Below are 60,948 nucleotides of genomic sequence, written 5' to 3'. Positions count from 1 at the left end.
ACAAGTGAACCGGAAATGTCAAGAAGAGGATTTTTGCCTGGGCTTGCCCTTCACTTTGTGGTCTTAGGTAATTGATGGGTCTACGTGTGACAGATTTTACAGTATGTGTCACCGTGCATGCCAGCACACATGAATAACATATGAGTTGCCCGATAGTAACTTCCAGAGTAGGAAAGCACCATGACAAATGACAGGAAGTGGGAGAGACATTTCATGGCATCACATTTACCCTTTAAAAGGGTAGGCAAGTTTAATAACGAGAAATACATCAGACTCTGAGACCCAGCCGCACGATTCGGATTCATGTGTAGCTTTCATCTGCAATCACACATAGATAATGATAAATATGAAAAGCTGCTGATTTATTTGGCATTCTTTATGATGTACTAGTGGGTTAAGCCAGTGGATAATGAACTTTATTAAACTTGAAATTGCTCTGGACCTCCACCTGAAAAGAAATATGGGTAAATACTTTGATGTAATGTGACAGAACACAACATTATCTATCCTCAACAAAGGCGGCAACCTCCAAGATGGCAGTCCATGTACGGTATCTGTGGTCCTCTCCCTGATTTTCAGGGTCATAACCCCCTCCTCCCACATCTCTGACCCCTCCTGCCCGGGATGCTCATCCTGTTTCATATCGTTTCCTCTTCCCTGTGGTCAGGAAATGGCTGGAGTCCACGGATACACAAACAGCGGGGGAGCCGGCAGGAAGTGATCTCACTGCAGCACCTGCAACCAGGAAATAGAACAACCCCCAGGCAGCGTACGTTCACAGAGACACATATACAAACGCGCATAACCCACAGACACCCAGCAACTTCCCCCACAGCTGTTGGCACTAGAACCACAACACAGGAAACAAGTGCTCTCAAAAGCACACAAAACAGAATTGTCATCATCTCTCATATGTACACACAGTAAAAGTCTTATACATCAACATACAGGCTAACCCGAAGAAAAGTCTTATACATCAACATACAGGCTAACCCGAAGGTTGTCGTCTCTCAGGCGTTCAGGGCGGTAAACAACTGAATTATAGCTGTAACTCAGTTAGGCCACAGATCATTCTGGGGAGGAGATCTTTGCAGTAATGTTGCTAATCTACACAATTCCATTACCTATTTAGGAGCCACATTCCACGATTCCTGTTGACTGAGCAGTTAAATAACTTAAGTTGAGCAGGAGGGGCTCCTCTTTTCGCTGTCTACTGTTCAAAGGAACTGTGAGGATGAATTGTCCTTGTTTTAATCACAGCACATTAGTTTTCATTTGGGTTCGCTCAGAGACGTCAAAGAGCTCTCCTTGCTGGGAGGAAACAGTTCCCCCTATTTGATAGATCTCATTCCGCTTCAAGTTATCAAAAAGTTATGGTTAAGAGGATATTTTTTTAAAAACGCCATGTTATTTACTGACACCATCAAATGTTTTATGACTGTCCATTACAGGACACACGCAGCTTCAACTCCACTTTACTGAACAGCTTGAATCTAATGAACTGAATTGGGCAGAGCTCTTCAGACTGTGTATTGACTACTGTGTGCGCATGTGTGTGTGTATTTGTGGGTGTGTGTGCGTGAGAGAGAGAGATTTACTTCCTGTAAATGCAATAAAAAGTTTAGATTGACTCTTTTTTCCCCTCCCTGAGCCCCCCTGACACGGAGGCTTACTACATACATTACAATTCCTGCATGTGAAGTCATTCCACACCAGTTCTCTTCAGTACTCTCGGTTGTTGCAGAATCATACCATGATTTCATTTTACATTTTTCTATGATTGTGGGGGGAAAACCAACCAACTTCTTTGTCAGTGCTGCACTTTTGTTTTTCAGCCCTCGCTCTCCAAGTCCCCTCTGCAGATCTTTGTTTTCAGAGTAAGGGCCCTTGTAATTCTCCAAATTCCAGGCTGCAAACTAAAGAACAGCTTTCGCACTGGAGCTCTCTCATATATATATGCTGTAAACACGGCTTTGTTGTTTTCACACAGTGGACACAGGGGCAACAGAAAGATTGCCAAATAAACTGATATTTTGTGAGATGGGTGGTCGATTGGGCTCTCTTGATGTTGCCTATAGGATTAAACACTAAAAGAAGAACGCTGCTTCTCCCAGACTCAGGGCGATTAGGTAATATTACCTTTGAAGGCTTGGTATGCTGGATTTCTATACAATGCTCCTAGTTTGAAGTGGAGGGTTATACGTTTACAGAGTTGTTCAGATTTAAAGCCAAGCCTGTAATAATAACTCTAAACATATTATACATCATTTAAGCCACGCTATTTAAAAACGTGTCACTGGTAATTGTGTGACCACCCTACAACTGTTATGAGCCCACCCTGGTCTGCTTGAATCTGTGTTTTCATGCAGCGTTGAGTGACAGGCAGCATCATGGGACGTGCCCTTGTCACATGCAACGGCCAGACCAACACCATCTGCCCTTCCACAAACCTCTTTACTTCTGTGGTGATGCAAAACAAACATAAACCAAAGATGGGCGGCGGGTTAAATGTGTCTAAGATGGAGGCATCAACAAAACATGGGCTGGGCTTGAACATTCTGGGCTGCTGGCCATCAGCAGACTCATGAGACTAACACAGACCATCACTTTGGAGCTATTTAATGCTTCCAAGGTAATCTCATAGTAACGACTGATAACATTTAACATACTAAGCATCGTGATCACTAAATGGTATATAATATATGTTTCCATCACCATATAATTACGCTTTGTTTGAGGAATTGCATCTGTTTTACTGGGTGATGGAAACATCAGAGGATTCTGTTTTATTTCAAATTTAATAAGACTAATATGATATTCGTTTCACTAATAGTAGTGAAACTAATATCACATTCCAAACAAATGCAGAAGTAATAATATATGAATACATCTATATAATGACAATTCCAAATCTATATTTTAGATCAGTTTCGTTTAGGGAGGCTCTCTGATACTGTCAGCCAAGAATTACAGTGGAATGTCATTCATTTGTCATTGTCACACAAGTTCTTCAAAATGGCTGCTCTGAAAAATGAAAATCTGTGCGGTAGCATAATACCTTATAAATCATTACACTGGATCTCTGGCCTGCTGTACATCAAGCTGACTGAATGGAAACTTGATGATTTTTGTCTAATTCATTTTGACAAGTTGTGGCAGCTGGATCAGAATGTGTGTGTGTGTGTGTGTGTGTATGTGTGTGTGTGTGTGTTGTCCTACAGACAGCGTATTTGTTTGGGGGGGATAATGAGATGAAATTTAGCGTTAAGGTTCCTTCCTCAGTCATTCAGCCTCAGACAATTACTTATTTCCTGCTGTTAAAAACAAAGGTCAGTGCACCGTTGCTGTTCATTCAGAGCTTCGTTCCAGAGAGCATGAAAGGAAAAAAGATGATTATTTGCTTCCATTCTCTGTATTGTCAGAAGACGGCATTTTTCATACAATCTCTCACATGTTTTTATTAGTACTTTTAATTTCCCTGGGATCTGGAGTTTTTGTCCTCCACTTTAACAATGTTCTGAGCACTCGTGAAGGTGAAATTGAAATTTTAGACTTGTGTTGATATTTATCGAGCATTCTCCATCCCTCGTCCTCCCCTTTCTCGTCGCCCTCTCTCCTCCGCCGTTTATTTTCCTCTCCGCCAGCTGTCAGCACTGGCAGGATGCCAGGCGGCAGTTGGGGCAGCGACAGCAGCAGCAGTGGAGTAAGGAGGGAAAAACAACCTTAAAGAGAGGAGAGAAAGGAGAGAGCAAAGGAAAAAATGATAGGAAAGACAACGTAAAGCAAATAAGACAAAAGAGAGTCACCCCTTCCACGTTGGTGGACAGGCCCACGGACAGTAATGACAGACAGATGGGCTTTGGAGGGGCGTGGACGGAGAGAGTGATCGAAAAACAAGATAGCGGCGACGCTTTCAGTGTTATAGTTACGCCGCAACTTTACTCCAAGATCTCCGGTCACAGTTTTACAACTCGCAACACGATACAGCTGAAAGTACTGCAACTCATTTCCCTGCTTGATTGCATCAGAGATAAGGCACATCTGTGTGGTATTTAAGACCTATTACACTCACCCCCCACCTTTATTAACATTCCAGAGACCATTCCTCAACCCCTGACACTGAGGTTACCTCGACCAAAAACACGGCTGTGTGGGCTTGAGAACAAACGGTCATTACTCCAGACAAAAGAGTGACATTTGTGGAGGGAGGACTTTCTGTCTGATCTTTGCAGCACTCAGGGCACCCTGTTACCGTTTTTTGGCCAGCAATGAGGCCTGTGGGCCAGAAAACAAAACACAAGTTAGTCTGTTTGAACAGCTTTGCTTTGCAAAGTTCTCATCATCATCAGCGTTACGCATGAGAACTGGCCTTTAATGAATGACTGAGCAGGAATAATCACAGCTGACGGGCCTGCGAACTTGGCCAAACACCGGCACAAACACACAAAAGCATACAAACTAATGAGCCCCAAGTTTAGGCTGAAAGTCTCCCTCTCCCCACCTCCACCTTGGCTGCTCTGCTTTCATGTCATTGTTCGTCTCCCCCCTTTTCTTTGTGTCTCCTTCTACCCCCATCTGCTGCGTGGACATGGCCTCTTGCTGCTAATTCACTTCCTTAGACACCATCTGCTGTGCGACTTTCTACAGTAAGCTGAGCCCTGCTGCTCGTTTTCGGGGATGGACGTTGCTGTGTTGTCACCTGTTCAGCCTGACCCCTTCTGCTGCCCGGCATCGCCTTTCACTAAAGCCAACACGCATGAACAAAAAGAGCATGACAGAACGGCTGTTTGTCAAGCATTAGCGCTTTGCTTATTTGATTTTCAGCCCTTAATGACTAACTCATGTCTTGGACCACTCACCTAGAATTTGTGAATCTCTTACAGCTTAAATCTATTACAAAGCAAAACATATAAGAGGTTTATTAGAGGTAATATGAAGCTTATGTTAAAAAGGTGTGGGACAGTCTAAGGTTTGGTTTGGTTTAGGGTCTTATGGTTAAGATTGTTTTTTTTGTCATTTTATTGTCATTTTACAGCAAAATTCTGAAGCAGTTCTTTTGAAGGTAATAAAAGCTACTGATTACTCATTTTAACTTGCCTGGCTGTTAGAGTCATTTTAACTTATAATGAAAAAATCAGCTTAAGGTTTCTGGTTCTAACCTGTTGCCAAGAGAAGACTTATTCAGAGTTATCCTGGTCAAGTCTGCTTTACTTCTTTACTTTAGGGGTGGGGAAGCAATTTTATTTGGCTTTTTTGTACAATCTATCATTGCACGGGTGTGGTTGGAACCATCACTTCTGCATGTGTCAGCATCAGTTGATCTTGTCTTTAGTTAGGATATTTATTCTCTCTGTTCAGTTTGCTCAGTTTCAGTTTTGGTGAGTGATTTCCTAGTCTAACCTGTTTGAGCTTATGAATTGTTTCTTAAATAAAGATGCCTCATTGTTGCCCAAATGGTGACCTGCACCGGTGTCTTTACTGGTCTTGACCGGCTGCTCATTCCTGCTCATTTCTGGTCATATCTCCATGGATACCAATGCAAATTGAAACATGGTGATCTCTGAAACACCTTCCTCAGCAAGTTCTTCTTTAATGGAAAGAAACTGTTTGTTGTACCACTATGATGTCATGCTGCTTGTCTTTTACAACATGTCCTGTAATGGGCTGATTTGACCTGGTTTGCTCGGTCTAAACGCAGCTTAGAGCTGAAGTTTTTACTAAATAATCCCCGTGCTATTACTGGCAGCTAACTGATTATGGATGTTTATAGGGAATCGTGTTTTACCATCATGCACTTCGAACCAAAAGGTATTAGTGGGTGAGACATGAAATAGAATATATATATTTTTGCTATTTACACTTGGAATTTATAGTCAGAATTCAAAGTGTGAAAATATAAAAAAACAGTGTTCAGAGGTACATTATAAGGAAGGAAATGTTCTTACAGAGTAATTAATAATTAAACAGGCCATTATTACTACATTATGGGTAGATGATTACGTTTTTGCTCAAAGACCAAAATGAAGATAGAAATGGAAAAAGTGACAATTCTCAGACAGTTTCCTGTGAATTTAATTATATATCAACTTCATAATCAGCTAACTTAATTACCAAAGTCTCCCTTTGAGCATGTCTGCCTTCCCGAGGTCTAACCGAGATAATAATAGCTGAATAGCTCCATTCAATTATCAAGCTCAGCAGGTGATTTTCACGCAGTACCAAGAGGGAAGACTTTTCAAATGTCAAAGGATTTGAAGCCTTTAGACTCAAAGGTGCTTTTCTTTTATATGGAACATCTGTGGTCCTACATCATATGCATCACGGCTAAGTCAACACTGAAAATTTAGCCCAGGAAACTATGCAACCTCTGAAAACTAATATGCTTTGAAAGAATCCTTCGTAATCTGTAAGGCAGGACAGGTTTTGACTTAAGTCTCAATAGGTGGTGTTCCAAAGTGTGTGCTGGCTTATGGAAAATGGCCTGCTCAGCTTCCCTCTCTGTTTCCAGCCAGATCCATTTCTTTTTCCCCTCTCTTTGCCTTTTTTTCGACCTTCGAGCTCACCAACCCGGAGCATAGTTGGATTTTTCCAAAGCTCAGCCTGGGGTTGTACCATGTGTGGCTTGACCCTTTTCCATGGCTCAGGAAGCGAAAGATCCCGTCCTTAGTTGAGTTGAGGGGAACAATTGAATTGCTGCTGGACTAAATGTCTCACTGACAGACTGACTGACGGACACGGCAGCTGTAGGACATAAAGGACACGGCCCATATTGCAGAGGCCTTTACATGGTTCTGAATGAATGCAGATAAAGTCAAATGCAGTTGCAGAAGTTAACAGGCATGGAGTAACAACTGCACCCGTGCAGCTGTTGAAAGTGCAGCATAAGAGACTTAAGTGTGTGCGAGCATGACCCAGTGGCAGCAACCCTGCTGATAATGCCTGCCAACAACTGCTGAATATCTTTCAGCAGCGACCTCCTCCTGTGCTTCATGCTGTCATTTTGGAGCTGATAACAGCCACCCACCTTCTGCCCGAGCAGCCCCGTCACTGGGCCGCTCTCACTACCCCTTTAATCTTCATTGAGGGGCCCAGCAGAGTGCAATTTATGACACTGGTTCCCTGCTTGGCCCAGTTCTCCTCCCTGGCTTGACTGCAAACATCTAATATTGAAGCTCTAGTTCCAGTTTTATGAACTACCCAATTTGTGTAATGACCCTACAAACGTGGTACAGAGGAAACTGTTTGCATTGTAAACAATAATTTAACGTCCACAACAATTTTCAGTGTTTTCTTTTGCAAATAAAACCTCTGGTTTCTATAGCAATAAGGAATTCCGTCAAAAACATACTGAGCAATAACAATAGATTATTGAGCAGTATCTTTGACATCATCATCATCATCTTTGAACTTATACAGTGAAATGGGACAGTGATGACCCGTCTCACTGACGGTCGCTGCTTGGGAGCGGTTTGTTGTTTTAGTATCTTTTGGCCTGCACGGATATCTGAAAGCATGGTTTGAATGCAAAAACATGGCGCTCGATAGGTGTTAGATTGGGGATAGAATTTCCCACTGAAAAACGAAAGTGCGTGAGCGGAGAGGACTTTGTATCATGTGGTGGAAAAGGACATGTCACGATACTTTAAATAGTATTTATTCCCCACCATTTATTATCCTTTGGTGCATTTCTGTCTGCATGCTGCGGGTTTGCGGGGTAATGTGGAAAATGCATCTCTCGCTGTTTCACACAGTAATATTTCCTCCTGTTTTAGACTCCCTGAGCACAAAAAGTAGCATCAGCTTGTAACGGGTTGTAACTCACTAACTACACCCTCTCTATAGCAAGTGGTGCGGTGGTCATGTAGTCCCGTCTGTCCTGGAGAATCAATGTACAACTGATGTGGTGCTCAGGAGTAACTGCCCCACGCCTAATGTGGCCATTTCTCACATGATTAATGAATTGGCAGATTGGACTCACTCTGACTGGGCTGACTGTGTATGTGTTGTTTGTATGTGTGTGATGTCAGTTTTTCAGGGGGAGGGTCCACAGAAGGGGTGACGATTTGGCACCATGAGTCAGGAGTTTGGGGAGTCGGGGGAGAGCTAAAGCAGAGAGATGGTCTCCATCTGTCAGCCTGGCCCATGGTAAAGTGGTCATCACTCAGGATTGATTAGCCACAAGCCCATTAGCCCCCTGGCTTTTTCTCTCTTTGCACTTTTTTTGCACTCTGTCGCTTCCCCAATCATTAATCTTTTTACCTTTTGCTCACCCCAGTCTCTCAACATTTCAAGGGTGCCTTTTACTTTCTCTGTTGCTTTCTGGCATCTCCTGGGCCAACTTTCACTGTGGTTTCTTCCTCATTCTGCCACTCACACTTTCTTTCTGCATCAGTTCCTTTCCTGTAACTGGGTTTCCACTTCCCCTGCAATCACGAGCACATCAAACCTCCTCTTGACTTCCTCGCCTGTTTTATGACAGTCGACTAAGAGCAGATCAGTATGAGTGAATACCCAGAGACTCTACTGTCAAGACAACATGGTGCTCTAGGGTATGGGGGCCATTACTGGCCTCATCCATTTAGGTCAGTGTCCTTGGGGCTCTCAGTCTCCTTCTTGAGAAAAATCAGTGCGATGTACATTAAATGCAGATAAAAGAAATGGTAATAACTGGTTCTTCACTGTTCTTGTTTGGTGTAGGTTTTCTGTCCCAACATTTGATGAAAAAAAGTTGATATCAGTTCCAAAATCTGCAATGTCCACGTCAAATGTTGGTGGACTCACTTTTTATTATCAGGAGAAGGTTGGAAATTCTCTCAGAATTGATCTGTTATCAAACACATCCTATCTCTCACATTGTTGTGGGGTCTGGAAACTGTCTTTCAACAATGGAATTTTTCCAGTTCTGGTTCAGATTAAGTCACAAAACAATCTGACTCCAGTTCCTGTTTGTTAGTAAGGCAATTTTGGGCATCAGAAAACTGCAATCTTCCAAACAATAATCAAGTGTTAACAAAAAATACCACATGAAACATTCAAGTCATGTAAAAATGCATAAGGTGCTGTAAATGCAGCACCATGTTTGTTCTTCTTTGCATCTTGGACTCACTGGACTCACATCCAGCAACTGTAATAGCAGCAGCCCCAGCAGATGCATGGACTTGTCAAAATGCACAGCTGGATGAAGATGTGAACTGACTGAGAGGCCTAATGGCATCTCTGTGTGGCATTTGTGACATGGATGTAGGATGGCAGTGTGATGGGCACTCTGCACCTGACCATTGATAAGCCATCACAGTGCTGATGGAGTACTAACTGGTCTGTCATCTGCTGCTCAGGAAGTGCTGACAACCATCTTCCACTTAAGAAGAAGCTCAAAAGTAAGCCTGTCAGGAGTTTAAACACACACACACACACGCACACACACACACACACACACGCACACACACGCACACACACACACACACACACAGGCCCGTATTCTGGATATTTCTGTACAAGGGAAGGAAATGTTTATCCATCTTCCATTTTCAAGCAGTTTGACACAATACAGTATTGTGTGTTTATCAAGTGGACATGATTTTAGAATGGAACACACATCAGTGTGTGTGTGTGTGTGTGTGTGTGTGTGTGTGTACATAGATGATGTGGGTCCAGTTGAGGCTATCTGGTTACTACAGTGGCTTAATGAGCTTGTTGATGTGAGACCTGCTGGAAGCAGCCACAGACAGTGAGTAACTTTAGAGGGATGCCTTGGGATATGATGGCATGGAAGGCCCCCCAGATCTCCACCCACACAGCCCTCCAGTACCCGCCTTTGTGGCTGACTTGCTTTGACCACACTCCCTTTCTTCTTTTTCCTCAGTATCCCCCAATGTAGAGATCTATGCACAGGGTGACAGACAGTTTCATTTACAGAATATATATATATATATATATATATATATATATATAGTCAAGTGGATTTCGGCCTATATTTTCTCATGGGCCACTGAGTGCATTGAGACATTATTGCTTGGAAAACACAAACACACACACACACGCACACACACACCCACACCCACACACACACACACACACACACACACACATACAAGTCAGCAAGTTGCTTTCTTTAGTGTCTTTTGAGGATGTTTGAGTGCATTCTCTATGCACACTTATGACTGTGGTGGTGAAGCAAGTCCAATAATCTGATTTCTGTTGGACTCCAGGATGAGAGTGTGCATGAGAGTTTATTTTGGAGAGAAAATTTAAATGCGTCAGGACACAGACAGCAATAATCAAGTCCCCTTGAAATATTAGCTGACTATCAGTATTAATCAATGGGACAGGTTTTACACTGAAGCCATATGAATAAACAGTAGATACTATCCATAAGAAAACTATCTGATGGAAGGATATTAATATGTATGTATGTATGTTTGTATGTATGTATGTATGTGTGTGTGTGTGTGTGTGTGTGTGTGTGTGTGTGTGTGTGTGTATCTATGTATTTGTTTGGCCATTTGACTGATTTGACTTGATTGAATGGTTTTGTCGCTATTGTGTAGCTCACACCCTTATTTTTATTGTTTTTTAATTTAGTGTTGATGTTTATTGTTTGCAACAAGGGTTAGAGAGTAATACTGCCCCAGTATTGCTAATTATTAGTATTGCTAAAGCTTTGACTTTATAAATCTGCAAATGGTGACTTTTTAGAAGGTAAATGGTAGGTTGGCAATATGCTGGATTTCTGACCTTTGCTGTTTTTTAAGTTGGAAGTTTTTAATTTAAGTCTTAACATCTCTTATTATATGATTTTGGACTTTGGTATTGGATATCTGAAATCATGTTTTGTTGGTTCGCGTATGAAAGACCACTTTGTCTGTCTGTCTGACTCCAGAATTTCACACTTCAAACCACCACATTGTCACGATACGATTGCTTGCAGAAAGAATGCAGATATGTCAACTTATTTAACACTCCACAGAATTCTGCATCAGTGATATCTGTTGGGCAAACATCTTAGTCATGTTGCTGCTTGCCAATTGTCACTAAGCCACAATGACCTTGTTAAAAACAACCCATGTTTTCAGTTACACATACAATGACTTGGTGAAAAACATACTGCTAATGGTAAACATGATTAAGGAGGAATTCCCACCTCTGGGTGGAACTAGCAACACATTCAGCTGTTTTTGGAGAAACGGTGACCCGTGTTGTCTTAAGGCTTGTGCAACCTGCTGCTAAGGTTCTAAATTTGAACCCATTTCTGTGTGTCTGTGCTCTTGAGCCACACCATTCCCCCAGGTGAAATAAGCTTTAGCACATCTACTAAAATAGAGTGTCTTTCAGAGGATGAGGCAGAGAGCTATGCTCAAGCGCCATTAGTCTCGGGGGGTGGGGGGTGGGGGGGGGGGTGGGGGGGTTGTCCCTCAGCTTGTCATCTTTAGGGAAATTCTAAACTCCGAGCAGAATTTTTGTGTTAAGACTGACTGACTAATTGTGGGTCGACCTAACAAACATCTAAAATGACTGTGTATTGGGGGGGGGGGGGAGGGGGATTTAATGCAGCGTAAGCCTACTCAATGGGATTACATCCTAAAAACGATCAAATATGATTGTGGCAACATGGAGCTCTATGTCCTCCTATCCTTCTCTTAAGCTTCCAAATAATACCCACATTTGACAAAAGCTAGCGCTTGTCCAAGATGGTGTCACTAACGCTGAATTCTGTGGGTGCATGTCAGCTGGGAGAGGCGTGTGTCTCTGGAAGAGAGCAGCTCTGCTGGAGAAGAAAACATAAGCTTGTCATTCAGCGCTTTTGCCTCATTAAATCTGCAGACGTGCCCTACTTTCCTCTTCCTCCTCCACTGGACTCTCGTGCTTGTGAGCAGATTTGGTAGAGGATGAGAGGAAAGGGGGGGGGGGGGGGGGGGCATTTCATTAAATATCCATACTCCATGAGCCTTCCTGCAGCGCTGCTTGACATAATTTGTGCATGTGTTTAAAAGAGGGCAGGAAGGAGCTATACTGTATATACAGTGCATGTTTTCGCTGTCTTTTGTCTTGATTTACTCGTCCATCCTGTTGTGGTTCATGCAGCTCTTCTGCTCTCCTCTATCTTCACAAACACACAGATAAGCTTGTCCTTCTAACCTCCCCCATCCCCTTATTTTCCCTGCAGTCCTCCCTAGTGTGACATTGAGCAGCCCAGATTCCTTCTCTGCCACACCCACCTACCCCCACTCCCTTTCCCGTCTCTTTCTCCCCTACTTCTTCCCTCTCCATCATAGACCGAAAGCTGTCAAAACACAGGCGCCTCCCATTTACAAAGTCCAAGAAGCATCTTTACTAAAAAATGTCAAACCAAAGCAGTTTTGTGATGGTTCTTGTTCAGCATGCAGCTGCTAACAGATCTCCCCATTTTTGCAGCGCTGATAAAAACTCTCTCCCCACACCAAAATGTACGGATAATCTCTAAATCATCTGGGGGCATCATTTCAATTTGGGGGACATAATCTCTCCAGCGTGTCCTGGATCTGCCGTGGTGTCTCCTTTCAGATGGACGTGCTTGAAGCACCTCCTCAGGGAGACATATGGGGAGCTCCCTGACCAGATGCCCACACGACCTCAGCTCTCCCTATGACAGCAGCAGCGCTAGTTTGAATCCCTCATGAATGGAGCTCCTTTTTCCAGTTCTGAGCCCCAGTTTGCCTAATGGTTCATCAGTTTTTACCTCAGACCAGCCAGTTATTACGTCTGCATTGCTTCTGAATTTTCAGAACACAGTGTTAAATGGACAAAACAAAATTCCTTGTTTGGGAAAGAATAAGTTATATATGTTAAATGTTATATATGCTATATTTTAGGATATAAACTCAGGGATGTCTTTTAAAATTATTCCTATCCTGCAATCAAATCTGAAAGGGCCCATTTCCTCCCCCTGAAAAGTAATTCTGGTTATTAAACAGCACAGTCTGTGAAGATGTTTGAGGAATTCCCCATTAACTCATCTGTTACTGCAATGGTGAACAATAGTCTGACATCATATGTTGAGCAAATAACTTAAAGAATCTTAACGTAAAACTGTAATTGTCCTGACCTTAGGCTTAAACTGAAGTGCCAATCTCATTAATTTATATTCATGTCATACGGGTATTATTATTATTATTCTGACATCCATAGGAAGTTTATACAAAGTAATAAGAACATATACTGAGTTAAAGAGAAACACTAAAAACAATCAAACTCTATTTTTAACGTATTCTCCTGTTTCTGAGCTCTGAGAGGAACTTCGCCCTCCTCTGCAGCCACCAAACAAGTTCACTGCCAGAATGCTGAGTCAAAGCCTAATGGAAGACACCCAGACTCCTCCCCCAGTCTGTGCCAGCCAAAGCCTCAATCAGGCAAAACCGGTCTGCAAAGAGGCACCATGGAGGATGGGTGGGTTTTTTTTTTTTTGCGAAACAACAGCGTGGCAGTCTGTATATGAGTGTGTCAGACACGAATGTTCCCTCTGATGAGATGTTTCACATCACTTCTTTGGTGGAAACAATGCCAAGCCACAGGGCATGTTAACAGTAATGCCCAGTGACTAACCAGACGATTTGTAAAGGCTGTCGCTCACCCATCAGTGACTTACCACACACCCCCCCACTCCCAAACATGGGCCGCCCTTAAGAGCAAAAGCCTTTCCTTTTAAGGATTGCGCCATCGGCTGTTAAATGTCCACACTCGCATTCAAAATACGGGTAACCAAAAGCAGAAGAAGATTTGTCTTTATTCTCGCCATAAGGGGAACCTGTTGAACAGAGCTGGGTGAGGGAAAAGTCCCCATCTTCCCACCATTCCTCAGCACAGATGCCTTGACAAATCTCCAGGTGCGAGTAAAAGTAAAAAGTCCCTAAATTAACACAAATACAAAACCGAAAATGAAAATGTTTCCTGGTTGTGTCAGGGGAAGTTCAAGGACAGAACGCAAATGCCTGACTTGTCAAAATCCACAAATCCCACAAGCGAGTCTTTAAATATGTCGCACCAACTGCGGCAGCAGCAGACGGTTATGGATTTGGTTACTGTCAGGCAGGAGCTGATATGATTTAAAATTGGAAAGATTTCTAAGCTTCAAAATAAAAGATTGTGAGCGGCTCTTTTGTATGTAGGCCTGGGTTTCATATAGACTCTGGATTAATGACTTTAGAGAGGACGCAGAGCCCACGGTCGACAGCGAGTAAATCAAAATGGCTGTTTAGCATCTCGGTCCTTTGTTCCAAATACAGTCAAAGTTTGGATGAAGGCTTAGCCCCAAGAGCTACTTCCACAGAGTCATGTGGAGGCCACTGGGACAGCTTTTATCCTCATCACTAAAGCGGTAAAGCAGCACCCTGTTGAGCTTACTGCGAGTGTTTGTGGGAAGCACTCAGTCGGGTTAGTTAAAGTTTGTTTACCATTGTTTCAGGGACAATTGATTAATTAATGCCCTGTTTCTGACAAAGAAGTTAAAAGAAAAACCCCAAAAACTTGCCCTGATTGGAAGATAGACCCACATTGAGCTGAAAATGTTTATTTCTTCCAGGAACCGAAGAGGCTACAGCAGATATGTGGTTACAAGGAGAGGACTCATCCACACACTCACTGATGGTGGTTTAGATTTCATTCAGTCAACTGAATACTCACCCATCTCAAATAAGTTGCTAAGCACCAGTTCACACTTGTTCTGTGTGTTCTTTGCCATAGATAAGGAGACATTATTGATACCAACCCCACGGTCTGAGTTGAATTGAATTTCAATAGCAACCATCATGTTTCTGACTTCACTGCTCATTCGGTTGAAGTTAAGAACTAAAAAAGACAAAAACAAAAGCCCACTTCACTCCAGTCATTGGATTTCCATCTTCTTCCGCAATTAAAGCTTTTATAGAGTTGAGCAAACAAAAGGTAACTCATTAATGCATTAGGTCCTCGTCCCTGGCAGACGGTGTGTGACCACACCCCGTTGTTACAGGTCCTTGGGTAGCGTGATATTACTTCATATATAAAGGTCACAAAAATAAAAATTGCTATTCAGAGGACCCACGTGTGCAATGTTGAATGCTGTAATAGCTCAATATTTGTCTCTACAGCCAATAATGACAGGGCAAAACAAAGGCATCAAATCTGAGAGATATTGTGATTAAGCCATAAGTCGTGATGTCTATTGTAATTGTATAGTGAGTGTTTGAATGTGTATCTTGTATTGTGTTGTCTGTGTTTTGTGTGCTCTGGGCTCCCTTTGGCAGTTTGTTGTGTGTATGTTGTTTGTTGTATTGGTGCTTGTCAGGTGTCTAACCATGTTTTTCCCTTGTAGATGCATTTTATTGCTTTTAAAGTCATGGCCAGGGAACTGCTGATGAAAACTTGCCTTTTGGCTGATTCTGGCTTTTTTAAACCAAGTGAAATCATGCGTTTCATGAAATTGTATCGTCCCCTTTCAAATAAACAAAGATAAACATAAAGATGTCAGCGTGGAACAGAGCAAGAAGGTTCAAACACAGCACATTTCTTAGTAACACTCCAGCTTAATCACAGCTGTTTCACATCCTCTACAACTTATTAAGCTGGATGGAGTAAAGGCCCGCGTTTCATACGACATCTGCTAAGAGCTGCACGTGAGTGTGTGTGTGTATAAATAGGATGTTGTTTCTGTGTCATCGTGCGTCGCACAGCTATTGGCTCCGCCGCACATGTTGATGTCACCTCTTGGCACAAGTTTGTGATCTTTGGACCTGATCAGCAATTCTGCAGCAGCGACCCAATCGACTCACGGGGTCAAAGCTCCGTGTGGTGATGTCATGCAGCATGGAATGCAAACAAGAGGATTGGCGAGGGTTGGTGTGTGTGCCGGTGTGTGTTTGTGTGAGAGAGGGGTAACATTCGTGCTTCAGCGTTGTTTGAAAAACGGCTTGGTTGTTGGGGAAGAACAAACAGCCTGCCAGCTGTGACACAGTAGTCCCAGGAGAAACAGTACGATCAGTAACGCTCTCTGATGCCTGTATGAAAAGAAAAAGCCTTTTCTAAATATAACCCTTTTTTTAACAATGTCCTCTTCAACTCGCAACAAAACCAAAACTCCATCGTAACCATACCAACACGCTGAATTCCAACTTGTGACACTTCCTGTGTCGAGAATATTGCGAAATATGACAGAAATATGACTCACCTGCTCAGCAGCCCTGCCAAAGCAGCATGAATGTGGCGGTGTGAAACTCCTCTGTGGTCAACTGGGGTTTAAAGGGAAGGTGTTAACGACTGTTGTGCTATCACCAAATACTTCAGGAGTTACCATGTTGATTTTATGATTCCAGAGTTTATGACCTTGGTTTTGTGGTGGGGGAAAAATAAGAACTAGGGAGGGAATACATAAATATAAGAGACTAGCCGTGTTACAGTATACATATGGAAAACAAAACTCTTTGCTTTGGGTTTATTGAGGCGTCGCTCTAAAAAGGAATGATTATCTCCCTTTTTATCCACTTATTTTATTGGACTTCCTGGATTCCTTGCAGGGTGGGTGGTGCAATAGTACGTAACAGGGTTCCTGGAGATTGAGGAGACAGACGACGACCACAGTCTTTAGGTTTAAACAGTATGACCGTCTGTGCCCTGTCTCTATTTTGGCTGTTCCGCCTGTGTGGGGTTTTTGCGCTGGAAAGTCCTCCTGCCTGCATATTTTAGTACTTGGAAAGAGTTGTAAGCCAGAATTATAGGATCTCAAACCTATGTTGGTTGACAGAGTGTCTGTGATGTAAGATCAGCGCCATATGTGTCAGTATTTCAATATAATGTACAACAAAAACATTTAGATATATTATAACAAACTGATTACACACAGGAAATTAACAGGCAGGGTAGTGAGATGCAGGAGAGTAAGATCACTGCTCATTTAAGGCAACTGGCAGGAAATGTATTTGAGTTCATGACTAAAACGACACAGAAGTGCTTCCTTTGTTTTAATAATATTAATATATAATAATAATATTTTATTCTAGCTGTATGACTTCCTGTTCACTTCAGCAGTTAAAGCAAAAAACAACAAAGGAGCTCTAATCTAGAGATCTAGTTCATGACCACAGCACAGTTCAAGGAAGTTGAAGGCAGTGAGTGATATTTGTGACTCAATGTTGGTTCATGATGTTTAATTTCCTTGTCCCCAAACCAACTGTCATCCATCACGCGGCACTAGATCAGCTTCAGAATCATCTCCCACTCAGGGAGGATCCCATTCAACAATTGTGAATGAACATACCCAGGGTGTCTATTTATTTAAAAAGAGATGTTCACTTTTGAATTTGATTCCCCATTTGGCACAAACAAGAAGAAAAAGCATCTTTAGTTTTCCCACCTTTGGTTGTTGAATTGCCAGAACATCGTCTAACTTCTGCCACTTTTTACAATTCCATCCTGTTCTAACAATTTGATCAATTTCAGCCTGTGTAAACTACATTCATTTACATGTAATGTTTAACTTCTCTGCAGACCCTTTTTAATCTCTTATTTCTTAAGCACTGACAATGTTTCTGTAAGTCAGGGAGGTCAATGCCGTAGAAGTCAAATGAAGATTTTACCTTTAATCACATAACACACAATAAGACTCAGTGACCTTGCGATTATCCCTCGGTAACTAATTACACAATGCAATCATGTCTATACAGGCAGCGTTGAGCCTGATTTAATGAAGCTGTAAACCACTACAAGGGTAATGAAGGTTTTTTCCCACAGAATTTAAAAGAGACAACTAGAGAATATGCAAGCTAGTTGGAAAAGGGACCACCTGGTAGCCCAAATATGTTGGGATTTTAGTTTGTCCTCTAAAGACAGAAGATTTCTCATTTCCCTTTGCTGATTTCAAGAAACCAACATTGATGTGTGTTGAGCTGTTTGAGTCAAAATGTCGCGGACCAAGTGAAGTGGCAGTAAAGGCGTTTGGTTTTACAGCCTGTCTTTAAAAGCAGCAGGGCTCCGTCACTCTTTGTCACATTTATGGACCGTCTTACCTCATAGCCCACGGTGCTGCGATGTGGAGACGACTCTGTTTGAACAGACGTCACTGATGAATTAGGAATACAAAAGGATTATACCGGCTACTGCCAAATAACAAGGCACCATTAACACATTAAAACACTAGAAACAAAAGACTTGGAGAGTGCAAACCTCTGCCAAGCAGCTAATGTCTCCCCATATTGTGACTCACACCCAAAACTAATACAATTAATTGGAATACCTTTAATGAGGTTGTGTGCATACAAGGGTTAGCCTCAGTGAAAGGATCCCTGATTGAGGCAGTAGCTGTCACATTACCTCCTTCTCAAAAATATAGTGTTTTATAGTTTTACGGTTATTCCGAGCAGCTACAGCAGTGGGACAATGCCTACTGTTAGTCGTTCTCTTTTAGACTGTATAATAAATAAAAAGAGGGCTACAAACTTTATGGGTACTTTAAGTAGAAAGAATAACTGTATGTGCCACTGAGAGGTTTCTGTTAAAGTACTCTCTGACAAATAATTCCGCTTGTCCACCTGATCTCATCTGATCTCTTCTCTATCTGTCGTCCCCCCTTCTTATCCTTCTCAACAAGAGGGTCCCCCCATATGAGCCTGATCCTGCTTAAGGTTTCTTCCACTTAAAAGGGAGTTTCCTCGCCACTGTTGTTGGTTGGGATCAGGCCCCCGGATTCTGTAAAGCACCTAGAGACACTTTTGATCCTAACAGACGCTTTATAAATAAAGATGAATTGAACTGAATCGTTTCCTGTAGCTACCAGATATGTAAAGATTCGATTATGATAAGCTTGCTATGACGTCATCCTGCATTATGGTTTATGTAAATGTTAATGTTTAACAAAAATGGTGAAATATGGGGCTCCGGTCAGAGAATTTTTCCCTGGTAATTGACTTAATCTTAAAATACTTGATGAGAGGATGTGAGTGTGGAGCTCAGGGGGTCTGTAGGAACTTCCTGTTGCTGAAATTCTCCCACGCTGTAAACCTTGTGTGAAGGGCCAGAGAGGGGTAGGGGCTACAGACATACAGACCCAGCCACGTCTCGCACAGCGGGACGTTTGCCCGTCAGGATCCTCCTGCCTCTGCTTCTCTCTCTGCATGCAGACAGCTCAGAAAAGAAGTGCCACTTTGCAAAAAGCAACACAAAGAGCAGAAATCTTCGCGCACAGTCTAATCCGGAGGAGCCGAGGGTCGGCTGGGGTTTCTCTCTCGCTCGCTCTCTTTGTGCCTGTCCAGCAGCCCTGTTTCTTGATGAAAATGTCCTGCTGGATCAGGGCATTAGACGCCCGCTCTAATCCCGTGTAATTTCCCACAATCCCCTTTGCCTGCATCCTGCCAAGGAGGCCTTCGGCGCCCTGCTGAGCTTCTTGCTGCTGGCTTTGGCATTCCCACAACCCTGCTCATACAGCATTTCCGCCGCCGTTGGAGAGGAGACAAGACTTTCTGTCCACCCTTTCATCTGCCCTCACATCAAAGCAGAAAGGAGATGTCTGCTGATGAGCATCTCCTCAGATTTCAAAGGTGACGCAGCTGAGACGGACAGGCTTCGATCGTCATTAGCATTAAAAGACCCGTCCACAATCGACTGACCCAAATCACATCTTGGGCATTGTTGTCCTCTGCTGCTAATGTTTATGTTTATGTGCACGGCCATGTGTGTGTTCGCCGCCATGATAATCCTCCTCAATCGCCTACTTATGTAAAATGCTTTATGATTCTTCTTCGGTCACATCACTGTGGGAAGGAGCCAAGCGACAGACTGTCTGCCCTATTGTCCAAATGTCTGTTACAAAAGCGTCCGGCAAAAGTGCTAAATTTGTTATCCTGATGTTCTCAATGGTCAGATAAGCCAGCACTGAAAGGATAAAACAGATGATTGCATAAAAAGGACATTCCTCATCAGCGCTAAAGTAAACATTGCATGCTGGAAAGTTTAGGATTAGAGGCAAGTTATAAAGTTTGCCAACATGGATGGTTTAGCTCATTTAATCATGTACACCCTTTGAATTGATGTGTGCTGCGATATAATGTCATATAATTCTAAAAAGCAACATAAAGACAAAGGAGAAGAAAGTACAAATGTCGGAATAACTGCTAATCATTAAAAACATTTTATAAAATGTGTGTGAATAAAAATGTGTCTTGAAATGGTTGAGAAATATTGAAAAATAGATAAGCCACTTGAAGAATGTTTATCCCTTTTGGGGTCATATAGGATCCCAGCTGTATATGGGCCTAAACAGGGTGACCCCCAGCGCTACCTGGGCCCGAAGTGAGCATTTGGGGATTCGGTACCTTGCTCAAGGGTACATCAGTGATGCTCTGAATGTGTCCTGAATGTGTCCCTGTTACCAGAATGCCTTCTGGTTTTGTCCATGCCTGGACTTGAACCAACAACCCACCGCTTCTCAGCCTAGTCCCCCTACAGACTGCTGATATCCCATTGAGAGTATCATTATCATGTATTTATGTAGGAACGCCATCATCGATATGTATGGAGTTACTAAATTTATTCAGCCAGGAAATGAATCAGATTCTTGTGGTCATGTGGGTGATGCCAGTATTGCATAAATTGAGTGAATTGTTGTACTTTTTTTTGTTGCCTACATTACATTTACGGTATGTCATATTACACATCTTGCAGCAGTATGGTAACCACAGTCTTACAGGAGTCTAAAGAATGGATCCTGACTTGACCCCACAGACTGGAGTGTGTTGTTAATGACAATCGTGCTTAGGAATCTTTGTCATGGGACACTTTTGTAAAAAAACGTGCAAATGTCGTTTCCTCATTTTTAGGAATATGTGCTGCTGGGTGTATTTAGCCACACTTATGTAAGCATGCGTGTATGCGTGAAAGTGTGCCACTGTGTCTGCATGTGTATGAATGCATGCACGCTTTTTAGGTTAGCCATTTGGCATGTAAGGCTAAAGATGACCTAATTCCATTCAGTGCAGCTCTGGTCCATTAGCAGCTACTTGTGTTAGCCAATATTTGCATGTATGATGTGATTTCTGTGGCAGGCAGAAACACTTTGGCTAACTCTTCTTCCAATTGTTACTTTTATTTGGCTTTGGAAACAGAATAAATAATCTTTGTGAAACAGTTGAAGTGATCAACTCATCTTTGTTTTGATAGCATCTGTCACAGTTTGAAACCCAGGGTCCCCAGCAAGCAACAGTGGCAAGGAAAAACCTCACTTTCAACAGGAAGAAACCTTGAGCAAGACATATTACTGGCAAAAGTATGAAAAATGAACTTGCAATTTGTTGGCGATACATTTAAACTGTAATACCAGAAGAAGAATTAAAAGGCTGACCTCAGTTGTAAACATAGCCTATACCATAGCCTGCGCGTTCCAACTCATGATAAATCAAACTAAACTAGCTGAGGTTGGGCTTCTGGCAACCAACAGAGTTTAAACTGCAGAGTTTACAAATGTTTTTTTTTTTTTTTTTTTTTTATGTGCTTCTGCTTTGCAAGTAGGTATAGAAATAGCAGAGAGGTATAGAAATAGCACAGAAATGCAGACGCAACTCAGGGTGTCTCTGCCCTACAGTCAACCAATCAGCTGCTGTTTTCAGATGTAACCACAGCAGATTTTCCTTAGCGTAATTTACCGCCAAAGTCTTCTCGGGAGTGGGCGTGGCCAGTCACCAGATAACGTCACATATACAGTTCTAAGACACCTATGAACAGCTGTCTCCAGATGTCCTGTGTCTGTATTAAAAACTCTTCTCTGAAAAACCATAAAGTCCTTAATACACAGGGTGAGGCTCAAACTTGTTTGCATCCATCTTCCATGTTTTTATGTAGTTTTAGGTGTCACTATGAGAACAAATTACAAATCGTGGTAATATGTTTCATCCAATGGCCATTTGATGTCTCTCTTATCTATGCAAGTACGCACTACAATTCAAAGGGTAATCAGAAAGAAATAATGACAATTGGTGCTGTTCCATGAATTTAGACTCCTTCTCTTCACCCTGATGGTTCCCGCTCATCTTGTGGTGCAACACAGGGGGGGAATTTTCCGTCCGCCATCACAGAAGCTGACTCAAGAAAAGAATTCTTCCTCTGGAGCGAGTTCACTGTCATCACTTCCACCATGTCCTGAGATGCTGCGTCTTTCTTTAGTAACGCAAAACTCTTGAGCTCAGCAAAATCTAAATGCGGTCCTCTCATTTCCTCCAAGACTGGCTGCATTGCTGTCCTGGACCTGGAACGGCAAATGTTTGCTTTGGTTTTCTTGGTTTTAAAATGTCTGCTGTCAGAGCCAAGAAAGGAATTCTCTGCATGAAAAACAGAAACTTAGAGAATCCATTCTGATTTACAACAGATGTCCAGTCCAACGTAACCATGTAATTCTTTCTTTGGTTTTGAATCGATGACCAAACATGTCTTGCTGGGGGCGGTTGGAGGTGGGGGGAGGTTGCAGGTTTGACCCCATTGTGCTTTTGCGGTGAATGTAAGATTCTTTTTCTGTGGTGCCACTGGAAAACATAAGTCAACGCGCGGTGACAGAAGGCAGCTCCGCCTACAGCGCTTTGACGAGAGCTTGACACGAGCGGGTGTTGTGAAAACGTGCGTTTCGTTTGCAGTGTTCGTGTTTCTCCTGGGGGGTTTATTAAAACTAAATCCATATTGAGAAATCACTCAACAAGTGACACATTTTGACCCAGCAAAAGCAAATCCCTTGATCGCGCCGTCCTTTCAGACTACAATTTCAATCAATCATCCTCCCGTGTGTCCTAGTCCTCCATCCTGCTGCCCTGCCCCCAGGCCCTCTGAAGAACTCCCCAATGAGATTGGCGTCTCTTGGCTCAAGGCTCTCAGACTGTTTGCAGCGTTTGGGATGTTTGGTATGTACTGTAGCGAACCCTCTCCTTCTGTTTTCTGATCCTCTCCCCGCTCTGTCAGTCAATCCCAGCAGAGGTCAGGAGGTCGAGATCGCCAACAGCAGCTTCGTCCATTAGCTGGCCGACGGCTCGCGGCGTTAGCGGCATCAATAGGCGCTTCGTGCACATTAGTAAATGAGCACAGATGAGCCAAGAAAAAGCCAAAACATTCAAAGCAACCTATGAAAATGCATCTGATCAAACATAGGGCAGAGACCAGCTCTATGAATTGTTATCCAGGCAAAGAGGGATAGCGCTGCTCCTGGGACTAGAGCAGGTGTCGTGGGACTAGAAGCAAATGTTTGGGGAAAGATTCTGTAAACTGTGCTGCTGGAAGAGTTCAGTTGGGGAATTTGAGGAAAACTGCCCGATCTTGCTTATATTCATGCTGGATTTTAGAATGATGATAAATGCAAATATTAAAGTCTTGTGTTTCATCTTGTTTGACTTCTTTGGTTTCAGACTGAGCATTTAGAAATATGCAAATGACATCTGATTTAAGGAAATGCTTTAAAATCTGCCCCTGGAGTAACATCCACATGCATATTCTGTAATGCTTTTCAGTTTATTGCGCTATTGAAGTGAAGGGACACAAACCTTTCAAACTATAAATATGCCAGAATCAGATATCTATACAAATGGTTAGTGTTTATCTTCCTTCTGGACTAATTCATAATTCAAGGCAGAAAATGACTCATTCCTCTGTTTCCAAGTAATCCTAAAATCTGCACTGACTGAAAATTGAAGCTAAAGCTGATCTTATATGTAAAAATGTATTGTTTCTGTGCATTGGTTACACCATTTTTTTCTGTTATCAGATCACATGCAGCACTCCAGCCAAATAAAAGCTTTGTCTGCCCTCCATTGTGAGCCCTAATCTTAATTGGAAACTGCTGGAGGCGAGGCTGGGGGAAGAGCGGATCATACAGAGGAGAGGGAGGGGAGCGACAAGAGGAGCGACAGGCAGATAAAGCTTTGACAGCATATATATCAAATCCAGGCCTCTGACAGCAACAGACATCAAATCATTGACACTGGCCTGTGTGTTTTTAGCTGGACATGCAGAGCTCTTCTTCTGTGTGTGTTTGTGTGTGTGTGTGTATGTGTGTGTCATTAGCAAGTGTCACAAGGTTTCATCAACCTTCATGAAAGACAGCAGTATGTACCAGAGTTAGAGCGGTGAGACCCACTAGAAGCTGGAAAAATTAATTGACCTTTTATACGGTAGCAGAATCTTCAGATTTCTCTGCCAGTTAGAAGTTGTTGCTTTTGTGATGGTTTTAGGACTTTGATATTCCCACCTTGGAACCACCGAGTCAGGCAAAGCATCTCCATGGTTGCGAAGGACGCCAACGTAAAATCAACATCACCTTCGCTTCCATGAATACAGGATTAATGGAATGTTTTGCTGATGTCATTGGCTTTAAAACAGCAAAAAACAGAGAAAATGGCCACAGAAAAGAGTTTTTCAACCATGTGCTGTGAAAATGGAGGTAGACTGGAGTTGTAGAAGAAAACAGCATGCTGGGATGACTGGAATGAAGAGAATTGCCTCATCCTATTGGATTCATCATGCGAAATCACCACTTGTTGCATCCTGCGAGTGTAAAACTGATTCCAGCCGCTTGGCCGAACCCCTCCAATGTTTTACCCAATGGACTGAAAACAATGAAATGGAATCTATTAGAGATGATTTTATGGTGATTGTTGCGATTATGTATTATAAAACAACGCTAAAGGACATGTTTCCATTAGCAATTTGCCATTCTTTCTATGTGATGTCAAAAATGGACATAATTTCTGTCTGCCAACACTGATTCAGAGGCGTTTTGCTGCCTGTGACCAGAGAGACCACATCTCTCTAAAAAAACCCTCCTATTTAGAGTATAACTCTATAATAATGATGGTGAAGAGAGCATTTGAATGACAACAGACATCAATTCATTGATCTGCTTCTTTCTGTAACAGTGTTGTTGGTGTTTTCTATCGTAAACTGGACTAAACCATTCTGGGATGACCCATTACTCCAACACTCTAGAGCTGGAGAGGCTGGAGAGAAACATCTTCAGGGATGAGAAAGAAGTCCAGCTGCCTTCCAGTTGAGGCAGCGTCAACAGGATGCTCCACCTTTCTCCTGTCTCATGTGAATCTGTAACAATGTTTGAGCCAGGGAGGAGTCTATGTCCTGCTCTGCATTACTCCCCTTTATGAGGTCACGCCGCAGTCCTGCAGCTGCAGATACCACCGTGATTGACAGCTTTTGTTTAAAATGAAATGGCGTCTAAGACTGACACGTTTGACACTGTCCCTCCAGCACATGAGCATCAGAACAGTTTTTGTACTAAATCGCTCGCTTCAGCGTATGGAAATCCAAAAGCCAGCAATGCCGTGACGGTTTTTGTGATTGAGTTACATTTGGCTGACGTTAGCCTACATCTGCTTTCAATTTTGAACAGTTTAGACAGGGCCATCGTCGAGGGACGCCTGGGTCTCATCTGGATCCAATAGGTGATGAGAGGAAACGGAGCATTCCTGAAACTCTGATGCCTGAAGTGTTCACCGAAATGGGTCAGAATCTTTAGCCACAGGGTCCACGTGGAGATTTGCGGGCTTGTTTGCATGTGTTTGGTTTTGCTTTCCCATTTGAAGAGCGTTGAGCCTGTTTGCGGATCATTTTCACATGTGGGTGTGAATCAGTGGTACGTGCGCGTGTGTAGGTCTAATTGCCTCTTTGAAATGTTACACCTCATTCCTGGAATACTTTAACAAATCTGGTTACAACTCAATTTCTGAATTTTTTTTGCTGTTTTTAGCATATAATATTGTATTTCCATGTAGATGTCTTTACGTCACAACCAGTGTGGGTTATACGTTGCATTTTTATATTATTTTCTTACAGAAGAGGTAATCAGCAAATTTAAAACGTCAATGGAATTCAATTTCAACCAGATATATCACACGTAGCACTACTAATTAAACGAATAATGCCATTTTAATGGTATTAGAAGTAATGACGCCGTGCCAAAGCACACCAGCCCCCTCAGTTATTACTGACTAAGTGTGTTTGGAGAGTCTGTGCACATGAACGTGCTTGAGTGATGTGCCGGTGTTAAACACAGTGATTACTGTCGGCAGCTGCTGCAGCAGAACAGAGCGTCTGGAGGCTGCGCATCACCCATCCAACCATTCTTCATCAGTCAGTGTTCAGCCATCACTGTTCAGAAAATGGAAAATCAGCCAATACGTGTTAATTCATAATAGACCTTCAGTTGCATAAAGGTTACATTCTGTCGTGTTTAATGACTATAAAGCAACAGGGACATTTTAATGCTTAGAATAGCTGTGGTTTCTTTAAGTGGCTATTCTTATTAAGTGTGTATCTGAACTTAATTTTTGTCTGCTCAAAATAATTCAGTTTGCCGGAGTTTTGTTTATATAGCATCTGTTAAGGTCAAGACGTTTTTTTTTTAGAAACCCAGAGCCTACTTGAAGAAAAAGGGGAAGAAATCTTGAGGATGTGCAGACTCATGTATATAAAAAGTTTAATGGCCAGGATGTCTCTCTTTTTTTTGTCCCATTTGACTTCAATTTATCTACAGATCTGAGCCCATCAATTTTCTTTGGACATCGAAGGAATAATCAGGAACTGTGGCCATCGCAGCAGTGGGATGCCCTATTCATCAGCTGAAAAGTTTATCTCCATTAGTCAGCGCGACCCTGCTGCCTCAGCGGAGTCTGTAAAGTAATGAGCCGTAGACTTTGTCCATTCACCGTTACGACCAGAGGCAGCTCAGCCAGCGATGTGGTGCGGTACCTCACACAGACGTTGGCTCCGCACCATGGGAACACACGGGCCCCTTTTGTCTTATGGCATCAGAGGCACAGTTCGGCCCACTTTCGGTCTCAGATGGCCGGCGATTGTGAGGCAAATGTGGGGAAACTCCATGGAGATAAAACCCAGTTGCGATAGTGGAGGTAGCACCGGTTTCTGCTGCTGGGACCGGAGAAGGAAACATTCCTGAAGGGTCAGAGGGCAAACACTCTACTTCCTGTCACTGGGGACGATGTGACTGGAGGAGCGTGAAGGGGAGACAGAAGGATATGGAAGAGAGGGAGGTTTGTTGGATTTTTCGGTGTCCCTGTTTTCCACTCTCCTCCACCCATCCTGTCATTTCTGACATTTGGACAAATTAGCTGATATGTTCAAACTCTATATTTTCTGGCCTCCTGGGCTCCCAGCAGCTTCAGTCTGATCTGTCTTGGTGGGCACGAGTGCAGGTTCCCCTCTTCATCACCTCCCAGGCCTTTGCCCTGTCTGCTGTTTCTTGCAGGGCCCCCTGGTGCCATCTGATCCCCAGTGAGGAGCTTTGGATGGGGGTGATTTACTGGTGGCCCCTGTGTTTGTTTTCCCTTCCCCAGCTGTTGGTCCAGCTAAGCACCCTGCTTAGCGGCCAAGTTGTGCCGTTGTGTGAACGTGTTTGTCTATCATTTCCTCCATGAGTGCAACATTTGGGTTATCGAGTTTAAGGAAATTACTATTTTTGACTTTGTGTTAACAAAAGCGTTTAATGTTTTTTTTTCGGTTTTGTGAAAAATAATGATCAAAATGATATTGGCTATAAATTTGTGTTGTTCTTGCATATAATGCTGGTAGAGCTTGGTATCAATCCCTCCATAGACCCTGACAACTCAATGAGTACCGTAACTAAGGCTGGCCACTATTTAAATGTCAGTCAACAATGAAATTCATTGTATGGATTTCAGCCTCAGGCAACATAGATGAATTAAAATAGCGCCGATGGAGCACAACAAAATTTAATTAGCTGACAAAGCTCTCTCTTTCTCTCTCTCTCTCTCTCTCTCTCTCTCTCTCTCTCACACACACACACACACACACACACACACACACACACACACACACAATCATGGCATCAGCCAGCGATCTACTATGTGTTAATGTAATTATTTGACACATGCTGCCCTACAAACGCTTCCTGAGCAGGTGGCGATGGTTTGGTCTGGCAAGCACACACACTCGCACGCACGCACACAGTCCTATCATTTTTATTCCCGAGGTAAACCAAATCACCAATATCATTAGCGAGTGGCGACTGGTCACCTGTGAGGTTTGGCTGCTCTCTGGGCACCCATTACTTGGCCAGGGAGTCGTGACTCTGGATACACTTGTCACCGACATGGCCTCATCAGGAGCACATGTCTGGTGCTTTGAATTGTGATCACCATTTTTTCCAACAACAAAAATCATCTTCTTGTCTCAAAGCCATTTAAGCCATTGTGAAACACTTTGAACATTTAATCTTCAACAGACAACACTGCAAAATGCTTACTAATTTTGTTTTATAACCTCCTGCTCCCTGGCATTAGACTGACAATTACGGATGCAGGAGACTGTTTCGAAGGAGAGCGCACACACACACACACACACACACACAAAGATCATAACATGAAAAACTTTGCCCTGCCCGTTGAAGCACACACATCAAGAAGCACTGATGCATGTGAGTGTAATACACGTCTGTGTTTAAGGCTTTTGCTGGGGGAGGCTCAGGAAGGCAAGGGGGCCAGCTCTGGCTGCAACAACACACATTTAAATGCCAACAGACAATCATACATTCCAGATTAGAAAGGAATGCAAACATGAAAACACACTTATTATCTTAATATGCATTCCAAGCATTCACGTGTGAACTTAATGTACATACACTTGCACTCCTTCTGGATCCGCGTTCCTTCCCCCACTGCCTCCAACATTTATCACCCTCATACAATCGCATATCATTCCAACAGTTCACAGGGACATTGTTGGTCTCACCTCCTCCACACTCCTTTGCTTTGCATCATCAACCAACTCTTTGATAAAGAAGCAAGGGACAGGCATACTTGGGTACCCTTTTACGATAAAAACAGGGATTAATAAATAGTTTAAAGCATGCACAAATCATTACAAAGAACAAAAAACAAGTGACAACACAGGTTTTCTGCAGAATCACTGGATTCTTCTGTGTCACAATAATAACACAATTTGTTTATTGTGACCACTCAGGGTCACCTCACAACAATGAAAAAATAAGAAACAATTAAACACAGTAACAGCAAAAAACCAATAAATGGCTACAATAGAAATTCAAAAGCACAAAACAGAGCAGTTGGGAAGGAGGTAATAGATAAAGTCAGTGAGGTTATTCCAGGCTTATATCGAAATATGGCCATTAGAGTTAGAAGCGAGGTGGAAATGTAAGATTTGAGGCCGGATATGAATGTGGCGAGGGGAGGATTTGACCTTCAGCTGAGAGGATGAGAGGCTCTAGACCCCACGGTGGTGGGCAGATTGGAGGGAGTATTGGGTTGAAGGGCAGGATCTGAGAGTACACCACAAAGGAGTACTGAGGAGCTTCTGTAAATGGTTGATAGATTTGAAAGTGGGATGCATGCGATGTTCGATGGGAAGCCCAGTGGAGTTTCTGCAGGACAGGAGGGGGTTCTGGTGGCCACGATGCGGGTGGCAGAAATTTGAACCGTAGAAGTTTATGAATGAGAAGGTGAGAAATGTGTGACACCTCACCAACGCATATATGCAGTGTCCAGCACCTCTTTCCCCGCTCAGTGTGTTAGAAAAGCTCAGTGAAAATCTATGATTAAAAAATCTATGATAAAAAAACCTAATAGCAGGTATCAGTTGGTTTGAGGCACGGCGTCACAATAAGGTATCCCCTCTCTCGGCTGGGTGGGTCCTCAGTCGTTCCTTTTGGGTACATCTGCACCACAGGTGTGAGCTGTGACATAAGGTTTATCAAAACTGAAGTCCAGCTCTAAGGTCTCTTTAAAAAAAATGAAATAACGGTAAGATGAAGTTGGGAGAATTCAGGGAGAAAGGCCATCAACAGTAAAGAGGGGAAGCGGGGGGCGGGTGGAAGAGCGGCCCTGGTGTCATGTGGAAGGAAAATGGAAAAGAAGTGCAGATTAGCTTAAAGCAAATGGCACGAGTCTAGTGAGAAGGGGAACCACATCAGCATTAAACTCTAGATCTAAAACCCTCTGGACTGATTCTGGAGGTGCCAGAGATGAGCATGGCAACATGGTCCCTGTCAGGTTGCCGACAGGAGGACATTAGGGTGGGTTTGAAAGACATTTCTAGTTTGGCAGAGCCGAATCAAGAGCAGAGAAAAGGAGGAGAAGGAAAGAGGACAGACATGCAGAAGAGACTTGGAGGAGGAGAGGGATTAAAATGAGGGAACAATAATCATGTAAAGGGATTTGAGCTGGACTTAGATCCACATTGATGTGGTCCTATTCTTTCATGTGGCTCTAGCCCGGACCTCTTAACCAAGCAATATCTTTTATTATTTTTCAATACATGTAATTTTTTTCCCCTTATGCGTTGACTCAGGTCAAAGCTCCCTCACACGTCTGCGTGGAAGATTTTAGGTTTGCTACAGTCTGGGGTAGTAATAAAGCCCCAGTGGAATGTGCTACTGCCACAAAAAACTGAGTCACTGCCTCACGCAGGGGCACGGCTGTCAGACGATCTGCCTGTCAGAGCAAAACACGATAACCATTTATTTATTTATTTTTGCCCACATGTCCCCCCCCAACATCTTCAGCGTGAAATTTAGGTCACTAAAGGACGGCGTTTTCCAGGCAGAGACTGAGAGCTTACTGTCCACTTGCTCTCTGTATGTAATTGAAAACATACAAATGGATTAGCTGGAGAGAGTTCAATGCCAGTGGGTCCATTGGGTTTGGATTCTCTAGAGGCTTCAGACCCTCTAATACTCCATAGAGGGGGAGAGAAGGGCATGATGGACAGATCTGGGGATTTAGGATCTTGTGAGACCAGTATTAAAGTCAAAAAATACTCAAATGAAAACAGGCAAAGGCAGAGAACAACTCGGAGAATATTGTCGGAAACTAGCTTGTGAAATTCAGGCTGAAAAAACTGCTGCTCTCACACTTCATGCATAATTCAGTTCCAATTATAATAGTATGCTAGCAGTATGACATCATTCCACCCATCCTATTGAGTAGGAAAATAACATTTAACCTGTTGACTGCAGTCTTTATGCCGGGCTCTGGCTGGAGAAGATAACAAACAACTGTTGAGATTTCTGTTGTCTGTCTTTCTGCTTTTTTTTTAAAGAGCATTGTAACAATATCTGATCCATCTCAACACAATAATCCTTTACAGAGTTTACAACGGAATGGCAGCCGCAGACGTGTCCCTCCTGCCCCGAGACGGTCAACTGCTGAGCCTTTTTTTTTTTTTGGTCACTCTTTGCGCCTACTTATTGCAATAATGCTTCCAGCAAACACACAATATTGTATTTGTAATGGAATATGTGAATAATGCAGGCGGATTACGATTTCTCGACCTTTTGTTCTCTGCTGCAGATGTTTCTTGAGGAGCAGTTAATACCGTAGATAAGGCTCACAAGGTTGCCGTCCACTAATGCCTTGCTCCGTACGTCACAGTTGGCTTGGAGATGGTTGTTAAAGCACTGATAAGGCGACCTTTTCTTTGACTAATGATGGTCAAGAGGGCTGTTGCAGATGGTTTTGTTGTTTTGAATTTTATTGAGATACAAAGTGGTCGGAATTCCAGTTATTCCCTCCATTATTATCGTTATTCGGGTTTCACGGTGAGAAATGCGCATGTTTGAGTCCAACCGTAAGGTATAGAAGAGCTACGGCGAGATGAGAGGTGGGAGAGAAGGAAGAGGAATACAAATGAGAGGAGAGACAGACGAGAGGATGGAGATAGCAAGAGAGGACAAAGCGAAGGTTTAGAAGGAGAGAATGGAGTACTCAGCACAGCAGCAGTCAATCTGAGCGAGCACATCCATGACCTAGATTCTCTGCCTCTCCCCAGATCCCTCTCCCTCATGAATGTTTGATTATGCCTTCCACAATAGTGGTATTTACACCAAACGGTTTTAAAATTACAATTCCTGTGTGTTAGAGCAGGAGGAGAGAGAGAGACGGAGATGAGGGAGGGGAAAAAATCCATCCCATCAATGTAAAGATGGCGGACAAATAGATTTGAGAATTCTCACCTCACAGGAAAGAATAATCTGGGTTTCTCAGGACCAGACAGCTCTGATTGTAAGAACAAATGATCACTGTCAGACACGTGCACCCCCCCGAAGGCAAATCTGACCGCCAACACATGACACAAGACACAAGACATGGACACAAGAGCGACATCAAGTTAGATAAAAATACAGCAAATTGAGGAGTTAAAATTTGCAACTTGACTTTGTGGTTAATGAAGAATCATCATGAACTTGAGACCCCATCCCTGAAAACAAAATAAAAATCAAACCCATAATTTCTCTTCATCCCCAAACTGGCTCCAAGCCACATCTCAGCGTGCCAGACGTCAGCATGACCACCGGTAAACCTCTGTCAGTGTTACCATGGTTACCATTCGGGGAAGTTAAGCTGCTCTGACTGCCATGAGAGATACAGAGAAGAGTCATGGACACCAGAAAACAAAATGGTGGCAAGATTAAACTGGTGATTCTGGGCTAAGCTCACATTTAACAAAGGTTGCTGGGACAGCACAAACGTGCACGAACACGCGCGTGACTGCAATCGCTCTCTTTCACTCTCTGTAAACCTTTTTTTCCCCTTCCCACACGGTACACATGGGTTTATAAATATGCATGGAGAGAAATGCAGCAGTTGATTCCGTTTCGGTGACCAGGAAGAACTGGTTTGAAGTCAGTAATCTCCTAAAAATCCAGAGTTTGGAAGCTGCTGATATCCGGCTCCAAGTCAGGCAGCCAGATCATCGACCATTTCAGTGCCAGAATTAATATTGTTCCACAATGAGGAGAAAAAGCTTGAAGCTACAGGAAACACATAAATAAAAACACTATCTTAAATCTTTATTCTTGAAGCTTTGACTTTATTAAAACACACTTATGTGCGTCTCTGCATCCAGGTCTTCACTCTCTATATGCTTGAGACATGGAGAGTTTTTTGTCTAATCTTCTTCACTGATGTGTCCAGATGTCAGCAAGCACCAGACCCTTTGGGGGGACGTCGGCTGCTGTCCTTTCAAACCATCCCGAGCACCGAAGTGTCCATTTTACTTGCAGCTCATCCGATCTGATGTGACATCACCGTCGTGCACAAACTCACCCGCTTGTTAAATTCGACCTCTGCTCTTTCTCTCTGTCCGCCGTGGAGGGGGGGCTGCAGCCGCTGCAACCCCCTCACCCCCACCCCCATCATCACTACAGTCTGGTTCACCCAAATGAGTCTCTCTGCTACCACCACCACCACCACCACAGTTGCCACGGAAACCTAGCGTGAGGGTTTGGGGGAATGTGTGGTATTGCTGGGGATTGGTTGCTGGGGGCTAGATGCTTTCCAATCAAACCTGTTACTGGGGTGTGTGGGAGCCTCCCCCCCCAACACCATGAGGGGAGGAGAGAGACAGAGAGAGAGCACAGTTGTGACAGACTGTGTTATTCTGTTATGGTGATGTTTAAACAGCCCGTTGTGCTTTATAAGAGCCATTTCACACGACTGCTCTTCACACCATGCTGACTTCATGATAACCTTTAAGTGAATATGTTTCTAATAACTAAGAAATGAAAGAAAACCTCAAGTGGATGTTTAGGGGAATTGTTCAGGTACTGATTAATCGTGGTGTTGGTTGTGTTGAGAATACTGATACGGGAGGGTTGCATTGATCAACGCAGTGCAATCCTGGCACTGCGGCAAAAATCCAAGTCCTTTTCCTCTTCACATCCAGCAGACGGAGATCCTGAATCCAAGCTGTGCTGTAATGGGATGGGACATGACCGGGGGACCAAGCCCCCAAAGGTTCCCGTGTCCCAGCAGTCGGAGACACGCAGAGCTACAACAGAATGACAAGTGCTCCCATTGAGACGCCCCCCCGCAGGTTCCAGCGGGGCTACCGCGAGCCTCGGATCTTAAGGGGCTGATGTCTGAGGCCGTACAGCAGGAGGGAATCTGCTGATGAAACAAACACAAATCAACAACCCCAATTAATGTACGGTGAAGACTGAATGCTAATACGACTCTCAGCTGTTACATTGCAGCTGCAGTGGTTTTACACTCTCTTCATGTCATTTTTGCACAGCGAGAGGTGAAGAGGGTTTGCAGAGAGTCTGTGGGACGCCAACAAAATTGTTTAGAAGGATAAAGAGCACTGGGACAGCTGCTGAACCCTGAAAGAGAAGAAGGTGAATAAGGAGTCACTTGTTGCCTCGGTTCAAGACCCTCCAAAGAAAGCTGCAAACGGATCTGGTAATGTTCCATGCTGAACACAGCATCTTTCTAATGAGCAAAATAGTGTACTGTTGGTTGATGAGTTTGCAGAGTGTATGCAAAAGCTCAAGGGTGATAAACACAACGAGGGGAAAATGCAAACACAGCATTTTAATTTTTTTTTTAGCATTTTGGTTTTCTCTGACTCTGTCTTGGTGTTTCGCAAAGTTGGAAAAAGGGGGAATGCAAATTCCTGATTTTGTTACTTTGTTCTATCACATTTCAAGTAGAAAAAACTGACCGTGTAGATGAGGATTTTCAAATTTATATACTGTAAAATCTGATCAGTGCAAAGATCTCAGCTTATAGACTTAGTCTCTGTAGTAAGTTTGTCAGATCTTCCTTCTGGGTAGCACAGTAACCTTATGACCCCCCCCCTTCTTATACTAACAGCTTCTTGTAATTACCACTAATGTATTTCCAGAATTTATGTCCATTCTCTTCTACCTGTCCTCCCCCCTTCTCCTCCCTCTCTACCATCAGCAGGAGGGTCCCTGCATGAGCCTGGTCCTGCTCAAGGTTTCTTCCTGTTAAAGGGGAATTTTTCCTTGCTTGTTGGGGGTCAGGCCCTGGGATTCTGTAAAGCACCTAGAGACGCTTTATAAATAAAGATGATTTGAACTGACCTGAACTTCTGTCTCTCTGGTCTGGTTTTCTACGCTTTGATGAGGGACGAGGTTTAGGTTCTGCATTTTGATGTTGCACTTTTTATTTTATGCACATATTTATACACTGCGCTACCCATAATGTTACAGTGCTTGAATCCATTGCTGTGAAGTCATAACAGACAACATAATGTATATGGAACAGATATAATGATCTATTTAAGACGTTCTCAGAGCAGCTTTGGACAAAGACAGGCCAGTGCGAACTGTTCGACAACTAACATTCAACTTGGGGAACGTGTGCTGTTTGATCTTCTTACACCTTTTCCTCATTATGACACAAACATGTCAAAGAACCGTCTTTTCTGTCTGGATGATGGGCAGGAAGTAAATTCCAATAAGACCAAAACGGCCCCCCTCCCTCACCTGAACCAGAATATAATGCTTAGGAGAGAGTGTATCAAACTAAGTGGAACTGAGTGGCTCTGCTCTCACACTGTCTCCATGGGCTAATAACGCAGATTGTCTGTCTGAATCTATCGATGTCTTGGCTTAGTCTCTCTCTTCGTATATGTCTTTGGTCTCTATCTGATCTCCTCCTGTTCCCTATAAGAGGAGTTCTGCAGCCATCCATCCTTGTCGCTCTCTGTCCCTGCCTTTGCCTTTCTTTTCCCTCCGTCTTTGTGTCTGGAGAGCTGTCATTCTCAGGCCTGCTTCCTTCAGATACCATATCATCGCTTTATCTGCTCCTGAATTACATCAAAACCAGCGTCCCAGAAGAGTCTTTTAGAGTGTTTATAGTGGAGAATGCAATAAAAAAAAGAAAGGGACATAGAGAATGAGTTTTAGATTGGGAGAGGAGATGCCATCTGCGCCATAAGATGCCAATGAGATAACTTGTGTACAGCAGAACAAAGAGGCTTTTATTGTTCTTTGAACCAGCTGAAGAAAATCCATCAAATTACTTTAAAGGGAAATTCACAAAGACTAAAAAGACTGATAAATCCAGCACTGTGTGAGATAAAAAATATGACTGCCGCACGTTCGTTCCCACCCTCGCGTCTTCTGCCTGGGTGCGATGATGCAGGAGATAATAATCACGTCAGGGCACCGTCTCTCATTCCTGACATACAGGAATGAGCTGTAGCCTGTTGCTAGCAGCAACCGCAGATGAAAGGTAGTGACGCTCTTGTCTCTGTGGTAAATCACCGTGTAATCTCAGACTGACACAGGTCCATATATGTAACTCAATCTAGAAAGCGTTTGTCAGTAGAAGATGACCAAGACCCCATCCCCCCACCCCAGCCCTGCAATCAGGTGTCTAGTGTCTGTTCACTAGGCTGTCACAATTGACAGAGGTCTCTCGTATCCAAGAGCTAATTCAAACATCTGCGTCTGCAGAGGAGCCTTCAGATGTCTGGATTGTGTGTTATGGTAACAGAAAAGGGAGGCGAATCAAAGTCAGACATGAGATGAGTTGCGCATGAGAGGAGTTCCTCCTGCAACAGTTGTAGGCGTATTGCTATCATAGACATTCAGTCGTGCGTGTCGCACCTCCAGAACAAGGCTGCGAGTTCCAGAAGCGGCAGTGGTCAAACCGTGCCATATGGTCCATGGAACATCAAATGAATTCCATGTCCTGTTGGATTTAATCAGCCTGGACTCTAGCACACGAAAGCTGACAGTAAAAGTGTCGATTTATCACGGTTTCACTGTTGCTTCACAGGGTCACTGTCGGTGCTGCGTGCGTTGGAGTGCTTCTGTAACGCGTCAGTCAAAGACAGTCGCGCAAAAATGTGAGTATAAACATCATCAAACATATGTCCTAAATGTTCACCTTCAGATATTTTGATCCAAACTGTAAACATTTAGTGACACCACGATGTCCCACTGAGAGTCACGAGCGCTAATGCTCGTGATTCTTGAGTGGAAGTACCCTCGGGGATCAACATGCGGAAAGTATCTCACAGCACCTTGTAGACACAGGATGAGAACTGGCTGTTGCACCCTGGAGGTTATTTTATCTTCAGGCTGTATGCATGCTAAAACTGGAACCAGAGTGTCTGTAAACAGAAAAAGAAGTGTGGCGGGGAGGAGCCGATTCAACTGCAGACTCATTAGTCAATCGTCAGGAGGCCCTGGGGCAATATTACAGTGATGCACGGTGTGAGGGCACAGCTGGAACACATGACTCTGCTGATGTTTTTCTATTGTTCTGCTCATGCAGGATCGGAGTGACAGGCAGGCTGCTCTTTTTTACCTTCCCCATTATCTTCCCACCTCCAATTACTTTACGATCCTCAAACAAAATCCAGTCCAATCAAGATTTGTCAGATGGACATTTTGTTGGAGTCCTTCCTGTGTGCAATGAAAAATAGGACAAGGTGAGTTCATCATCGAGTTTTTATGTGAGGTTCCTGGCCAGCACCAGCTTCCATCACAGCCAGATCACTCAGGCAGTTCCAAGAATGGTGCAGATGACATTTCGTTTCCTCCGACTGACAGAAACTTAATAACAAATCAGCCTCTAACGTGTTCCAAGTGCCCCAAGGGGCAATTAATGGAACCCAAATTCAACCCAGTGTTATTTGGTTTCCATTGCAATTGTAACATCCCTGTGTGCAATACACAGGATAGATAGATAGATAGATAGATAGATAGATAGATAGATAGATAGATAGATAGATAGATAGATAGATAGATAGATAGATAGATAGATAGATAGATAGATAGATAGATAGATAGATAGATAGATAGATAGATAGGTTATTTAGGCCATGGTGGTCATGCATCTGCATGGTTTCCCCAATTGAACCCTGCAGAACCAAGCAGAGGTCATCCAAGCTTGCATCTTTCCAGACACCCCAGCTTACTAATGAGATCATGGAGAGTTTCAGTGGAGAACGCCACGTTCAGCCGAGGACGTTGTGGCTAAACAGACTCTGTGGGTTAAAACAAATGCTGGCTCAATGAAAAGGCATGCAGACAGCTGGGTAGTGCGGTGGGACCCTGGACTCCTCTCTTCAACCAGCTCCTCCTGGACAGGGAATTCAGACAGCAGGGATAAGTGCTGGGTCGCGCCCACACTACATAAAAGACGAGGGCCAGGCTTTTCATTAAGGGAGAGAGGAGGGCGAGCGATAAGATCCTGCCTTTTCCATAATCTGCGTGCACAGACGACGTGACAGTTGAATGATGGAGACAAAGACCGATGAGACGGGCTACGTTTCGCATGTTTGCCCTCAACGGTCATGGATGAGCGAGGGGGGGAAAAATGCAAGTGAAAACAGAAGATGGACATTTTGCAGCTGTAATGCAAAACACCTGCAAGTGGGACACCGCTGCTAAAAGCAGGATTCTCCAGAAAACGCAGCTCTACCCATTGTCAAGCATTCATTCCACTGGTCTCATGGGGCTCAGGCTCTGGGTGTGAAAAGCATCGACGTTCATGTGAAGAATTTGAAGGAGTGGACCTCATAAACTAATCCGATCCTCTAAAAGCAGAAACAAAACATCTGGCGAGATTCAAAATCCAAATGGTTTGGACTTCTATACACATGGGGATGAATAGTTTGTAGGTGAGGGGAGAGAGAAAGAAAGGGGTGCAGTAAAGGGGGAGAGCAGCGGGATGAGAAGTGTAAAGGCTGAGTTCAGGGTGGGGATGTTTGCAATAATCAGCACTCCTTCTTTACTTTGGAGCGTGGAGTGGTCGAGGATGTGAGGCCTCTGGCAATTAAAGGACTGCGCCGCTATCACAAAAAGGACACGACAGTGGGCAGCACAGCTTTGATGCTTTATTAAGTCTGGAGTCGTGCTCCTGACGGTAGAAGGGAGAAGGATGTGGTTTTATGAGGGGAAGGCCATCTGTGAGCAGGTGTAGCCGAGCGCCTTCATGCACGTTCAGGGGTGATGTCATCAGATGGGATTGCAAAGATCATTTGTTATGAAGACATGTACTGCAAGTATAATCAGCATCTGAGTAAAAAGATGAAAGACGCTGCTTCCTTTGGAACGTTTTCAAGAGTGGATTTTTAAAACATGGTCTGCTCGGATGAGTCTTAATACCTGCTGAGATAGAGTCCCCTCAAAGTCCAGACTTTACCCACATTGAGTATATTTGAGACATGCTGGAAAATCAGAAGGGAGGACTCCGTCTTGGGCGGCAGAAGATGTAAATATTTTGCTGCTGCGACCTCTGCAAAAGGTGAGCAAACCTAATATTGGAGGTACAGGCAGAGCAGCAGATTCCACCACCATTATGAGATGAAATCACATTTTCTAGGGGGGCAAAAATGTTTCAGATCTCTCAGGTGTTCCAATAGATTTCAGCATGTGTCAGATTCAAGAGGTCTCAGGTCTGGATGTTTATCTGCCTCTGTCATCATCCTTTGCCTCGGCGCGTAGGGGAACTCCAGCCTCAACTGTAAAACACTGCATCTGCCAAACACTATTCCAGCTCATACATCGGCATCTCAGGGGAGCACTCAGCCCATGTGAATGAGAGAGAGCAGAGCAGCACTTACTCGTGACTGAGCCTGCAGCTGGGCTGTACCGTGGTTCTTCAGAGGACCAATTCCCAAACAGGTGGAGGGATACGAATGGACTGAGCACATCTTCTGAGCCTTATAGCTACAGATGCTCACACTATTTTACCGCCTCGGAGGGTTTCCTGTTTGTGTTTACTCTTCATTTAGTTGGTGACACGGTGCTGATGGATCTCATAGGCCTGATGTGTTACTACTCATAATAGCCCACTCACCAACATTTCCGCTTCTTCTCTCATACACGCCCGTTTGAATCAGCATGTGTCGGCTAAAGTCTGTCTCTCAGCGCAAGGGAGTGAAGGCGAAAAAAAGATGTCTCTCCGTGCATCCGTTCATCGTTTGTGCACGTGGAGCTGGAGGTAAAATAACCCAGGTGACAGAGGAGGATGCACTTTAACATGAGCCAAACCCACCAATGATGACGGAATCCCCGTTCTGTACATCGTATACTGGTTGTGTCACCCTGAATGTGTGGAATTTCAGTCCATTTGGTGAGCTGGAAGTCAGGCTTTTGGAAAATGAGGTTGTTTTTTGCACCAGTAGCAGCATCGTAGCATGAAGCACTCGTCAAAGAGAAGCTCAGCCCCAGCCCAGCAGGAACCTGAAACCGCTGAAAAAAATGGCCGAAAGAAAAGAAGAGGGCCGAGTGCCCGAGGTGTCATTACCTTTCCATTTGTCTAGATGAACCCGTTTGCTGGGATTAGTTTCGCACGCTCAATAGGACCCTGGGGTGAGGCGAGACCCCAGATAAGCATTAGCTTGATGCAGCTGGCCACAGACAAACATGCAACGGAGAGCATGCACCAATATCTGTGGACGGACTCCTCCTTTCACAATAAAGGCCTCGCAGCCCGTTTGAACAGACTGACGGAGGTACGGTTTCACTCTTGGCAGGCAGCAGGTTTGCGTGTGCCTGTGCATATGTTTGTGTTTGTTAGAGAGAGAAAGTGTATCGGTGCTGAGAGGCAGCCAAGTTGCTGCTCTGAATAAGAATGAAGGATGATGATGGGGCTTAAATCCATGTGGATATTAAATCCATGAAGGAAAACCACTTGATAATGAGTTCTTGCATTTCTCGATCTATCTATCTATCTATCTATCTATCTATCTATCTATCTATCTATCTATCTATCTATCTATCTATCTATCTATCTATCTATCTATCTATCTATCCATCTATCTATCTATCAACACATATAGGTGTGCTCTGTCATCTCTCTATCCTCTTATTTAGCTGCTACATTAATCAACAGTGGGTGCGTTGCCATGGTAGCCAGTGAGTAGTAGGCTGATTGTTGTGGTAGCGTGAGTATGCCAAAGCTGTTCATTAACCTTCAAAAGAATTGCTCTTTATTCTGGTAGCAGCAGCGCCATGAATATGAATGCATCATTTTGGAGAAGGGAAACGAGCCGGTATTAAAAAGTCTGACGTTCCTGCACAGAGCTTCTTCTCTCTCCTCTTCTTCGGTTTTAGCTTGGCCGAGTCTAAAGGCGACACTGCCAGCCTAATGATGATCACTGTCGCCAAACGTTTAGTCATGGAAGAACATTTGGTCCATGAAAATAGAAAATTATGGCCTAAAGCAATTCCAGTTCCTCTTTGTAAATTGATTTAGCCTCAATGATCTTTTTTTTTCATCACTTCACTTTGATCAGTTCTTTGGATAATTCAACCGAACTTCAGTGACACTTTGGAACTTGTGCCACCTGAGGGTCGGATATACGGAACAGTTTGTTCCTTGCGTTTTGGATTTTAATTTGATTTGGGTAAAAATGGTGAGCAGGAAATTATATTAAAACTCATAATGTTCATTTTTAGCAACCAGGTCCTTTAAGGGAAGCTGTATGAACTGGCGACAGCAGCAAGCCCTTGTGCAACACTTTAAAAATTGGAACCCACTGATTTAAAGTTTCTTAAATGTTGCGTGAGAGACTAAACCCGATATAAAATCAAGTTAACTATTTGAACGATTAATAAATACACAACAGGTCTTTCAAAATCTGTTTTCAAGTGTGCTCAGCAAGCATAGTATTTCCCCTTAATCAAAATAAACAGCCAAATCTAAACAACCTACATTATCTTGGCACAAAAGAACAGATAAAGTGATACTCGTATGCGGTGCAATACCTCACTTGTGCTCTTGGCACCATTCCCTCATGCATGTGTTAGATTCTCCTGTCTGGAAAGAACATCACCAGGAACGGACATTAAAAGGCAGCATTAGCACCGTGGCCTCGGGGCAACAGTGAGAAGGGTCTCATTGTGCGCTCGGGATGGCGGCTGGCTTGGCTGCATTCAGCTGGTTGAAAAGGAGCATTCTCCAAGATGCCTCGGCACTTAGGCGAAGCTCCGTGACCGCTGGAAATCCAATTGTGCCACATGATTTCTTAGTAAGAAATCCACAAAATGTGCGATTCAGCAGATACGTCCTGGCGTCCAGGATCTAATGAACTGCTAAAGGGGAGCAGAGGGAGGGAACCTGATCAGCAAGGGTCTTTGGATGGGGGGGGGGGTTGGGAATGTGAGGTGGAGAAGAAAACGGATGATTCATGTGATTGTGGCCTGCGGAAGAAGCCACATCTAGACAGATCCAAATAGGAAAAAAAACAAGACAAAAAAATAAAAACGTTGCATGAATAAACTGTGGTTTTTATTAATGGGAACAATGTAGAGAAAAAAGAATTCAGGTCACACAGCAGGCCTGAGACGTTTCTGGCACGTACACAGCTGTGGCGCTCTGATGGCGAAGGTTACGGCTGCGGGTCTGGACTGTTTCAAACGAAAAATGGAAGCGAGACGTTTGCAGCCAAGGTGCCCCCCGCCCCCCCCCCCCCCAGGACCCCCGGTTCCCCTGTGCACATTCAGAGTGCTGCTGATGTCGCATGGAGGTCAGCTGGTTCTGGGCTGTGAACAACAAACACTGAAACCAGAAGAATAAAGTCGAGCAGCTCCGGGAGCAGCAGTCGCCGGCAACAACGGCAGCAGGTCGGTGCTAATTTTGACCCACTGCTGGGCAGAAAGAGGGGAGGGGAAAAAAGGTGCAATTCCAAATAGACCACAGGAGAGGCAAGAAAGACACAGTTTCCATAGTAACCATTTTCAGACTAAGTGGTTGTCTTCACTCGCACTCGGCTTTCTTTGGGTTCTCTCTCTTTCCCTCCAGTCCAATTCTTCAACTGATTTTTTAATTCAAACCAAACGAGTGAAATTAAGCAGCATTCAATTTAAAAAAAAAAAAGATGCGAGGAAGCAAAGGTGTGACAGATTTAAAACAGCCACACAACAAATCACAATGTAATGAAAGAATAAGGATCAGGAACACACCTGGATTCTTTGATTTTTTTTTTTTTTGTCTGTGACACAAATATAGAGACAAGTAAATCCAGGCGGCGGCGGTGCCACCATCGCTGCCCTATATTTCATATTTAATCTGCTGAACAGGAGGATTTCTTGGCCCAGTGCGCCGTGTAATCTTGTCGAGGGGCAGATGGCACACTGACAGCGTCAATCAGATCTCCTGGACTGGTACACTGGAGGAGAAAGAGTTCTTTGAGGCCGGCCAGGGTCGTTCAGTCCTCCCTACTTGCCCTAAATGAGCTTCACTGCTGAACGGTTGGCACTGAACACAAATGAAAATAAGGATTAGCTCCAAATATTGCCCCTTTTTCCCCCCATAATCACATCTCTTTTGCACACTTTTAACCAGCTGTTGAGCCAACTTCCACATTCTGGAGGGATTGAGCAGCAAAATACCTCTTGACATGAAGCTCTTTAAATCATTATTGCATACACTCAGATCTGACTGTCGCCACTTTTCTGTTGGTTTCTGCAAGCCACCAGTGACACTTCCTGTCTACACTCCACGTCCCACGGCAGCTCACTGAGAATCAGCGGGGCTAAAGAGAGAAATTTACTGTTCGGATGCATCACAGCTCCTCGAAGTAACATGTTTCACCGTTCACTGTCCCAAAAGTGAGCTCCAGCTGCAGGGTTTGATTCCTTTAACTCAAGCTGTGCAAAGGACATTTTCTCTTGAGAGCATTTTCTAATTGACAAGGCAGACTCCTGTAAGCAGCTAGCGAGCGTTGGCTTCTACTCATACGATGGTGTCCACCACTGTCCTCATCGAGGCCGTCTCACCTTCAGTTACTAGACACCAAGGGAGTGTGTGGTCGCCCCGATTAAACCAGGAGGGGAGACAAAGACAGGGACATGAATGGGCCCATTGGCACCCCGGAGAAGGCCCAGAATAAATGAACGGATAAACGAGCGGGGCACCAATGAAGAGAGGAGGAGGTGAGGTGAGGAGAGAGGGGGTTTCACTCGTAGCCGTTGAGAGGTTGGAGGAAGAAAAGGTTACATCTGAAAAGGCGCGATGTCCAAATTCTTTCTAATTGGTTCATCCTGGTTCAAATGGCTTTGAAGAGTTCTGAAAATGTTACTCATCGGTTGAAAGGGCGTGTTTTCAGGTGCTGCTCACACACACACATTGCATCGAATGAACAAAAGCCCAATTAGAAGCTTTAAGCGTGGACTAATCTGAATGTGGATTTTTAGCAGGTCACACATCTGCTGTCCTACCGAAGATCAGAAGCGAGACGATGTCTCACTCGGAGGCACATCCATGCACGTCCTTGAAGATACCTGAAACAACAGCCATGATGGAAAATTGGTATCTTTAGACTACAGGGCTGCAGAATTCTGCAAGCTGTCTTCATCGGTTCACTGGTTTAGGTCAGAGGTAAGTTTGAGATGTTCCAACAACAAAAAAACACATGAAATTGCAGCTCGTTCAGTCAGCTTTGCTGCTGCAGTATGAGTCCGGCCGACTGGTGCTTTTCAATTCACCGCACCAGAAAATGAATCACCTCCTTCGGCTTCGACCAGATTTTGAATTGACTGTGCGAAACGTAACGTTTGAAAACTCAGCCGGACTTGCGTAGAAGCCTGGCTGTGACGGCGATCCCTCCCCAGTAACAGACACAGACCCGAGGATGTAAAGAATAGCACCGAGTTGTTCGGATAAACATTTGCTTTGGCAGGCCTGGAGTGAGGGGGCGGAGCTCTCCTCGGTCCCTTGACGTGCATCCAGAGGAGCCCCTCTGTCTTGACCATAAATCTGAATAGAGTGGGAGTTATCATACTTTCCCCCACCGTCCCCTCCCTGACAAAACCCCACATTCCTCCCAGACACAGCTTCATACAAACAAAGTAGCCCGTTCCCACCACTTGACATTGGGAAACGATAGTTTGTCATGGAAAAATCCACAGGCATCTCAAGAGCCCTTTAGAAGCTTTTTTCTTTCTTCCTCCCTGAGGCGAACGCATTTCGGAAAGAGAACGCTCTGCAACGAGTGCACATCACGCGCACTGTGGACATCAGTTCACCTGAGAGAGCAGGGGGGGTCAATCTAAGAGCTCCAAGTTAAAGGCCAGAGATGCTTGCTCCCAAAATGCATGTGAATCCGAGGACAATTCATTCTGGAGAACCCTGGTAACACATTCCATCAGGGTCTTCCTCCCTCCTCCCTCTGAGGCTCCTTTGTGCTTATTGAAAGGCGGGGGGGTTACAGGGTTTCACCCTTCAGGGTTCTCGAAATAAAGCTCGTTTCTCAAGACAATGACCCCAACCTGACTCTGAGCGCACGTGTGCGTGCGTTTGACAGTAGAAGTGGCCGCGGTGGCGCGTACGTGTTAGAAATCAGAGTGGAAAAGACAGAGGGAGAAGCAGGAAGTGCCCGGTCAAGGATAGATTAGGGGGCAAAACTGGGACTGGGCCGGGTTGAGAGGATCCCCTCGGGGAGGGGGGGGACGTATATCTCCTCTCTGTCTGATTGGGACGCACATCCCTCAATGTCCACATTGAAATAATGCGCGGACGACTCTGGGGAGAGCTGATGCTAATGGGAAACACACACAGAGCGGCCCGGCTCGGCCCGGCCCAGGGAGCGGTGGGCTCCAACAGGAAATTCCTTTACAGCCTTTCTGCTGAGTCAGGCCTCTAAGGTGAGAACCCAGTAAGAAGGAATGTAAATGTATAAGTGTGTGTCCGTGTTTTTTGGGGCCTGTTGGAGCAGCCAATGCAGTTCCATGATACGCTTCAAAAGGACGCAGTTTTAGAGGATTTTCTACTTCACTGAAACAGTGTGAAGAGTTTAACCAGGTGTAATGGACCAAATAGTTTTGTACTCATTTTTAAATCTCCTTACACGGTTATTTCAGTGTCAGTGTTCATGCTCAAATTAAGCCAGACTTCTTCTGAAACTCAAGAAATTGTGTCTTCCCTTAAAATCCGAGTGAACTCTCTTCAATCCAGCTTGTTTTTAAGAACTTCTTAGTTCAAATTTTAAATATATAGTAAGACATTAAAGCACCTATCAGATGACTGTAAAATATTCCATCAGAAAGACCAGGTAATAATGTCCTGAATTCAAGTCCTGCTTGACCTGGAATTATGGGATTTGATTTTTTAAATGGTTTGAAAGGCAAAATGAAGAACAGGGACATTTCTTATTAAAAATCAAAGAGGGAAAAAGGTTGAAAGGAGGGGGTTGAGCTCAGAATGGTGATACCGGTTCAGTCCAGTCCTGTGTCGCCTGTTGTGTCACACAGTGGCTTAATGCCCCCTACGACCACACCCACCCCCATACGCTTGTGTGATAGCAGGGGGACCAGTGAGGCTGTAGCCATCTTTAGGGACAGCATCTGCGTTCAGCCTGCTGCACAGGTGTCCTCCACAGGCTCACACTAGCCCACTAGAGATCAGATCTGAGGATTTCAGTCAAAACCAGGCGCTTCACCAGAGACAGACGGGACAGATCCACGGAGACTCGGCACATAAAGGATGGCCGGATGAACAAAGGACATGTGGACAACCCCTGTGTGTGAGACGGATACTACCGTCGAGGCCTGGGAGTCACGGACGCCTCCACACATGGAGCAACAGCGCCACCGTGTGGCCAATGTGTATAATGACAACTGGCGATAAGGACGGACAGACAGACAGACAGACAGACAGACAGACAGACAGACAGACAGACAGACAGACAGACAGACAGACAGACAGACAGACAGACAGACAGACAGACAGAGAGAGAGAGAGAGAGAGAGAGAGAGAGAGAGAGAGAGAGAGAGAGAGAGAGAGAGAGAGAGAGAGAGAGAGATACTTGTGCTTAATTTGCTTACTGTGAACTAAGTCTACTATGTAAAAACGTTGATAACAACACTCAATTATAGGGTTTATATGTTTGTCTAAAACTGAAGCTTCATAAAACATTAGGTCAAGCTCTCAATTTTAAAAAAAAGTTGTTAAACACAAGGGACTGGGTGCATTCCTGTTTGGTATTTTACAAGAGAACAAGGCGACAAACATATATATTAACTTGGTTGAGGTGAGGAAGTTGGTGTTTTGGTGATTCCCACTGCAGCACACTGTAACACACCATTCCGAGCGTCTAGTGTCAACAGTGCACTCTGGGATTTATTTTCTGGAGTCAACAGGAAAGAGAATCATCACACCGAGTTACTCTGTAATGCACGTATTCTTTAATGACCATGGTAGTTTGGACAATCATGATGGAAAAAGAAAGACAAGACAGCTTTGTGTGCAGATCGTGTCGGATCAGCTCAAAGTGTCGATTGGGAACGGAACACGCGGCACATGCAACACTGTCTGAGCACAAAAACCTGCAGAACAGCCAAAGTATTTACCAGACAGAAACTCGGCAGCCAACATCTGCACCATGTTTTGCACAGACATGCAAACCAAAGCACGACACAGGAACTCAGCAATGTAGTATAAATAGCATATTTCTATGTTCTTTTTCTTTTAGATAAGAGAAAAAGGAGAAGGAAATCAGAAAAGAGTGAAGCGTCCTCGTGTTGTTCCTGGGACTAGTTGGCACTGAGCTGTTTTATGTAAATATTTAAATATGTGTTGTCAACAGATGCTGCTCAGAAATTCATAATTAAGAATGATTCAAACCACAGGAAGTGATGACGACAGACGCACAGGCCGTGTTTGAGATGAGGAAAACTTTACAGAAACGTTATCACACCGCAAGGCCATATATGCAAAATTGAAAATAAAACGGATGAGAAGGTGCTAGCTGAGGGGGAAAAAGGCCAAATCACTCCCTCTTTTCCTCCCATGTTGAAAGCTCTCTTGCATAATAAACATGAGATAAAGAACCGATGAGAGGGGAATTACCGTCACCACTCAACAAAAGAAAGAATTCCTCCTAGAAAGGGCTCAAGCAGCATTAGGAGTTTATGGCCATCTTTCAGCCTGCTGTTAATCCAATGCCCAGCATACATGATGGGATTTGATGTCATAAAGGTAAAGAAAAAAGAAAATGCAGCCTCTCCTCTGCTGCAGCAAAATGTCTCATATTGCGACTTGTCCTTAAGCATTACAGACCAGAATGAAGTCAACTTCTGTCTATTACTATTGGCAAATGCTGTCTAGATCAAAAGACTCATTAGGAAATATCCCCAGACCGCACAGCTCCCTCGCATGTGGACCTTGTGTCCTAAACCGACAGAGCGGCTAAATGGCCTTTTCTCCGTCTTTCTGTTGTTCTCTTCAACAGGTTTGCCAGTTCGGTCCAGACACGGTGGAAACTCCTCTACCAACTACCATGACATGGTGACAGTGTGGACAAAGACTTAAAATACATCTAGCATGGTTTCGCCTGTTGAGACCTAGCATTATGGAGGGATAGTTGGTGCTGAAGTGTCTCTCAGTCCCAGTTCTCCCAGTCCTCTTCCAGCTGTAAATAACAAAACAAATAAATCCAGAGTTGACCTGATATTTAGCTTTTACTTTGGGCATAAAGCAATGAATTCCTAAAAAGACACATACCTCTCCAGAAGATTCGATTTTAGAGAGGGCCATTTGGACCTCTTCTTCGGTCATGTCCAAATCAAAGTCTTTCTCCCAGTCCTCACTCACGTCAGTGCTGGAACCTACAGGTCCAACACAAATACACGGCTTCAAAATTCCTGCTGTGATGCAGACTGCATACCGACCCCCGACCCTTAGAGGCGTCGATTCCCCGCTGTTAGCAGGCGCTCTCATACACGTATATTAGTCTGAACGATGCTAACAGCTTTAGCTTTAAACTCTGAACTTCAAAGGTCTTAATACCTTTCTTGCCATTGTTAGAGGGTGTAGATTTCCCACTGTCGGAGTTGAGCTCGAACACTCTTAGGTCCTGTGGCCCCTCCTCCTTCGACGCCTCTGCTTTAGAGGTGGGGGCAGAAGGGCGCGCTGGTGTGCTGTCGACGGTGACCTCGGGCTGAGTTATGACCTGCACCACCACCGGTGGCTCGCTCTTCAGACCTTTCTCCTCTTCTCGACTCTCATCTGCATCGTCCACTACGGAGGCTTCTGTCAATTTTTCGGCTAGCTCCGCGATGGGGGCCTGCGGCCGCACCTCCACCTGCGTCGGCAGGCTGATGCTGTCGCTGCTGACAGAGAGGGCGGCGTCGCACTCCTCGCCGGGGCTCAGCACGGCTGCGCCGCTTCCCGCCGAAGATGAGCAACTATCCAAATGGGCTGCGACAGTGGGGTGAGGCAATGACGTGGCACCGAGGAAGTCATCTGGAACAGACGGGAGATAAAGACGGCGGTGTGAAGTTTAATCTCGTTCTTTTCATCCTCGATTTGAATCTGAAGCTTGCACACCTTCCTCCTCCTCCTCCCAGCCCAGCGTCTCAGTGTTTGCAATCTGTTCTGCTCTCTGCTTCAGTGCCACTCTCCTGGCCTCCTCCTGACAAGCACAATATCTTCAGATTTTATTATACAACAAAAATGTAAGATGTCATTTTTTTTCTTCATACAGATTCTTAGCAGCTACAAGTTTACCTTTACAGTCTAAAGGGAAAATTATGAGCACTAATAAATGGTCTCTTAAAACGGATTCTTGAATGCCGAGCGAATAAATTAACCTTACAATTAACTACTGATGCAGTCACCAGCTTCTTTTAATGTTGAAATTCAAACACAATAAAAAAGAAAATTGTTTTAAATGATTTAGGAGGGTAACACATTGAATTTTGCTAAAGCGCTTGCTATTTAACGTGTTTATTTTTGTTATTCAGACAACTGCCCACTAGGCGGAGACAAAGATAGCGAGATTAGGAAGAGTTGTTGTTACCTGATCTAACTGGAAGACTTTGTAGAAATATCTCTGCCAGAATTCTGAATGCGCAACAGCTGCCGGAACCTTAACGGGAAAAAAGCAGCAAATTGTTTTTTAAAGGATTGCTTGTTACAAAGGTGTCTGCCAAGTAAGTACAAGATACCATTTTGGTGTACAAGGCTCGTATGGAGGGACTGTTGACCAGGAGTTCTGAGATTTCCCCTTTCATTTCTTCCATTCTGAAAGTGGACAGCCAGTTTTCAAACTGCTCTGGAGGTCCTGGACACACAGGACACAGATTGTGAAATCCATCACACAAAAAGGACTGATTAAGAGTCACAGTGGTTTACCATCAGGCTCGTTGCAGTATGTCGCCGGGTCTGCTTGCAGACTGTAAAGACGGGCCTGCGAGGTAAACGCATGTTTAGCTGTGGTTCTGGTTTCACACGCAAGTGCTGCTCATTAGGACTGGCACGATGTTTTCAATGGACGCGCTTCTTCATGAATGAAATTTATGACAATAGGCAAATAGACCGCAGTTAGGGGAGTTGGTATTTTGAAATAAGCAGTATCTAAAAGGTGACACCTGTTCACCCTGTTGCAACTGCTGTTTATCTGCTGCCTGGGACTCAAACAAGATATAGAGTGAGTTGATTTTCATCCACATGATTGTTGTGGTTGTTGTGGTTCTTGGTTTCATGCAGTTGTTTCAAAGGTTACTATGGTCTGCCAACATTTAACTGGATTAACAGGGTAGTAACGTAAGCCTAAACAGTAATGCTAAGTTTGCTGAAACCGCACTATCTGGAATCTTCGTGAATTTTTTAAATCATCTGTTAGACTACTGATACAACCAACGTAGAAACATCAATGTCACCTTTGAACTGTCGTAGACTTCTGTAGTCCCTGTTGGTGTTGCCATGAGTGTGATCACATCACAGTCAATGGTTTTATCTGGGGGTGGCGCAAGTGTTTCTGAGATCACCCCCAAGAATCCAGAGATGCCCTTCTTTAGCTTTTCTGTGGTCTCTGATGAGCCTTCCGTCTGGTCCAGATCAGAAAGGGGAGACAATCAATGTCTTATAGTTAGATGAAAGATGTGCATATGATGTAGGTCAACGGAAATAAGAAGTGTCACAAGACAAACAAAAAAAGAAAGGAAAAATAGCTGTAGGCTACCGCAAGCTTGCTCCGGACAGCATTTGCTGTGGCCACAAGAGAACACGTTGTGTCATGTTGCACCACAGTGGAAAACTCTGTCAGGTCCCGCTTTAGGAATTCCAAGGCCTCAGATGACTGCAAAGAATAAAGAGGGTTCATCGAGATCAATTTTAACATTAACACCTGCATTGGAAACTAAAGCCAATGTGGAGTAGGAAAACATGACAAAAAACCCCAACCAGAGTAAAAGCTATCACTTACAATACAACACCACATAAAGGCACCATCACATAAAGAATAGCAAAACGCTGCTTAAAAATAATATTTACTAGTAGAATAAATCAGACTATAATAAATATGTGTACATTTATTATAACAAGGTGCTTTGAAAACTGTCTGTGTGGTGATGTTAAACATGGGGACGGGGACAGGGATAAAATAGATTTACAACTGGTAATTGTTACGTTTTCAGCAGTTATACGTTTATTTACACAGATAACTTGTAATTTCTTGAAACGGAAGAAGCTGAAAAGTCAACCATTTCTATCAGTCAACAGAGCAAATAACAACAGCAGCAACAATAATAATACGAATCCGCAAACAACCACTTCCTTCGGTAAATCACCTTATCTTTGACGGCCTGGAAGCTCTGCTGAAACCAGCCTCCCCACCACGCTTCTCTGTAATTAAAACAGTTGCTTTAGATGAAGCTGTCAGATACATATATAGAACAATCGCAGCATTTTGCCACGTTACATTTTACGAAATCAACACGGCTAAAGTCGGACACTGACAGCTAACTGTTGGCTAACGGCAGTTAGCTGCGCCAATGCTAACTTCTCACTCACAAATACCAGATGCGGAATCAAACGTGAACTAATTGGAAATTAAAATCACTTGATGTTAGTGAGTCTTTAAAAGCCTTTAATGTTAAAGGGTGGCCACCCTGTGCTAATGCTAGTGGTGTTTTGGTAAACAAACACTTCCTGGACTGATTTCGCAGCTATAAAAGCCGGCGTTTGAACCGATTGTCGTCAACACAAAGTGTTAGAATAAAACACTTTGCGGTGCCACATATTCCCGTCTAACGATGTTGGTTCTGTTTGCTCTAATATAAAAACTAAATATATATATATATTTGCGAGCTCACTCTCACCCTTCAGCCATCTTCAGCCGATGACATCATCCGTATTTACTGAACTTTAACCCGGCTGCTTATCTTAAAAAAGAAAGAAAGAAAAAGAACATGTGACACACAAAAATACGATTATTATATTAATTAACCTCGTTTGAACCACAGAGTTCCTTCATTTAACCTTGTAAATTAGATTTATCAGCTTTCGGAAATGAAAAAAAAACCTATTGTGATGATTACGGTGGCTGCGGAGGATCAAGATAAGCAGCAACGCATAGCGAAGCAGCATAGGATCTATGAAAATCAATACAAGTTTTAATCTTTTTATGAGAACAGTGAAAATATTGTGTTTTCCTAAATAGCTTAAAATGTCCCTCACATTTATCCACACTTGCAGACTAATTTATTTAATCAGTTATGACCTTAAGATGCAAATGACTTAGGCTTTTTATCCCCCTCAAAGCTGGGACAAAAATCATAAGGATCAGTATCTTATGTGGGAAATCCTGTTTTGTCTGTTTTCCTTTAAGTGCTCCAATCAACCAATGATCTGCCAACTCAGAAGAAAAAATAAAGAATATCAAAATTTATGATGCAATCGTTTTATTATCTTCAACCCAAGTTAAAATCTATTCTATATTTGACATATCTAAGATAAAAAAAACACTTTTACCACTATTTTAATCCTTCTTCCAAATAGATCTGTAAGAGATCATTTAATTTTAAATCTGACCAATAAGCTGCACATGACCAAGCTAATGTCTGTTGGAGGCCGATCATTAATCGTGCATTAAGTGCATCTGTGGATGTGGGTGTGAACGTTACGTGCGCACCATATTGTGCATATGTGTCGACCCCAAGCAGCTGTGCTTTCCCCTCATCAATATTCCGGGCAATGAAAGGGAGGCTGTTATGCAAAATGGAAAAGAAAAGGCAACAAGCCTCTGGAAGTGTCTCCTCACTTAATTGAAGTTTCTAGTAATCCAGACGCTACACAATGTGTGCTTATGTTCCCTCAATATGTCTCCCCTGTTTGGCCCCTCCATCCTCTTAATTGGATCTTTCAGTCCCCTAATTAACTCTGTCAATGCAGCCAAGTTGGGACAAGTGTTTCTCTATTTATTAGCATCTGAGGCAGTTAACTCATCCATCTGTCAACATGATGCCGAATAAACCCACATCGCTGCATCCCATATTTAAGAGGATTTACTTGCATTTGATCAATTCTTGCATATTATATCTGCTTAAGATGAACTGTTTTTAGTATTTTTCAATATTCCAATTCAATATTTCTATGTAATTTCTATCTTCATCATTTCTTACTCTAATTTCTATATATTTAGTCCTAAAGCTATTATTGCATGATTGTTTTTTTTTCCCCCATTTATTAAAAATAGTAACTTGTTGTATTTACACATTATTGTAATATGTTCTGTTAATGGGAAAATTAAACAAAATTACAAAATTAGTCACTTGATGAACAGTAAAGGTGACAAAACAACAAACTGCTATTGTTTATGGTCAATCCCGATAGGCCAAAGCCACGTAACTTGCTCAGTTTGAGGATCTCCATTGCTAACAAACATGACAAAATCACCTGCCCTGACCTTTTCTCATTGTGATTATTGTGAATCTTTTGAGTTATTTGCGCTTAAAATTACGAAAACCGGTGCTGCCACGGCTGCTTAGCATATGCTAAAGAGCCCCCTAATGACAGCACTGGCTGACCATAATGACACACAGAGGGCCTGCCCATATTGTATGATTTAAGAAGCATATCCATTACACATAACACCCACCCACACACACACACACACACACACACACTGCAGACTGATGATGCCACATTGTGGGTTACCACCATCTGGTGTCGATCAGGAAACACCAGCTTTGCACGAGTCACTGTCTCTAATCATCTACCTAGAGCAAAGGGAGACGGCTCCCCACTAATCTCCACAATGTGTTCTGCTTCCCATTCCCACCTGTGTCCAAATAAGAGAGGGGGGGGGGGGTGTATGTGGGAGGGCCCTCTGTGTCAAGGGACCATGGACCAGGTGACGCAGAAACGCCAGTCCCCACGACAGAAGCTCCGCGGCTTGGTTAGGCTGGCAGCTGCCTCCCCCCACTGAGACATCCCACAGCTGACAATCCCAGAGTACTGACGGGGGCTCCTTTCAGTGTCAATAGCCTCATATATTAGAGCTAACAGCCTTTGTGGTGAGAGAGGGTGTCAGGGCTTTTGGCCCGACAGCGCTTGTTACCATGATGAAATGTAGATTGAATGGAGGGGGTCTGTGTCCCAGGCACGAGAGCTTGGACACCCCCAGCTTTTGTGTCCCACGCATGGCCATTGTTTGGTCCTATTCAGGGCTCTCAGGAGGAGAAGGTGGGGTGGGTGAGAATGAGTAACATCTCTTCATTTCTGCCGTGATCTCAAACTCATCTGTCAGCCGTGGGAGGATAAGCATGTAGTTTACATGCTTGATTTGTTGCTAAGTGAAGAGCAGCTATTGTTGGACTGTTTGACCAAATCGTGTTCTAGTGTGCATCGATTACGGTTTAATAGTCAGTCTTTGATTTCTAATGGAAATGCAGGAAGATGTGGGTTTTGATACACATCTGGGAGTAAAGCATCCTCCGTGTTTTTACAGTAGTGACCACAATAAGACCTGTAACAGTTTCAGAAAACTTGTGTGTGTACCTATGCCATCATGAGACAGAGACAAACCGTCAGTCTAGAGCTAAGGACATGGCTAGGTCAGACAAATGTGATGTGTCATCCTGGCCGTTGTGTCGTCCTTTCATCTCCTACACCCTGTTGAGGTGAAGATGGATGGTCCCTTAGCTTCAGAACATCACATTCAGCCTCTGTGCATCCTTCTGTCCCCCTTTAGCTCGTTAGAGGTCGATCTGTCCAAAGCTGGTTAGCAACCACCTGCACCATTTTCTAAAAATTCTCTTTTCCTCTCTGCTGCTTCTTCTAAAAGAAGTGTGTCTCACTCTGTAACTGTCACTGGATTTAGAAATGTGCATCTAATTCTTAGTAACAGTTGAAAGGTCATATTTATTCAATGCAAGGTAGAGAAAAGTTTTTGAAAAACAAATTTTTAATTTAGGAAAATAGAAATCCTGCACAATAGTTCAGACTTTTTCAATTTCTGACAGTATTTCAGCGCCACAGAATTGAGATAAATTACAGTTTTTCTTTTACGTGGATAAAACCCGAGTGCATTTGTAAAATCAATGAACCATAATGAAATAGCAGCAGTTCATATAGCAGAAAATATTTATACAGCATGTACAATAAAGTCCTGGCACCGGCCATCACTCTGGTTAAGAATCTTCTGGGAGCTGTTCAGCACACGATCCAGCAACGATCCAAAAAAGGTAAAAGTTCGGTCGCAATAGCGTCCAACTCATTTTGTCATAGACAGATTGTGCAATGTGGAGGTAGTGGTGGGCAACGGCTGGCAAAGGGAGCAGGGACAAGGCATGCCTGGGAAGTGTCTATAGGAGCTGGTCAGGTGCAGTGGCTCCTTCAGTAGGCCCGGGACCGGAGAGTGGAACCCCAGGAAGCTGGTTGTCGGAGGCGAGTGTGGCGATGGGATAGCGGCTGTAGGTGCTGCAGAGAGAGCCGACGGTGCGCCACCCACCAAAGAGTGCAGAGACTGGGCCAAAGGATGCAGGGGCAGGTGGGCTGCAGGGACGGCAGCAGCCGTAACGGCAGGGTGGGCGGCCCTGCGGCTCTGGATGCCGGCGCCGCCATAAACGTCCCCCACCAACTTCTTCATCTCCTCCAAGGAGCTGGACAGCATGAGGATGTAGTTGCGAGCTAACAGCAGAGTGGAGATTTTGGACAGCTTACGGACGGAAGGCCCCTGCGCGTAGGGCATGACTTCTCTCAAGCCGTCCATTGCCTGATTCAGGTCATGCATCCTTCTCCTCTCCCTGCTGTTGACCTTCAGTCTCAGTTCCTGCACCTCGTCCTTGTTGAGTTCGGACCTGGTTTTGGCCTTGCCGCCCCCGGGGCAGCGCTCTGTCATGGCCTGAGCAGCCTCTTCCCGGTCTTTGCAATATGTCTGGAACATCTTGTTAGAGAAAAAGCTCCCAGCGTCATCCACCACCAGATCTGGAGACGAGGAGCGGCTGCCGATGGAACCGGTGTCAGAATCCATCTTTACCAACTCAGAGGAACAGTGGACCTCAATTGGGTAAGGAAGGGGTCAATAAAATAAATAAATGAAAAGACAAGACCAAACAAAATCTCTTCTCTCCAATGCTTCCAAGTCTGAGGGCACAGTCTCACCACAGCTTGTTCTGACTCTCCGCAGTCTAAACTGTCACTCTGTGGGCCCAGCAGAGGGAATTTATAGAGCTGGTTCAACAAAGGAACAATAAAGCTGCATAATGAGACACTTAGAGCCACGGCCAATTGCAGAAGGGACACACTCTTACTGCCCCCCACCACTTTCCTGCACCCCTTAATCAGCCACAATCACGATGACCCCCCCTCCAACAAAAGGGGTGTGTTAACATGTTAACACGTTGTGTTAAACAGTACAATCGGATACTAACTGGGAATGTGCTAACTTTTCTGCGGACGTGAAACAAAAGTGTAAAACCGCGGCAACGTTCAAAAAGAGGCAAAAAGTGAGAGTGCGAATATCAGATTTGCTCATGAGCACTTTTAATGGCCCTGCTGCCCAACACCTGATAGACGATGCCTTCAAGGCCTCATTTACATATGGTATCCATGAGACAGTCTAGAGAAAGGTATGGAGCACCATCTGAGGTGCTTAAACATGTATGAGCAGCATTAATGGCAGACTAGGTACAATTCTACCAGGAGCACAGAACAAAAGGGGGGTTTAGATAAATTTTACTTGACTCCCCAAACAGTCTGTGAAATCACATCACTGTCACTAGAAAGGGGGGCTTCAGTTGGGGAGGAGGTAGTTAAAAGGTACTAAAGGATGGGGTATGGCATTGCCCCCCCCATTTAACTGTAAAGCCCAGCAGGACTTTTTCTCATTGTCTGTCATAATTGCATAATGTTTTTAATTTTGAAACTTTCTTTTTCTTCTTATATTTTAGTGGAATTTCAAAGCACGCCTCTGAGTCCTCATCAAACCACCTTTTGAAACTATTTCTCTCTGTGACGCTTCAATTCTGACAGTTCTTTCCCATATGAATCACATTGTATTTTACAAAAATGAGGGTTGGACTATGTGTCCATCCAGTGCCAGGAGAAGCAGTGGGCGTTTATCTTTTGATGACTTCTAAACCACACATTGATTTGCAGTAAGGTGTTAATCTGTTTTCAAATTCATAAAATAAGCCACATCCCCAGTCTACTGGTTTTAGTTTCTAATTAACTTGCATGTCTGCATCCACGCTAAAAACTGAACAAGCAACTTGTTTCAAATCATTTTTGTCAACATGCATAAAACGTTGCTACATTGTTTTGAAGATACAGTACAAATGCAGCCTTGGAGTAACGACAGACAGTAACAGAGACAGTAATGTCGAGGAGAATGTTGCTATGCTGCAATTGGATGATTAAAAAAACCCAAATCAATTGAATTTTTTTATCAGATGATGACATCATTGTCGCTATCTTTTACAGTCATTGTTTAAACGTGCAACTGATCAAACTGTACGGGCCTAGTTGGATGTGACTGTTGTCCTGTTTGTTGGCTCGGTTGAATGTGGGGGTCCGGAACAGGGTCTTTGTTACAGTTGTGGCTCTGTATGTTCTCTGTGTGTAATTTAAAGCCCTCTCAGACACTGGAGCACACAGAGCTGCAGCGAATCAGGCGTGAGACTCAAATGCACCTTCAGGACCCCCTGCCACATCCCCATCAGGAGACCCAACGGGGAACTTTGGCTAAGCCAACATTCAGTGATGTTATAATTGGGGAACCTTGAGAGCCAACACGGGCCATTTATTTGGACCATATGGATCTTCCCATCGTTAGGCGCACAGCCAACATGGCTGCTGGACTGTCCTTGGTTAATGAGGAACTGGCCCAATTAGCAGTGTTAGATGGATCCACATTTGAGTATTTCCCCGTATTTCAGACTTCTGGATGGTTCTGTGCCACCGCTCAAACCCCAAAAAGACTGAAAGGATCTGAAATGATTTCTTTTCCCCAAAAAAAGTTGTTTTTCCAAATTGTTGACTGGTTGTGCATGTTTTTAAATGAGTGAGATTATTGCTCCTATTAAGTGGGAACCAGTCAGAAACCATGAACAGCTGTGCATAAAGTTACAATTACAGAGCACCCACAGGGATCATTGTTAGAGACCCTAGCTGGAAAAAAGGAGCGTAAGCACTGCTTCTCTTACACCATTACTATATGCATGAGCCAGATAAATCCCATTCTCCCGTCCATTCTTATTGTTATTCATGTGTTTGCAGAAGCAACAGGCCACACAGAGAGACGCAAGGACCGCAGAGCTTCGTATTTTACAAATGAAAGCATAGCGACCCTCCATGTTTCCACATAATCCTTCAATTTTTAACCCAGCGTCAGCATGTTTGACTTTCTTCTCTGGGTGACACCTTTCATGGCCCTTGATCCAATTCAAGAGCCCCCTGATAGACTTTGCTTTAGGTTTTAGAGACCCCCTCTTCTCAACCGCCTCACTGAGCCAACTCTCAGTGAAAGTGCTCAGGTGACCAGAAAATGGGGGGCATTATCACAGGCATATGCTTGTAGCAACAGAGGATTAGGCCAGATTAGGGTGTATCATTTCTCAATAAACTGCTAAGCTGAAGAGCAAACCTGCTCTGTGTACCTTAAGGCTTCCTTCTGTCTCCACTGGTCATTGTTTGGCCTGATCAATGGGTAGCCCTTCTGCACACGCATGCACGCTGAGCTTTAATCTGGACATGTGGCAACTATTCACAGCATTCTCTATTTACAACCGTCATCAATAAATGTTGCACACTCATCAGATTCAGAGGAAGATCACAGCAGCAGAAGAGATCCGATCGGCGGCTCTGAGGAACGTAGAGGTCCCGTCTTTGTGGAGAGATATAAAATTGTTTCACAGAGGATCTGAACGGGCTGACAAGTGTTTTCCAGAACAAGGAGTGCTGCCCTTTATTAGTTGTCCCCCGACAGGGCAAACCACGCCGTGATTTATTCATTTACACCGTCTGAAACAATTGCATTATTCTGGCCACAACAAAAACACACAAAGGCGCAATGAAAATCTCCCAGGATGTTTATGAGTCACTAAGGAGTCCAATAACTTTCCCCTTCATCCAAGCAGTGACCAGGGAGGTTTCATGCTGTGGAGGGCTGCAGGGTGAGGGGGAGTCCTGGTTGAGGGAGGGGGTCCTGGACCAGGGAGAGATGCTGATTATGGTTAGCATAAAAGAAACCCAGGCCCACTCCTCCGGGACTGAATAGACTTTGGTCAGCAGGCCATCCCATACACTGGCCCGCTCCATGCTGCTACAACTTCATAAATTATCCCACAATTACCCCGGGGGGACTCTGAAGGTGGAAAAGACAGACGAGAGAGTGAAAGGGGAAAGACCAGAACCGGTTGCTGAGCAAACTGTCATCAGGAGGTGTAGGTCCCAGGTCAAGATGTTGGCCTTCAGGTTTCAGTGACCCTAAAAATGCTTACGTTTCACAGTCGGTGCACGTTAAAGCAGACAGATAAAAAATGTCAGAGATGAAAGGACAACCCCAAAAAAATATTCCCCAACGTGCTTTGAGATATTTTTGACTGGCAGCAAAGTACAGTGAAGTGAAGTCGCTTCCTTTCTCTGCTCTACTTCAATGACTTTTGGAGGACGCTGAACCCACGGAAACGGTGCAAAAAAATCAATTTCTGAAAGTCCGACCGACAAACCAACAAATGCTTTTAAGTCAAACTAGTGGAGTGTGTGTTAGCAGTCAAGCTGAAGCTACCGTTGGTTATTGTGCTCCGTTTCACATGCAGTTAAAGAATCACGATCAAGTCAAAGAGAGGCTTTTTCATGCCGTGCTAGTTAATTTATTTCCTATCTCAGCCCTCTGGTGATCTACAGTATCAGTAACTGTGTGACTTTATATATGCATTAATTTGTGTAGCAGATAGAATATCATTAACTTCCTGTGCATCTCTGTGTGCTCCAGCTATGTTAAGAACCTAATGGGATCCAGGAAATGGGGTCAACATCCACCTCTGATAAAATCCAGTATCTTCTACACACACACACACACACACACACACACACACACACACACACACACACACATACACACACACACACACACACACACACACACACACAACAATCACAGTATCTGCTCAGCATTGTGCTGGTCACACTTTTGAACAGTTGGCTGCTCACTGGTGCATGGGGGTGGCTTTGTGTGAGCGGTTTGCAGACTTCTGCTGCCCCCCTCGTCCCTTTTAATTCTCCTCTCCCCCCCCTCCCTCTCATCTCTGGGCTCTCCAGTCCGATACAAAAAGGAGACCTGCTCGTCCAATAATCTTCCTCCCTAAAGCCCAGACACGACTGTCTTTCATCAGCACCATTGTTTCAGTCAGTTACCTCCGCATGTGCTGCTTCACCCCGGCAACGCACACCCTCCCTTGTCCCTGTCCCATCTGTGGATAGGTCTGCCATGTGTCTATTCAGATGGGAGCCAGCGGCAACACCACTGTATGTGCATCGTACATGATGCTGTCCTTTTGTGCGGGGCCCAGTCCCCAGCTACTTAACGCTGACCCGGGGGTCACCACACATAATGACCCGAGCGTTGGTGGCCACTGGCTATCCTTATTGGACTGTGATTGACGAGCTGATCAATGGTCAGCATGAGTGCGTGTGCACCCACATGTGTTCGGGTCCTCTCCGATCTCCACAGGCCCACTGAGTAAAGCATGGCTGTTTTATGCAGCGGTCTTTTGAAGGCATCAGACTAGATAGTGACACACAGTCGACTTATTTTATATTTTAGCTCAGCAGAGTAAAAAAAATCCTGCAATTTAGCTACCGGTAAACAGGCACACTCGTCGTCTGGCCGCCTGACGACTTTGAAAGCAAAGTTTAACATTATTTAATATGATTGCTCAGTTTCAAGCCGCCGCAGAAATTGAAGAGTGAACGT

General features: G+C 44.0%; 2 protein-coding genes and 2 long non-coding RNA genes across 5 annotated transcripts; 1 reads left to right on the top strand and 3 right to left on the bottom strand.

Annotated features, from left to right (window-relative positions):
- Positions 1–209: 209 nt before the first annotated feature.
- Positions 210–16,285, bottom strand: LOC115248907 (uncharacterized). 2 transcript variants are annotated; one of them, XR_003887631.1, is made up of 3 exons: positions 16,178–16,285; positions 527–3,722; positions 210–448 (listed from the first exon to the last, which is right to left on the bottom strand). It is a non-coding gene; the product is annotated as an uncharacterized lncRNA (long non-coding RNA). The 2 variants fall into 2 exon arrangements; XR_003887630.1 differs by having other exon boundaries at positions 210–3,722.
- Positions 16,286–33,436: 17,151 nt separating this feature from the next.
- Positions 33,437–34,735, top strand: LOC115248862 (uncharacterized). Its single transcript, XR_003887586.1, has 3 exons — positions 33,437–33,577; positions 33,700–33,960; positions 34,051–34,735. It is a non-coding gene; the product is annotated as an uncharacterized lncRNA (long non-coding RNA).
- A 12,175-nt stretch (positions 34,736–46,910) lies between these two features.
- On the bottom strand, positions 46,911–52,003 carry LOC115248637 (BSD domain-containing protein 1-like). Its single transcript, XM_029832398.1, has 11 exons — positions 51,851–52,003; positions 51,320–51,374; positions 50,713–50,829; positions 50,411–50,578; positions 49,884–49,938; positions 49,697–49,812; positions 49,549–49,617; positions 49,077–49,161; positions 48,537–48,992; positions 48,252–48,355; positions 46,911–48,159 (listed from the first exon to the last, which is right to left on the bottom strand). Exons 1-11 carry the CDS (start codon positions 51,859–51,861, stop codon positions 48,130–48,132), a joined length of 1,266 nt encoding a protein of 421 aa, XP_029688258.1. The 5' UTR covers positions 51,862–52,003; the 3' UTR covers positions 46,911–48,129.
- Positions 52,004–54,918: 2,915 nt separating this feature from the next.
- LOC115248653 (oligodendrocyte transcription factor 3-like) lies at positions 54,919–56,206 on the bottom strand. The gene has a single exon (XM_029832400.1). The coding sequence runs from the start codon at positions 56,002–56,004 to the stop codon at positions 55,246–55,248; it is 759 nt and encodes a 252-aa protein (XP_029688260.1). The 5' UTR covers positions 56,005–56,206; the 3' UTR covers positions 54,919–55,245.
- Between the last annotated feature and the right edge of the window lie 4,742 nt (positions 56,207–60,948).

Source organism: Takifugu rubripes, chromosome 2 (genome assembly GCF_901000725.2).
Source record: "Takifugu rubripes chromosome 2, fTakRub1.2, whole genome shotgun sequence".
Classification (NCBI taxonomy): Eukaryota; Metazoa; Chordata; class Actinopteri; order Tetraodontiformes; family Tetraodontidae; genus Takifugu; species Takifugu rubripes.
This window is presented reverse-complemented; position numbering and strand designations above follow the sequence as displayed.

Bases quoted from the DNA above. Each gene is read 5' to 3' on its own strand.
- LOC115248637 (XM_029832398.1), bottom strand. The intron at 50,830-51,319 runs GTGATTTACCGA...TATTCTTTGCAG, and splicing joins TCCAGGCCGTCAAAGATAAG to TCATCTGAGGCCTTGGAATT. The intron at 49,939-50,410 runs GTGACATTGATG...TTTACCTCGCAG, and splicing joins AAGTCTACGACAGTTCAAAG to GCCCGTCTTTACAGTCTGCA.
- LOC115248653 (XM_029832400.1), bottom strand. From the start codon at position 56,004: ATGGATTCTGACACCGGTTCCATCGGCAGCCGCTCCTCGTCTCCAGAT.